The following is a 71742-nucleotide window of genomic DNA, read 5'->3' as shown; positions in this document are numbered from 1 at the left end:
CACACACTTATCTCTCAGAACTGAGCATGTGGAGAGACGTTCGTTCATCCAGCACAAAGGGAACGGGTTGCAGGAGAAACCCTTACTCTGGTTTCTCAGTTTGTTTCCTAGTGCCGGTTTGAAGTGCCTGCCGTTTTCACTGTAAAACCGAGTTGGAGCTTGTACCTCCCCATTTATATGTATGGAGTGGAGTTTGCAACTGAAAAGAAACTTTGTGTTCCCTTCAAGCTAGGTGAAGGACGGCTTTCACACACACTTATCTCTCAGAACTGAGCATGTGGAGAGACGTTCGTTCATCCAGCACAAAGGGAACGGGTTGCAGGAGAAACCCTTACTCTGGTTTCTCAGTCTGTTTCCTAGTGCCGGTTTGAAGTGCCTGCCATTTTCACTGTAAAACCGAGTTGGAGCTTGTTCCACCCCATATATATGTATGGATTGGTGTTGGCAACTGAAAAGAAACTTTGTGTTCCCTTCAAGCTAGGTGAAGGACGGCTTTCACACACACTTATCTCTCAGAACTGAGCATGTGGAGAGACGTTCGTTCATCCAGCACAAAGGGAACGGGTTGCAGGAGAAACCCTTACTCTGGTTTCTCAGTCTGTTTCCTAGTGCCGGTTTGAAGTGCCTGCCGTTTTCACTGTAAAACCCAGTTGGAGCTTGTACCTCCCCATATAAATGTATGGAGTGGAGTTGGCAACTGAAAAGAAACTTTGTGTTCCCTTCAAGGTAGGTGAAGGACGGCTTTCACACACAGTTATCTCTCAGAACTGAGCATTTGGAGAGACGTTCGTTCATCCAGCACAAAGGAACGGGTTGCAGGAGAAACCCTGACTCTGGTTTCTCAGTCTGTTTCCTAGTGCCGGTATGAAGTGCCTTCCGTTTTCACTGTAAAACCGAGTTGGAGCTTGTACCGCCCCATATATATGTATGGAGTGTAGTTTGTAACTGAAAAGAAACTTTGTGTTCCCTTCATCTAGGTGAAGGACGGCTTTCACACACACTTATCTCTCAGAACTGAGCATGTGGAGAGACGTTCGTTCATCCATCACTAAGGGAACCGGTTGCAGGATAAACCCTTACTCTGGTTTCTCAGTGTTTCCTAGTGCCGGTTTGAAGTGCCTGCCGTTTTCACTGTAAAACCGAGTTGGAGCTTGTACCTCCCCATATATATGTATGGAGTGTAGTTTGCAAATGAAAAGAAACTTTGTGTTCCCTTCAAGCAAGGTGAAGGACGGCTTTCACACACACTTATCTCTCAGAACTGAGCATGTGGAGAGACGTTCGTTCATCCAGCACAAAGGGAACGGGTTGCAGGAGAAACCCTTACTCTGGTTTCTCAGTCTGTTTCCTAGTTCCGGTTTGAAGTGCCTGCCGTTTTCACTGTAAAACCCAGTTGGAGATTGTACCTACCCATATATATGTATGGAGTGGAGTTGGCAACTGAAAAGAAACTTTGTGTTCCCTTCAAGCTAGGTGAAGGACGGCTTTCACACACAGTTATCTCTCAGAACTGAGCATTTGGAGAGACGTTCGTTCATCCAGCACAAAGGAACGGGTTGCAGGGAAACCCTGACTCTGGTTTCTCAGTCTGTTTCCTAGTGCCGGTAGGAAGTGCCTTCCGTTTTCACTGTAAAACCGAGTTGGAGCTTGTACCGCCCCATATATATGTATGGAGTGTAGTTTGCAACTGAAAAGAAACTTTGTGTTCCCTTCATCTAGGTGAAGGACGGCTTTCACACACACTTATCTCTCAGAACTGAGCATGTGGAGAGACGTTCGTTCATCCAGCACAAAGGGAACGGGTTGCAGGAGAAACCCTTACTCTGGTTTCTCAGTCTGTTTCCTAGTGCCGGTTTGATGTGCCTGCCGTTTTCACTGTAAAACACAGTTGGAGCTTGTTCCACCCCATATATATGTATGGAGTGGAGTTTGCAACTGAAAAGAAACTTTGTGTTCCCTTCAAGCTAGGTGAAGGACGGCTTTCACACACACTTATCTCTCAGAACTGAGCATGTGGAGAGACATTCGTTCATCCAGCACAAAGGGAACGGGTTGCAGGAGAAACCCTTACTCTGGTTTCTCAGTCTATTTACTAGTGCCGGTTTTAAATGCCTTCCGTTTTCACTATAAAACCGAGTTGGAGCTTGTACCTCCGCATATATATGTATGGAGTGGAGTTTGCAACTGAAAAGAAACTTTGTGTTCCCTTCAAGCAAGGTGAAGGACGGCATTCACACACACTTATCTCTCAGAACTGAGCATGTGGAGAGACGTTCGTTCATCCAGCACAAAGGAACGGGTTGCAGGAGAAACCCTGACTCTGGTTTCTCAGTCTGTTTCCTAGTGCTGGTTTGAAGTGCCTGCCTTTTTCACTGTAAAACCGAGTTGGAGCTTGTACCTCCCCATATATATGTATGGACTGGAGTTTGCAACTGAAAAGAAACTTTGTGTTCCCTTCAAGCTAGGTGAAGGTCGGCTTTCACACACACTTATCTCTCAGAACTGAGCATGTGGAGAGACGTTCGTTCATCCAGCACAAAGGAACGGGTTGCAGGAGAAACCCTTACTCTGGTTTCTCAGTCTGTTTCCTAGAGCCGGTTTGAAGTGCCTGCCGTTTTCACTGTAAAACCGAGTTGGAGCTTGTACCTCCCCATATATATGTATGGAGTGGATTTGGCAACTGAAAAGAAACTTTGTATTCCCTTCAAGCTAGGTGAAGGACGGCTTTCACACACAATTATCTCTCAGAACTGAGCATGTGGAGAGACGTTCGTTCATCCAGCAAAAAGGAACGGGTTGCAGGAGAAACCCTGACTCTGGTTTCTCAGTCTGTTTCCTAGTGCCTGTTTGAAGTGCCTGCCGTTTTCACTGTAAAACCGAGTTGGAGCTTGTTCCACCCCATATATATTTATGGATTGGGGTTGGCAACTGAAATGAAACTTTGTGTTCCCTTCAAGTTAGGTGAAGGACGGCTTTCACACACACTTATCTCTCAGAACTGAGCATGTGGAGAGACGTTCGTTCATCCAGCACAAAGGGAACGGGTTGCAGGAGAAACCCTTACTCTGGTTTCTCAGTCTGTTTCTTAGTGCTGGTTTGAAGTGCCTGACTTTTTCACTGTAAAACCGAGTTGGAGCTTGTACCTCCCCATATATATTTATGGATTGGAGTTTGCAACTGAAAAGAAACTTTGTGTTCCCTTCAAGCTAGTTGAAGGTCGACTTTCACACACACTTATCTCTCAGAACTGAGCATGTGGAGAGACGTTCGTTCATCCAGCACAAAGGGAACGGGTTGCAGGAGAAACCATTACTCTGGTTTCTCAGTCTGTTTCCTAGTGCCGGTTTGAAGTGCCTGCCGTTTTCACTGTAGTACCGAGTTGGTGCTTGTACCTCCCCATATATATGTATGGAGTGGATTTGGCAACTGAAAAGAAACTTTGTATTCCCTTCAAGCTAGGTGAAGGACGGCTTTCACACACACTTATCTCTCAGAACTGAGCATGTGGAGAGACGTTCGTTCATCCAGCACAAAGGGAACGGGTTGCAGGAGAAACCCTGACTCTGGTTTCTCAGTCTGTTTCCTAGTGCCGGTTTGAAGTGCCTTCCGTTTTCACTGTAAAACCGAGTTGGAGCTTGTACCGCCCCATATATATGTATGGAGTGGAGTTTGCAACTGAAAAGAAACTTTGTGTTCCCTTCAAGCTAGGTGAAGGACGGCTTTCACACACACTTATCTCTCAGAACTGAGCATGTGGAGAGACGTTCGTTCATCCAGCACAAAGGGAACGGGTTGCAGGAGAAACCCTTAATCTGGTTTCTCAGTCTGTTTCCTAGTGCCGGTTTGAAGTGCCTGCTGTTTTCACTGTAAAACCGAGTTGGAGCTTGTTCCACCCCATATATATGTATGGATTGGAGTTTGCAACTGAAAAGAAACTTTGTGTTCCCTTCAAGCTAGGTGAAGGACGGCTTTCACACACACTTATCTCTCAGAACTGAGCATGTGGAGAGACGTTCTTTCATCCAGCACAAAGGGAACGGGTTGCAGGAGAAACCCTGACTCTGGTTTCTCAGTCAGCTTCCTAGTGCCTATTTGAAGTGCCTTCCGTTTTCACTGTATAACCGAGTTGGAGCTTGTACCTCCCCATATATATGTATGGAGTGGAGTTGGCAACTGAAAAGAAACTTTGTGTTCCCTTCAAGCTAGGTGAAGGACGGCTTTCTCACACACTTATCTCTCAGAACTGAGCATGTGGAGAGACGTTCATTCATCCAGCACAAAGGGAACGGGTTGCAGGAGAAACCCTTACTCTGGTTTCTCAGTCTGTTTCCTAGTGCCGGTTTGAAGTGCCTGCCGTTTTCACTGTAAAACCGAGTTGGAGCTTGTACCTCCCCATATATATGTATGGATTGGAGTTGGCAACTGAAAAGAAACTTTGTGTTACCTTCAAGCTAGGTGAAGGACGGCTTTCACACACACTTATCTCCCAGAACTGAGCATGTGGAGAGACTTTCGTTCATCCAGCAAAAACGGAACGGTTTGCAGGAGAAACCCTTACTCTGGTTTCTCAGTCTGTTTCCTAGTGCCGGTTTGAAGTGCCTGCCGTTTTCACTGTAAAACCGAGTTGGAGCTTGTACCACCCCATTTATATGTATGGAGTGCAGTTTGCAACTGAAAAGAAACTTTGTGTTCCCTTCAAGCTAGGTGAAGTACGGCTTTCACACACACTTAACTCTCAGAACTGAGCATGTGGAGAGACGTTCGTTCATCCAGCACAAAGGGAACGGGTTGCAGGAGAAACCCTTACTCTGGTTCCTCAGTCTGTTTCCTAGTGCCGGTTTGAAGTGCCTGCCGTTTTCACTGTAAAACCGAGTTGGAGCTTGTTCCACCCCATATATATTTATGGATTGGGGTTGGCAACTGAAATGAAACTTTGTGTTCCCTTCAAGCTAGGTGAAGGACGGCTTTCACACACACTTATCTCTCAGAACTGAGCATGTGGAGAGACGTTCGTTCATCCAGCACAAAGGGAACGGGTTGCAGTAGAAACCCTGACTCTGGTTTCTCAGTCTGTTTCCTAGTGCCGGTTTGAAGTGCCTGCCGTTTTCACTGTAAATCCGAGTTGGAGCTTGTTCCACCACATATATATGTATGGAGTGGAGTTGGCAACTGAAAAGAAACTTTGTGTTCCCTTCAAGCTAGGTGAAGGACGGCTTTCACACACACTTATCTCTCAGAACTGAGCATGTGGAGAGACGTTCATTCATCCAGCACAAAGGGAACGGTTTGCAGGAGAAACCCTTACTCTGGTTCCTCAGTCTGTTTCCTAGTGCCGGTGTGAAGTGCCAGCCGTTTTCACTGTAAAACCGAGTTGGAGCTTGTTCCACCCCATATATATGTATGGAGTGGAGTTTGCAACTGAAAAGAAACTTTGTGTTCCCTTCAAGCTAGTTGAAGGACGGCTTTCACACACACTTATCTCTCAGAACTGAGCATGTGGAGAGACGTTCGTTCAACCAGCACAAAGGGAACGGGTTGCAGGAGAAACCCTTATTCTGGTTTCTCAGACGGTTTCCTAGTGCCGGTTTGAAGTGCCTGCCGTTTTCACTGTAAAAACGAGTTGGAGCTTGTACCTCCCCATTTATATGTATGGTGTGGAGTTTGCAACTGAAAAGAAACTTTGTGTTCCCTTCAAGCTAGGTGAAGGACGGCTTTCACACACACTTATCTCTCAGAACTGAGCATGTGGAGAGACGTTCGTTCAACCAGCACAAAGGGAACGGGTTGCAGGAGAAACCATTACTCTGGTTTCTCAGTCTGTTTCCTAGTGCCGGTTTGAAGGGCCTGCCGTTTTCACTGCAAAACCGAGTTGGAGCTTGTTCCACCCCATATATATGTATGGAGTGGAGTTGGAAACCGAAAAGAAACATTGTGTTCCCTGCAAGCTAGGTGAAAGACGGCTTTCACACACACTTATCTCTCAGAACTGAGCATGTGGAGAGACGTTCGTTCATCCAGCACAAAGGGAACGGGTTGCAGGAGAAACCCTGACTCTGGTTTCTCAGTCTGTTTCCTAGTGCCGGTTTGAAGTGCCTGCCGTTTTCACTGTAAATCCGAGTTGGAGCTTGTTCCACCACATATATATGTATGGAGTGGAGTTGGCAACTGAAAAGAAAGTTTGTGTTCCCTTCAAGCTAGGTGAAGGACGGCTTTCACACACACTTATCTCTCAGAACTGAGCATGTGGAGAGACGTTCGTTCATCCAGCACAAAGGGAACGGGTTGCAGGAGAAACCCTTACTCTGGTTCCTCAGTCTGTTTCCTAGTGCCGGTTCGAAGTGCCTGCCGTTTTCACTGTAAAACCGAGTTGGAGCTTGTTCCACCCCATATATATGTATGGAGTGGAGTTGGCAACTGAAAAGAAACTTTGTGTTCCCTTCAAGCTAGTTGAAGGACGGCTTTCACACACACTTATCTCTCAGAACTGAGCATGTGGAGAGACGTTCGTTCAACCAGCACAAAGGGAACGGGTTGCAGGAGAAACCCTTATTCTGGTTTCTCAGACGGTTTCCTAGTGCCGGTTTGAAGTGCCTGCCGTTTTCACTGTAAAAACGAGTTGGAGCTTGTACCTCCCCATTTATATGTATGGTGTGGAGTTTGCAACTGAAAAGAAACTTTGTGTTCCCTTCAAGCTAGGTGAAGGACGGCTTTCACACACACTTATCTCTCAGAACTGAGCATGTGGAGAGACGTTCGTTCAACCAGCACAAAGGGAACGGGTTGCAGGAGAAACCATTACTCTGGTTTCTCAGTCTGTTTCCTAGTGCCGGTTTGAAGTGCCTGCCGTTTTCACTGTAAAACCGAGTTGGAGCTTGTTCCACCCCATATATATGTATGGAGTGGAGTTGGAAACCGAAAAGAAACATTGTGTTCCCTGCAAGCTAGGTGAAGGACGGCTTTCACACACACTTATCTCTCAGAACTGAGCATGTGGAGAGACGTTCGTTCATCCAGCACAAAGGGAACGGGTTGCAGGTGAAACCCTTACTCTGGTTTCTCAGTCTGTTTCCTAGTGCCGGTTTGAAGTGCCTGCCGTTTTCACTGTAAAACCGAGTTGGAGCTTGTTCCACCCCATATATATGTATGGATTGGAGTTGGCAAGTGAAAAGAAACTTTGTGTTCCCTTCAAGCTAGGTGAAGGACGGCTTTCACACACACTTATCTCTCAGAACTGAGCATGTGGAGAGACGTTCGTTCATCTAGCACAAAGGGAACTGGTTGCAGGAGAAACCCTTACTCTGGTTTCTCAGTCTGTTTCCTAGTGCCGGTTTGAAGTGCCTGCCGTTTTCACTGTAAAACCGAGTTGGAGCTTGTTCCACCCCATATATATGTATGGAGTGGAGTTGGCAACTGAAAAGAAACTATGTGTTCCCTTCAAGCTAGGTGAATGACGGCTTTCACACACACTTATCTCTCAGAACTGAGCATGTGGAGAGACGTTCGTTCATCCAGCACAAAGGGAACGGGTTGCATGAGAAACCCTTACTCTGGTTTCTCAGTCTGTTTCCTAGTGCCGGTTTGAAGTGCCTGCCGTTTTCACTGTAAAACCGAGTTGGAGCTTGTTCCACCCCATATATATGTATGGAGTGGAGTTGGCAACTGAAAAGAAACTTTGTGTTCCCTTCAAGCTAGTTGAAGGACGGCTTTCACACACACTTATCTCTCAGAACTGAGCATGTGGAGAGACGTTCGTTCAACCAGCACAAAGGGAACGGGTTGCAGGAGAAACCCTTATTCTGGTTTCTCAGACTGTTTCCTAGTGCCGGTTTGAAGTGCCTGCCGTTTTCACTGTAAAACCGAGTTGGAGCTTGTACCTCCCCATTTATATGTATGGAGTGGAGTTTGCAACTGAAAAGAAACTTTGTGTTCCCTTCAAGCTAGGTGAAGGACGGCTTTCACACACACTTATCTCTCAGAACTGAGCATGTGGAGAGACGTTCGTTCATCCAGCACAAAGGGAACGGGTTGCAGGAGAAACCCTTACTCTGGTTCCTCAGTCTGTTTCCTAGTGCCGGTTTGAAGTGCCTGCCGATTTCATGTAAAACCGAGTTGGAGCTTGTTCCACCCCATATATATTTATGGATTGGGGTTGACAACTGAAATGAAACTTTGTGTTCCCTTCAAGCTAGGTGAAGGACGGCTTTCACACACACTTATCTCTCAGAACTGAGCATGTGGAGAGACGTTCGTTCATCCAGCACAAAGGGAACGGGTTGCAGGAGAAACCCTTACTCTGGTTTCTCAGTCTGTTTCCTAGTGCCGGTTTGAAGTGCCTGCCGTTTTCACTGTAAAACCGAGTTGGAGCTTGTTCCACCCCATATATATGTATGGAGTGGAGTTGGCAACTGAAAAGAAACTTTGTGTTCCCTTCAAGCTAGGTGAAGGACGGCTTTAACACACTTATCTCTCAGAACTGAGCATGTGGAGAGACGTTCGTTCATCCAGCACAAAGGGAACGGGTTGCAGGAGAAACCCTTACTCTGGTTCCTCAGTCTGTTTCCTAGTGCCGGTTTGAAGTGCCTGCCGTTTTCACTGTAAAACCGAGTTGGAGCTTGTTCCACCCCATATATATTTATGGATTGGGGTTGGCAACTGAAATGAAACTTTGTGTTCCCTTCAAGCTAGGTGAAGGACGGCTTTCACACACACTTATCTCTCAGAACTGAGCATGTGGAGAGACGTTCGTTCATCCAGCACGAAGGGAACGGGTTGCAGGAGAATCCCTTACTCTGGTTCCTCAGTCTGTTTCCTAGTGCCGGTTTGAAGTGCCTGCCGTTTTCACTATAAAACCGAGTTGGAGCTTGTTCCACCCCATATATATTTATGGATTGGGGTTGGCAACTGAAATGAAACTTTGTGTTCCCTTCAAGCTAGGTGAAGGACGGCTTTCACACACACTTATCTCTCAGAACTGAGCATGTGGAGAGACGTTCGTTCATCCAGCACAAAGGGAACGGGTTGCAGGAGAAACCCTTACTCTGGTTTCTCAGTCTGTTTCCTAGTGCCGGTTTGAAGTGCCTGCCGTTTTCACTGTAAAACCGAGTTGGAGCTTGTTCCACCCCATATATATGTATGGAGTGGAGTTGGAAACCGAAAAGTAACATTGTGTTCCCTGCAAGCTAGGTGAAGGACGGCTTTCACACACACTTATCTCTCAGAACTGAGCATGTGGAGAGACGTTCGTTCATCCAGCACAAAGGGAACGGGTTGCAGGAGAAACCCTTACTCTGGTTTCTCAGTCTGTTTCCTAGTGCCGGTTTGAAGTGCCTGCCGTTTTCACTGTAAAACCGAGTTGGAGCTTGTACCTCCCCATATATATGTATGGAGTGGGGTTTGCAAATGAAAAGATACTTTGTGTTCCCTTCAAGCTAGGTGAAGGACGGCTTTCACACACACTTATCTCTCAGAACTGAGCATGTGGAGAGACGTTCGTTCATCCAGCACAAAGGGAACGGGTTGCAGGAGAAACCACTACTCTGGTTTCTCAGTCTATTACCTAGTGCCGGTTTGAAGTGCCTGCCGTTTTCACTATAAAACCGAGTTGGAGCTTGTACATACCCATATATTTGTATGGAGTGTAGTTTGCAACTGAAAAGAAACTTTGTGTTCCCTTCAAGCTAGGTGAAGGACGGCTTTCACACACACTTATCTCTCAGAACTGAGCATGTGGAGAGACGTTCGTTCATCCAGCACAAATGGAACGGGTTGCAGGAGAAACCCTTACTCTGGTTCCTCAGTCTGTTTCCTAGTGCCGGTTTGAAGTGCCTGCCGTTTTCACTGTAAAACCGAGTTGGAGCTTGTTCCACCCCATATATATGTATGGAGTGGAGTTGGCAACTGAAAAGAAACTTTGTGTTCCCTTCAAGCTAGGTGAAGGACGGCTTTCACACACACTTATCTCTCAGAACTGAGCATGTGGAGAGACGTTCGTTCAACCAGCACAAAGGGAACGGGTTGTAGGAGAAACCCTTATTCTGGTTTCTCACACTGTTTCCTAGTGCCGGTTTGAAGTGCCTGCCGTTTTCACTGTAAAACCGAGTTGGAGCTTGTACCTCCCCATTTATATGTATGGTGTGGAGTTTGCAACTGAAAAGAAACTTTGTGTTCCCTTCAAGCTAGGTGAAGGACGGCTTTCACACACACTTATCTCTCAGAACTGAGCATGTGGAGAGACGTTCGTTCAACCAGCACAAAGGGAACGGGTTGCAGGAGAAACCATTACTCTGGTTTCTCAGTCTGTTTCCTAGTGCCAGTTTGAAGTGCCTGCCGTTTTCACTGTAAAACCGAGTTGGAGCTTGTTCCACCCCATATATATGTATGGAGTGGAGTTGGAAACCGAAAAGAAACATTGTGTTCCCTGCAAGCTAGGTGAAGTACGGCTTTCACACACACTTATCTCTCAGAACTGAGCATGTGGAGAGACGTTCGTTCATCCAGCACAAAAGGAACGGGTTGCAGGAGAAACCCTTACTCTGGTTTCTCAGTCTGTTTCCTAGTGCCGGTTTGAAGTGCCTGCCCTTTTCACTGTAAAACCGAGTTGGAGCTTGTTCCACCCCATATATATGTATGGAGTGGAGTTGGCAACTGAAAAGAAACTTTGTGTTTCCTTCAAGCTAGGTGAAGGACGGCTTTCACACACACTTATCTCTCAGAACTGATCATGTGGAGAGACGTTCGTTCATCTAGCACAAAGGGAACGGGTTGCAGGAGAAACCCTTACTCTGGTTTCTCAGTCTGTTTCCTAGTGCCGGTTTGAAGTGCCTGCCGTTTTCACTGTAAAACCGAGTTGGAGCTTGTACCTCCCCATATATATGTATGGATTGGAGTTGGCAACTGAAAAGAAACTTTGTGTTCCCTTCAAGCTAGGTGAAGGACGGCTTTCACACACACTTATCTCTCAGAACTGAGCATGTGGAGAGACGTTCGTTCATCCAGCACAAAGGGAACGGGTTGCAGGAGAAACCCTGACTCTGGTTTCTCAGTCTGTTTCCTAGTGCCGGTTTGAATTGCCTTCCGTTTTCACTGTAAAACCGAGTTGGAGCTTGTAACTCCCCATATATATGTATGGAGTGGAGTTTGCAACTGAAAAGATACTTTGTGTTCCCTTCAAGCTAGGTGAAGGACGGCTTTCACACACACTTATCTCTCAGAACTGAGCATGTGGAGAGACGTTCGTTCATCCAGCACAAAGGGAACGGGTTGCAGGAGAAACCACTACTCTGGTTTCTCAGTCTATTTCCTAGTGCCGGTTTGAAGTGCCTGCCGTTTTCACTGTAAAACCGAGTTGGAGCTTGTTCCACCCCATATATATGTATGGAGTGGAGTTGGCAACTGAAAAGAAACTTTGTGTTCCCTTCAAGCTAGGTGAAGGACGGCTTTCACATACACTTATCTCTCAGAACTGAGCATGTGGAGAGACGTTCGTTCATCTAGCACAAAGGGAACTGGTTGCAGGAGAAACCCTTACTCTGGTTTCTCAGTCTGTTTCCTAGTGCCGGTTTGAAGTGCCTGCCGTTTTCACTGGAAAACCGAGTTGGAGCTTGTTCCACCCCATATATATGTATGGAGTGGAGTTGGCAACTGAAAAGAAACTTTGTGTTCCCTTCAAGCTAGGTGAAGGACGGCTTTCACACACATTTATCTCTCAGAACTGAGCATGTGGAGAGACGTTCATTCATCCAGCACAAAGGGAACGGGTTGCAGGAGAAACCCTTACTCTGGTTTCTCAGTCTGTTTCCTAGTGCCGGTTTGAAGTGCCTGCCGTTTTCACTGTAAAACCGAGTTGGAGCTTGTACCTCCCCATATATATGTATGGATTGGAGTTGGCAACTGAAAAGAAACTTTGTGTTCCCTTCAAGCTAGGTGAAGGACGGCTTTCACACACACTTATCTCTCAGAACTGAGCATGTGGAGAGACGTTCGTTCATCCAGCACAAAGGGAACGGGTTGCAGGAGAAACCCTGACTCTGGTTTCTCAGTCTGTTTCCTAGTGCCGGTTTGAATTGCCATCCGTTTTCACTGTAAAACCGAGTTGGAGCTTGTACCTCCCCATATATATGTATGGAGTGGAGTTTGCAACTGAAAAGATACTTTGTGTTCCCTTCAAGCTAGGTGAAGGACGGCTTTCACACACACTTATCTCTCAGAACTGAGCATGTGGAGAGACGTTCGTTCATCCAGCACAAAGGGAACGGGTTGCAGAAGAAACCACTACTCTGGTTTCTCAGTCTATTTCCTAGTGCCGGTTTGAAGTGCCTGCCGTTTTCACTATAAAACCGAGTTGGAGCTTGTACATACCCATATATTTGTATGGAGTGTAGTTTGCAACTGAAAAGAAACTATGTGTTCCCTTCAAGCTAGGTGAAGGACGGCTTTCACACACACTTATCTCTCAGAACTGAGCATGTGGAGAGACGTTCGTTCATCCAGCACAAAGGGAACGGGTTGCAGGAGAAACCCTTACTCTGGTTCCTCAGTCTGTTTCCTAGTGCCGGTTTGAAGTGCCTGCCGTTTTCACTGTAAAACCGTGTTGGAGCTTGTTCCACCCCATATATATGTATGGAGTGGAGTTGGCAAATTAAAAGAAACTTTGTGTTCCCTTCAAGCTAGGTGAAGGACGGCTTTCACACACACTTATCTCTCAGAACTGAGCATGTGGAGAGACGTTCGTTCAACCAGCACAAAGGGAACGGGTTGCAGGAGAAACCCTTATTCTAGTTTCTCAGACTGTTTCCTAGTGCCGGTTTGAAGTGCCTGCCGTTTTCACTGTAAAACCGAGTTGGAGCTTGTACCTCCCCATTTATATATATGGTGTGGAGTTAGCAACTGAAAAGAAACTTTGTGTTCCCTTCAAGCTAGGTGAAGGACGGCTTTCACACACACTTATCTCTCAGAACTGAGCATGTGGAGAGACGTTCGTTCATCCAGCACAAAGGGAACGGGTTGCAGGAGAAACCATTACTCTGGTTTCTCAGTCTGTTTCCTAGTGCCGGTTTGAAGTGCCTGCCGTTTTCACTGTAAAACCGAGTTGGAACTTGTTCCACCCCATATATATGTACGGAGTGGAGTTGGAAACCGAAAAGAAACATTGTGTTCCCTGCAAGCTAGGTGAAGGACGGCTTTCACACACACTTATCTCTCAGAACTGAGCATGTGGAGAGACGTTCGTTCATCCAGCACAAAGGGAACGGGTTGCAGGAGAAACCCTTACTCTGGTTTCTCAGTCTGTTTCCTAGTGCCGGTTTGAAGTGCCTGCCGTTTTCACTGTAAAACCGAGTTGGAGCTTGTTCCACCCCATATATATGTATGGATTGGAGTTTGCAACTGAATAGAAACTTTGTGTTCCCTTCAAGCTAGGTGAAGGACGGCTTTCACACACACTTATCTCTCAGAACTGAGCATGTGGAGAGACGTTCGTTCATCTAGCACAAAGGGAACTGGTTGCAGGAGAAACCCTTACTCTGGTTTCTCAGTCTGTTTCCTAGTGCCGGTTTGAAGTGCCTGCCGTTTTCACTGGAAAACCGAGTTGGAGCTTGTTCCACCCCATATATATGTATGGAGTGGAGTTGGCAACTGAAAAGAAACTTTGTGTTCCCTTCAAGCTAGGTGAAGGACGGCTTTCACACACATTTATCTCTCAGAACTGAGCATGTGGAGAGACGTTCATTCATCCAGCACAAAGGGAACGGGTTGCAGGAGAAACCCTTACTCTGGTTTCTCAGTCTGTTTCCTAGTGCTGGTTTGAAGTGCCTGCCGTTTTCACTGTAAAACCGAGTTGGAGCTTGTACCTCCCCATATATATGTATGGATTGGAGTTGGCAACTGAAAAGAAACTTTGTGTTCCCTTCAAGCTAGGTGAAGGACGGCTTTCACACACACTTATCTCTCAGAACTGAGCATGTGGAGAGACGTTCGTTCATCCAGCACAAAGGGAACGGGTTGCAGGAGAAACCCTGACTCTGGTTTCTCAGTCTGTTTCCTAGTGCCGGTTTGAATTGCCTTCCGTTTTCACTGTAAAACCGAGTTGGAGCTTGTACCTCCCCATATATATGTATGGAGTGGAGTTTGCAACTGAAAAGATACTTTGTGTTCCCTTCAAGCTAGGTGAAGGACGGCTTTCACACACACTTATCTCTCAGAACTGAGCATGTGGAGAGACGTTCGTTCATCCAGCACAAAGGGAACGGGTTGCAGAAGAAACCACTACTCTGGTTTCTCAGTCTATTTCCTAGTGCCGGTTTGAAGTGCCTGCCGTTTTCACTATAAAACCGAGTTGGAGCTTGTACATACCCATATATTTGTATGGAGTGTAGTTTGCAACTGAAAAGTAACTATGTGTTCCCTTCAAGCTAGGTGAAGGACGGCTTTCACACACACTTATCTCTCAGAACTGAGCATGTGGAGAGACGTTCGTTCATCCAGCACAAAGGGAACGGGTTGCAGGAGAAACCCTTACTCTGGTTCCTCAGTCTGTTTCCTAGTGCCGGTTTGAAGTGCCTGCCGTTTTCACTGTAAAACCGTGTTGTAGCTTGTTCCACCCCATATATATGTATGGAGTGGAGTTGGCAAATGAAAAGAAACTTTGTGTTCCCTTCAAGCTAGGTGAAGGACGGCTTTCACACACACTTATCTCTCAGAACTGAGCATGTGGAGAGACGTTCGTTCAACCAGCACAAAGGGAACGGGTTGCAGGAGAAACCCTTATTCTAGTTTCTCAGACTGTTTCCTAGTGCCGGTTTGAAGTGCCTGCCGTTTTCACTGTAAAACCGAGTTGGAGCTTGTACCTCCCCATTTATATATATGGTGTGGAGTTAGCAACTGAAAAGAAACTTTGTGTTCCCTTCAAGCTAGGTGAAGGACGGCTTTCACACACACTTATCTCTCAGAACTGAGCATGTGGAGAGACGTTCGTTCATCCAGCACAAAGGGAACGGGTTGCAGGAGAAACCATTACTCTGGTTTCTCAGTCTGTTTCCTAGTGCCGGTTTGAAGTGCCTGCCGTTTTCACTGTAAAACCGAGTTGGAACTTGTTCCACCCCATATATATGTACGGAGTGGAGTTGGAAACCGAAAAGAAACATTGTGTTCCCTGCAAGCTAGGTGAAGGACGGCTTTCACACACACTTATCTCTCAGAACTGAGCATGTGGAGAGACGTTCGTTCATCCAGCACAAAGGGAACGGGTTGCAGGAGAAACCCTTACTCTGGTTTCTCAGTCTGTTTCCTAGTGCCGGTTTGAAGTGCCTGCCGTTTTCACTGTAAAACCGAGTTGGAGCTTGTTCCACCCCATATATATGTATGGAGTGGAGTTTGCAACTGAATAGAAACTTTGTGTTCCCTTCAAGCTAGGTGAAGGACGGCTTTCACACACACTTATCTCTCAGAACTGAGCATGTGGAGAGACGTTCGTTCATCTAGCACAAAGGGAACTGGTTGCAGGAGAAACCCTTACTCTGGTTTCTCAGTCTGTTTCCTAGTGCCGGTTTGAAGTGCCTGCCGTTTTCACTGGAAAACCGAGTTGGAGCTTGTTCCACCCCATATATATGTATGGAGTGGAGTTGGCAACTGAAAAGAAACTTTGTGTTCCCTTCAAGCTAGGTGAAGGACGGCATTCACACACACTTATCTCTCAGAACTGAGCATGTGGAGAGACGTTCATTCATCCAGCACAAAGGGAACGGGTTGCAGGAGAAACCCTTACTCTGGTTTCTCAGTCTGTTTCCTAGTGCCGGTTTGAAGTGCCTGCCGTTTTCACTGTAAAACCGAGTTGCAGCTTGTACCTCCCCATATATATGTATGGATTGGAGTTGGCCACTGAAAAGAAACTTTGTGTTCCCTTCAAGCTAGGTGAAGGACGGCTTTCACACACATTTATCTTTCAGAACTGAGCATGTGGAGAGACGTTCGTTCATCCAGCACAAAGGGAACGGGTTGCAGGAGAAACCCTGACTCTGGTTTCTCAGTCTGTTTCCTAGTGCCGGTTTGAATTGCCTTCCGTTTTCACTGTAAAACCGAGTTGGAGCTTGTACCTCCCCATATATATGTAAGGAGTGGAGTTGGCAACTGAAAAGAAACTTTGTCTTCCCTTCAAGCTAGGTGAAGGACGGCTTTCACACACACTTATCTCCCAGAACTGAGCATGTGGAGAGACTTTCGTTCATCCAGCACAAAGGGAACGGGTTGCAGGAGAAACCCTTACTCTGGTTTCTCAGTCTGTTTCCTAGTGCCGGTTTGAAGTGCCTGCAATTTTCACTGTAAAACCGAGTTGGAGCTTGTACCTCCCCATTTATATGTATGGAGTGGAGTTTGCAACTGAAAAGAAACTTTGTGTTCCCTTCAAGCTAGGTGAAGGACGGCTTTCACACACACTTATCTCTCAGAACTGAGCATGTGGAGAGACGTTCGTTCATCCAGCACAAAGGGAACGGGTTGCAGGAGAAACCCTTACTCTGGTTCCTCAGTCTGTATCCTAGTGCCGGTTTGAAGTGCCTGCCGTTTTCACTGGAAAACCGAGTTGGAGCTTGTTCCACCCCATATATATTTATGGATTGGGGTTGACAACTGAAATGAAACTTTGTGTTCCCTTCAAGCTAGGTGAAGGACGGCTTTCACACACACTTATCTCTCAGAAGTGAGCATGTGGAGAGACGTTCGTTCATCCAGCACAAAGGAAACGGATTGCAGGAGAAACCCTTACTCTGATTTCTCAGTCTGTTTCCTAGTGCCGGTTTGAAGTGCCTGCCGTTTTCACTGTAAAACCGAGTTGGAGCTTGTTCCACCCCATATATATGTATGGAGTGGAGTTGGCAACTGAAAAGAAACTTTGTGTTCCCTTCAAGCTAGGTGAAGGACGGCTTTAACACACTTATCTCTCAGAACTGAGCATGTGGAGAAACGTTCGTTCATCCAGCACAAAGGGAACGGGTTGCAGGAGAAATCCTTACTCTGGTTCCTCAGTCTGTTTCCTAGTGCCGGTTTGAAGTGCCTGCCGTTTTCACTGTAAAACCGAGTTGGAGCTTGTTCCACCCCATATATATTTATGGATTGGGGTTGGCAACTGAAATGAAACTTTGTGTTCCCTTCAAGCTAGGTGAAGGACGGCTTTCACACACACTTATCTCTCAGAACTGAGCATGTGGAGAGACGTTCGTTCATCCAGCACAAAGGGAACGGGTTGCAGGAGAAACCCTTACTCTGGTTCCTCAGTCTGTTTCCTAGTGCCGGTTTGAAGTGCCTGCCGTTTTCACTGTAAAACCGAGTTGGAGCTTGTTCCACCCCATATATATTTATGGATAGGGGTTGGCAACTGAAATGAAACTTTGTGTTCCCTTCAAGCAAGGTGAAGGACGGCTTTCACACACACTTATCTCTCAGAACTGAGCATGTGGAGAGACGTTCGTTCATCCAGCACAAAGGGAACGGGTTGCAGGAGAAACCCTTACTCTGGTTTCTCAGTATGTTTCCTAGTGCCGGTTTGAGGTGCCTGCCGTTTTCACTGTAAAACCGAGTTGGAGCTTGTTCCACCCCATATATATGTATGGAGTGGAGTTGGAAACCGAAAAGTAACATTGTGTTCCCTGCAAGCTAGGTGAAGGACGGCTTTCACACACACTTATCTCTCAGAACTGAGCATGTGGAGAGACGTTCGTTCATCCAGCACAAAGGGAACGTGTTGCAGGAGAAACCCTTACTCTGGTTTCTCAGTCTGTTTCCTAGTGCCGGTTTGAAGTGCCTGCCGTTTTCACTGTAAAACCGAGTTGGAGCTTGTTCCACCCCATATATATGTATGGAGTGGAGTTGGCAACTGAAAAGAAACTTGGTGTTCCCTTCAAGCTAGGTGAAGGACGGCTTTCACACACACTTATCTCTCAGAACTGATCATGTGGAGAGACGTTCGTTCATCCAGCACAAAGGGAACGGGTTGCAGGAAAAACCCTTACTCTGGTTTCTCAGTCTGTTTCCTAGTGCCGGTTTGAAGTGCCTGCCGTTTTCACTGTAAAACCGAGTTGGAGCATGTTCCACCCCATATATATGTATGGACTGGAGTTGGCAACTGAAAAGAAACTTTGTGTTCCCTTCAAGCTAGGTGAAGGACGGCTTTCACACACACTTATCTCTCAGAACTGAGCATGTGGAGAGACGTTCGTTCATCCAGCACAAAGGGAACGGGTTGCAGGAGAAACCCTTACTCTGGTTTCTCAGTCTGTTTCCTAGTGCCGGTTTGAAGTGCCTGCCGTTTTCACTGTAAAACCGAGTTGGGGCTTGTACCTCCCCATATATATGTATGGAGTGGTGTTGGCAACTGAAAAGAAACTTTGTGTTCCCTTCAAGCTAGGTGAAGGACGGCTTTCACACACACTTATCTCTCAGAACTGAGCATGTGGAGAGACTTTCGTTCATCCAGCACAACGGGAACGGGTTGCAGGAGAAACCCTGACTCTGGTTTCTCAGTCTGTTTCCTAGTGCCGGTTTGAATTGCCTTCCGTTTTCACTGTAAAACCGAGTTGGTGCTTGTACCTCCCCATATATATGTATGGAGTGGAGTTTGCAGCTGAAAAGAAACTTTGTCTTCCCTTCAAGCTAGGTGAAGGACGGCTTTCACACACACTTATCTCTCAGAACTGAGCATGTGGAGAGACTTTCGTTCATCCAGCACAAAGGGAACGGGTTGCAGGAGAAACCCTTACTCTGGTTTCTCAGGCTGTTTCCTAGTGCCGGTTTGAAGTGCCTGCCGTTTTCACTGTAAAACCGAGTTGGAGCTTGTACCTCTCCATTTATATGTATGGAGTGGAGTTTGCAACTGAAAAGAAACTTTGTGTTCCCTTCAAGCTAGGTGAAGTACGGCTTTCACACACACTTATCTCTCAGAACTGAGCATGTGGAGAGACGTTCGTTCATCCAGCACAAAGGGAACGGGTTGCAGGAGAAACCCTTACTCTGGTTCCTCAGTCTGTTTCCTAGTGCCGGTTTGAAGTGCCTGCCGTTTTCACTGTAAAACCGAGTTGGGGCTTGTACCTCCCCATATATATGTATGGAGTGGAGTTGGCAACTGAAAAGAAACTTTGTGTTCCCTTCAAGCTAGGTGAAGGACGGCTTTCACACACACTTATCTCTCAGAACTGAGCATGTGGGGACACTTTCTTTCATCCAGCACAAAGGGAACGGGTTGCAGGAGAAACCCTTACTCTGATTTGTCAGTCTGTTTCCTAGTGCCGGTTTGATATGCCTGCAGTTTTCACTGTAAAACCGAGTTGGAGCTTGTACCTCCCCATATATATGTATGGAGTGGAGTTTGCAACTGAAAAGAAACTTTGTGTTCCCTTCAAGCTAGGTGAAGGACGGCTTTCACACACACTTATCTCTCAGAACTGAGCATGTGGAGAGACGTTCGTTCATCCAGCACAAAGGGAACGGGTTGCAGGAGAAACCCTTACTCTGGTTTCTCAGTCTGTTTCCTAGTGCCGGTTTGAAGTGCCTGCCGTTTTCACTGTAAAACCGAGTTGGAGCTTGTACCTAACCATATATATGTATGGAGTGGGGTTTGCAACTGAAAAGAATCTTTGTGTTCCCTTCAAGCTAGGTGAAGGACGGCTTTCACACACACTTATCTCTCAGAACTTAGCATGTGGAGAGACGTTCGTTCATCCAGCACAAAGGGAACGGGTTGCAGGAGAAACCCTTACTCTGGTTTCTCAGTCTGTATCCTAGTGCCGGTTTGAAGTGCCTGCCGTTTTCATTGTAAAACCGAGTAGGAGCTTGTACTTCCCCATATATATATATGGAGTGGAGTTGGCAACTGAAAAGACACTTTGTGTTCCCTTCAAGCTAGGTGAAGGACGGCTTTCACACACAATTATCTCTTAGAACTGAGCATGTGGAGAGACGTTCGTTCATCCAGCACAAAGGGAACGGGTTGCAGGAGAAACCCTTACTCTGGTTTCTCAGTCTGTTTCCTAGTGCCGGTCTGAAGTGCCTGCAGTTTTCACTGTAAAACCGAGTTGGAGCTTGTTCCACCCCTTATATATATATGGAGTGGAGTTTGCAACTGAAAAGAAACTTTGTGTTCCCTTCAAGCTAGGTGAAGGACGGCTTTCACACACACTTATCTCTCAGAACTGAGCATGTGGAGAGACGTTCGTTCATCCAGCACAAAGGGAACGGGTTGCAGGAGAAACCCTTACTCTGGTTTCTCAGTCTGTTTCCTAGTGCCGGTTTGAAGTGCCTGCCGTTTTCACTGTAAAACCGTGTTGGAGCTTGTACCTCCCCATATATATGTATGGAGTGGACTTTGCAACTGAAAAGAAACTTTGTGTTCCCTTCAAGCTAGGTGAAGGACGGTTTTCACACACACTTATCTCTCAGAACTGAGCATGTGGAGAGACGTTCGTTCATCCAGCACAAAGGGAACGGGTTGCAGGAGAAACCCTTACTCTGGTTTCTCAGTCTGTTTCCTTGTGCCGGTTTGAAGTGCCTGCCGTTTTCACTGTAAATCTGAGTTGGAGCTTGTACCTCCCCATATATATGTATGGAGTGGAGTTTGCAAATGAAAAGATACTTTGTGTTCCCTTCAAGCTAGGTGAAGGACGGCTTTCACACACACTTATCTCTCAGAACTGAGCATGTGGAGAGACGTTCGTTCATCCAGCACAAAGGGAACGGGTTGCAGGAGAAACCCCTACTCAGGTTTCTCAGTCTATTTCCTAGTGCCGGTTTGAAGTGCCTGCCGTTTTCACTATAAAACCGAGTTGGAGCTTGTACCTACCCATATATTTGTATGGAGTGTAGTTTGCAACTGAAAAGAATCTTTGTGTTCCCTTCAAGCTAGATGAAGGACGGCTTTCACACCCATTTATCTCTCAGAACTGAGCATGTGGAGAGACGTTCGTTCATCCAGCACAAAGGGATCGGGTTGCAGGAGAAACCCTTACTCTGGTTTCTCAGTCTGTTTCCTAGTGCCGGTTTGAAGTGCCTGCCGTTTTCACTGTAAAACCGAGTTGGAGCTTGTTCCACCCCATATATATGTATGGAGTGGAGTTTGCAACTGAAAAGAAACTTTGTGTTCCCTTCAAGCTAGGTGAAGGACGGCTTTCACACACAGTTATCTCTCAGAACTGAGCATGTGGAGAAACGTTCGTTCATCCAGCAAAAAGGGAACGGGTTGCAGGAGAAACCCTTACTATGGTTTCTCAGTCTGTTTCCTAGTGCCGGTTTGAAGTGCCTGCCGTTTTCACTGTAAATACGAGTTGGAGATTGTAGCTCCCCTTATATATGTATGGAGTGGAGTTTGCAACTGAAAAGAAACTTTGTATTCCCTTCAAGCTATGTGAAGGACGGCTTTCACACACACTTATCTCTCAAAACTGAGCTTGTGGAGAGACGTTCGTTCATCCAGCACAAAGGGAACGGGTTGCAGGAGAAACCCTTACTCTGGTTTCTCAGTATGTTTCCTAGTGCCGGTTTGAAGTGCCTGCCGTTTTCACTGTAAAACCGAGTTGGAGCTTGTACCTCCCCATATATATGTATGGAGTGGAGTTTGCAAATGAAAAGAAATTTTGTGTTCCCTTCAAGCTAGGTGAAGGACGGCTTTCACACACACTTATCTCTCAGAACTGAGCATGTGGAGAGACGTTCGTTCATCCAGCACAAAGGGAACGGGTTGCAGGAGAAACCCTTACTCTGGTTTCTCAGTCTGTTTCCTAGTGCCGGTTTGAAGTGCCTGCCGTTTTCAGTGTAAAACCGAGTTGGAGCTTGTACCTAACCATATATATGTATGGAGTGGGGTTTGCAACTGAAAAGAATCTTTGTGTTCCCTTCAAGCTAGGTGAAGGACGGCTTTCACACACACTTATCTCTCAGAACTTAGCATGTGGAGAGACGTTCGTTCATCCAGCACAAATGGAACGGGTTGCAGGAGAAACCCTTACTCTGGTTTCTCAGTCTGTATCCTAGTGCCGGTTTGAAGTGCCTGCCGTTTTCATTGTAAAACCGAGTAGGAGCTTGTACTTCCCCATATATATATATGGAGTGGAGTTGGCAACTGAAAAGACACTTTGTGTTCCCTTCAAGCTAGGTGAAGGACGGCTTTCACACACAATTATCTCTTAGAACTGAGCATGTGGAGAGACGTTCGTTCATCCAGCACAAAAGGAACGGGTTGCAGGAGAAACCCTTACTCTGGTTTCTCAGTCTGTTTCCTAGTGCCGGTTTGAAGTGCCTGCAGTTTTCACTGTAAAACCGAGTTGGAGCTTGTTCCACCCCTTATATATATATGGAGTGGAGTTTGCAACTGAAAAGAAACTTTGTGTTCCCTTCAAGCTAGGTGAAGGACGGCTTTCACACACACTTATCTCTCAGAACTGAGCATGTGGAGAGACGTTCGTTCATCCAGCACAAAGGGAACGGTTTGCAGGAGAAACCCTTACTCTGGTTTCTCAGTCTGTTTCCTAGTGCCGGTTTGAAGTGCCTGCCGTTTTCACTGTAAAACCGTGTTGGAGCTTGTACCTCCCCATATATATGTATGGAGTGGACTTTGCAACTGAAAAGAAACTTTGTGTTCCCTTCAAGCTAGGTGAAGGACGGTTTTCACACACACTTATCTCTCAGAACTGAGCATGTGGAGAGACGTTCGTTCATCCAGCACAAAGGGAACGGGTTGCAGGAGAAACCCTTACTCTGGTTTCTCAGTCTGTTTCCTTGTGCCGGTTTGAAGTGCCTGCCGTTTTCACTGTAAATCTGAGTTGGAGCTTGTACCTCCCCATATATATGTATGGAGTGGAGTTTGCAAATGAAAAGATACTTTGTGTTCCCTTCAAGCTAGGTGAAGGACGGCTTTCACACACACTTATCTCTCAGAACTGAGCATGTGGAGAGACGTTCGTTCATCCAGCACAAAGGGAACGGGTTGCAGGAGAAACCCCTACTCAGGTTTCTCAGTCTATTTCCTAGTGCCGGTTTGAAGTGCCTGCCGTTTTCACTATAAAACCGAGTTGGAGCTTGTACCTACCCATATATTTGTATGGAGTGTAGTTTGCAACTGAAAAGAATCTTTGTGTTCCCTTCAAGCTAGATGAAGGACGGCTTTCACACCCATTTATCTCTCAGAACTGAGCATGTGGAGAGACGTTCGTTCATCCAGCACAAAGGGATCGGGTTGCAGGAGAAACCCTTACTCTGGTTTCTCAGTCTGTTTCCTAGTGCCGGTTTGAAGTGCCTGCCGTTTTCACTGTAAAACCGAGTTGGAGCTTGTTCCACCCCATATATATGTATGGAGTGGAGTTTGCAACTGAAAAGAAACTTTGTGTTCCCTTCAAGCTAGGTGAAGGACGGCTTTCACACACAGTTATCTCTCAGAACTGAGCATGTGGAGAAACGTTCGTTCATCCAGCAAAAAGGGAACGGGTTGCAGGAGAAACCCTTACTATGGTTTCTCAGTCTGTTTCCTAGTGCCGGTTTGAAGTGCCTGCCGTTTTCACTGTAAATACGAGTTGGAGATTGTAGCTCCCCTTATATATGTATGGAGTGGAGTTTGCAACTGAAAAGAAACTTTGTATTCCCTTCAAGCTATGTGAAGGACGGCTTTCACACACACTTATCTCTCAAAACTGAGCTTGTGGAGAGACGTTCGTTCATCCAGCACAAAGGGAACGGTTTGCAGGAGAAACCCTTACTCTGGTTTCTCAGTATGTTTCCTAGTGCCGGTTTGAAGTGCCTGCCGTTTTCACTGTAAAACCGAGTTGGAGCTTGTACCTCCCCATATATATGTATGGAGTGGAGTTTGCAAATGAAAAGAAATTTTGTGTTCCCTTCAAGCTAGGTGAAGGACGGCTTTCACACACACTTATCTCTCAGAACTGAGCATGTGGAGAGACGTTCGTTCATCCAGCACAAAGGGAACGGGTTGCAGGAGAAACCCTTACTCTGGTTTCTCAGTCTGTTTCCTAGTGCCGGATTGAAGTGCCTGCCGTTTTCAGTGTAAAACCGAGTTGGAGCTTGTACCTCCCCATATATATGTATGGATTGGAGTTTGCAACTGAAAAGAAACTTTGTGTTCCCTTCAAGCTAGGTGAAGGACGGCTTTCACACACACTTATCTCTCAGAACTGAGCATGTGGAGAGACGTTCGTTCATCCAGCACAAAGGGAACGGGTTGCAGGAGAAACCCTTACTCTGGTTTCTCAGTCTGTTTCCTAGTGCCGGTTTCAAGTGCCTGCCGTTTTCACTGTAAAACAGAGTTGGAGCTTGTACCTCCCCATATATATGTATGGAGTGGAGTTTGCAACTGAAAAGAAACTTTGTGTTCCCTTCAAGCTAGGTGAAGGACGGCTTTCACACACACTTATCTCTCAGAACTGAGCATGTGGAGAGACGTTCGTTCATCCAGCACAAAGGGAACGGGTTGCAGGAGAAACCCTTACTCTGGTTTCTCAGTCTGTTTCCTAGTGCCGGTTTGAAGTGCCTGCCGTTTTCACTGTAAAACCGAGTTGGAGCTTGTACCTAACCATATATATGTATGGAGTGGGGTTTGCAACTGAAAAGAATCTTTGTGTTCCCTTCAAGCTAGGTGAAGGACGGCTTTCACACACACTTATCTCTCAGAACTTAGCATGTGGAGAGACGTTCGTTCATCCAGCACAAAGGGAACGGGTTGCAGGAGAAACCCTTACTCTGGTTTCTCAGTCTGTATCCTAGTGCCGGTTTGAAGTGCCTGCCGTTTTCATTGTAAAACCGAGTAGGAGCTTGTATTTCCCCATATATATATATGGAGTGGAGTTGGCAACTGAAAAGACACTTTGTGTTCCCTTCAAGCTAGGTGAAGGACGGCTTTCACACACACTTATCTCTCAGAACTGAGCATGTGGAGAGACGTTCGTTCATCCAGCACAAAGGGAACGGGTTGCAGGAGAAACCCTTACTCTGGTTTCTCAGTCTGTTTCCTAGTGCCGGTTTGAAGTGCCTGCAGTTTTCACTGTAAAACCGAGTTGGAGCTTGTTCCACCCCTTATATATATATGGAGTGGAGTTTGCAACTGAAAAGAAACTTTGTGTTCCCTTCAAGCTAGGTGAAGGACGGCTTTCACACACACTTATCTCTCAGAACTGAGCATGTGGAGAGACGTTCGTTCATCCAGCACAAAGGGAACGGGTTGCAGGAGAAACCCTTACTCTGGTTTCTCAGTCTGTTTCCTAGTGCCGGTTTGAAGTGCCTGCCGTTTTCACTGTAAAACCGTGTTGGAGCTTGTACCTCCCAATATATATGTATGGAGTGGACTTTGCAACTGAAAAGAAACTTTGTGTTCCCTTCAAGCTAGGTGAAGGACGGTTTTCACACACACTTATCTCTCAGAACTGAGCATGTGGAGAGACGTTCGTTCATCCAGCACAAAGGGAACGGGTTGCAGGAGAAACCCTTACTCTGGTTTCTCAGTCTGTTTCCTTGTGCCGGTTTGAAGTGCCTGCCGTTTTCACTGTAAATCTGAGTTGGAGCTTGTACCTCCCCATATAAATGTATGGAGTGGAGTTTGCAAATGAAAAGATACTTTGTGTTCCCTTCAAGCTAGGTGAAGGACGGCTTTCACACACACTTATCTCTCAGAACTGAGCATGTGGAGAGACGTTCGTTCATCCAGCACAAAGGAAACGGGTTGCAGGAGAAACCACTACTCTGGTTTCTCAGTCTATTTCCTAGTGCCGGTTTGAAGTGCCTGCCGTTTTCACTATAAAACCGAGTTGGAGCTTGTACATACCCATATATTTGTATGGAGTGTAGTTTGCAACTGAAAAGAAACTTTGTGTTCCCTTCAAGCTAGATGAAGGACGGCTTTCACACCCATTTAACTCTCAGAACTGAGCATGTGGAGAGACGTTCGTTCATCCAGCACAAAGGGATCGGGTTGCAGGAGAAACCCTTACTCTGGTTTCTCAGTCTGTTTCCTAGTGCCGGTTTGAAGTGCCTGCCGTTTTCACTGTAAAACCGAGTTGGGGCTTGTTCCACCCCATATATATGTATGGAGTGGAGTTTGCAACTGAAAAGAAACTTTGTGTTCCCTTCAAGCTAGGTGAAGGACGGCTTTCACACACACTTATCTCTCAGAACTGAGCATGTGGAGAGACGTTCGTTCATCCAGCACAAAGGGAACGGGTTGCAGGAGAAACCCTTACTCTGGTTTCTCAGTCTGTTTCCTAGTGCCGGTTTGAAGTGCCTGCCGTTTTCACTGTAAAACCGAGTTGGAGCTTGTCCCTCCCCATATATATGTATGGAGTGGAGTTTGCAACTGAAAAGGAACTTTGTGTTCCCTTCAAGCTAGGTGAAGGACGGCTTTCACACACACTTATCTCTCAGAACTGAGCATGTGGAGAGACTTTCGTTCATCCAGCACAAAGGGAAAGGGTTGCAGGAGAAACCCTTACTCTGGTTTCTCAGTCTGTTTCCTAGTGCCGGTTTGAAGTGCCTGCCGTTTTCACTGTAAAACCGAGTTGGAGCTTGTACCTCCCCATATATATGTATGGAGTGGAGTTTGCAAATGAAAAGAAACTTTGTGTTCCCTTCAAGCTAGGTGAAGGACGGCTTTCACACACAGTTATCTCTCAGAACTGAGCATGTGGAGAGACGTTCGTTCATCCAGCACAAAGGGATCGGGTTGCAGGAGAAACCCTTACTCTGGTTTCTCAGTCTGTTTCCTAGTGCCGGTTTGAAGTGCCTGCCGTTTTCACTGTAAAACCGAGTTGGAGCTTGTTCCACCCCATATATATGTATGGAGTGGAGTTTGCAACTGAAAAGAAACTTTGTGTTCCCTTCAAGCTAGGTGAAGGACGGCTTTCACACACAGTTATCTCTCACAACTGAGCATGTGGAGAAACGTTCGTTCATCCAGCAAAAAGGGAACGGGTTGCAGGAGAAACCCTTACTATGGTTTCTCAGTCTGTTTCCTAGTGCCGGTTTGAAGTGCCTGCCGTTTTCACTGTAAATACGAGTTGGAGATTGTAGCTCCCCTTATATATGTATGGAGTGGAGTTTGCAACTGAAAAGAAACTTTGTATTCCCTTCAAGCTATGTGAAGGACGGCTTTCACACACACTTATCTCTCAAAACTGAGCTTGTGGAGAGACGTTCGTTCATCCAGCACAAAGGGAACGGGTTGCAGGAGAAACCCTTACTCTGGTTTCTCAGTCTGTTTCCTAGTGCCGGTTTCAAGTGCCTGCCGTTTTCACTGTAAAACAGAGTTGGAGCTTGTACCTCCCCATATATATGTATGGAGTGGAGTTTGCAACTGAAAAGAAACTTTGTGTTCCCTTCAAGCTAGGTGAAGGACGGCTTTCACACACACTTATCTCTCAGAACTGAGCATGTGGAGAGACGTTCGTTCATCCAGCACAAAGGGAACGGGTTGCAGGAGAAACCCTTACTCTGGTTTCTCAGTCTGTTTCCTAGTGCCGGTTTGAAGTGCCTGCCGTTTTCACTGTAAAACCGAGTTGGAGCTTGTACCTAACCATATATATGTATGGAGTGGGGTTTGCAACTGAAAAGAAACTTTGTGTTCCCTTCAAGCTAGGTGAAGGACGGCTTTCACACACACTTATCTCTCAGAACTTAGCATGTGGAGAGACGTTCGTTCATCCAGCACAAAGGGAACGGGTTGCAGGAGAAACCCTTACTCTGTTTTCTCAGTCTGTATCCTAGTGCCGGTTTGAAGTGCCTGCCGTTTTCATTGTAAAACCGAGTAGGAGCTTGTACTTCCCCATATATATATATGGAGTGGAGTTGGCAACTGAAAAGACACTTTGTGTTCCCTTCAAGCTAGGTGAAGGACGGCTTTCACACACACTTATCTCTCAGAACTGAGCATGTGGAGAGACGTTCGTTCATCCAGCACAAAGGGAACGGGTTGCAGGAGAAACCCTTACTCTGGTTTCTCAGTCTGTTTCCTAGTGCCGGTTTGAAGTGCCTGCAGTTTTCACTGTAAAACCGAGTTGGAGCTTGTTCCACCCCATATATATATATGGAGTGGAGTTTGCAACTGAAAAGAAACTTTGTGTTCCCTTCAAGATAGGTGAAGGACGGCTTTCACACACACTTATCTCTCAGAACTGAGCATGTGGAGAGACGTTCGTTCATCCAGCACAAAGGGAACGGGTTGCAGGAGAAACCCTTACTCTGGTTTCTCAGTCTGTTTCCTAGTGCCGGTTTGAAGTGCCTGCCGTTTTCACTGTAAAACCGAGTTGGAGCTTGTACCTCCCCATATATATGTATGGAGTGGACTTTGCAACTGAAAAGAAACTTTGTGTTCCCTTCAAGCTAGGTGAAGGACGGTTTTCACACACACTTATCTCTCAGAACTGAGCATGTGGAGAGACGTTCGTTCATCCAGCACAAAGGGAACGGGTTGCAGGAGAAACCCTTACTCTGGTTTCTCAGTCTGTTTCCTTGTGCCGGTTTGAAGTGCCTGCCGTTTTCACTGTAAATCTGAGTTGGAGCTTGTACCTCCCCATATATATGTATGGAGTGGAGTTTGCAAATGAAAAGATACTTTGTGTTCCCTTCAAGCTAGGTGAAGGACGGCTTTCACACACACTTATCTCTCAGAACTGAGCATGTGGAGAGACGTTCGTTCATCCAGCACAAAGGAAACGGGTTGCAGGAGAAACCACTACTCTGGTTTCTCAGTCTATTTCCTAGTGCCGGTTTGAAGTGCCTGCCGTTTTCACTATAAAACCGAGTTGGAGCTTGTACATACCCATATAATTGTATGGAGTGTAGTTTGCAACTGAAAGGAAACTTTGTGTTCCCTTCAAGCTAGATGAAGGACGGCTTTCACACCCATTTAACTCTCAGAACTGAGCATGTGGAGAGACGTTCGTTCATCCAGCACAAAGGGATCGGGTTGCAGGAGAAACCCTTACTCTGGTTTCTCAGTCTGTTTCCTAGTGCCGGTTTGAAGTGCCTGCCGTTTTCACTGTAAAACCGAGTTGGAGCTTGTTCCACCCCATATATATGTATGGAGTGGAGTTTGCAACTGAAAAGAAACTTTGTGTTCCCTTCAAGCTAGGTGAAGGACGGCTTTCACACACACTTATCTCTCAGAACTGAGCATGTGGAGAGACGTTCGTTCATCCAGCACAAAGGGAACGGGTTGCAGGAGAAACCCTTACTCTGGTTTCTCAGTCTGTTTCCTAGTGCCGGTTTGAAGTGCCTGCCGTTTTCACTGTAAAACCGAGTTGGAGCTTGTCCCTCCCCATATATATGTATGGAGTGGAGTTTGCAACTGAAAAGAAACTTTGTGTTCCCTTCAAGCTAGGTGAAGGACGGCTTTCACACACACTTATCTCTCAGAACTGAGCATGTGGAGAGACGTTCGTTCATCCAGCACAAAGTGAACGGGTTGCCGGAGAAACCCTTACTCTGGTTTCTCAGTCTTTTTACTAGTGCCGGTTTTAAATGCCTTCCGTTTTCACTGTAAAACCGAGTTGGAGCTTGTACCTCCCCATATATATGTATGGAGTGGAGTTTGCAACTGAAAAGAAACTTTGTGTTCCCTTCAAGCTAGGTGAAGGACGGCTTTCACACACACTTATCTCTCAGAACTGAGCATGTGGAGAGACGTTCGTTCATCCAGCACAAAGGGAACGGGTTGCAGGAGAAACCCTTACTCTGGTTTCTCAGTTTGTTTCCTAGTGCCGGTTTGAAGTGCCTGCCGTTTTCACTGTAAAACCGAGTTGGAGCTTGTACCTCCCCATTTATATGTATGGAGTGGAGTTTGCAACTGAAAAGAAACTTTGTGTTCCCTTCAAGCTAGGTGAAGGACGGCTTTCACACACACTTATCTCTCAGAACTGAGCATGTGGAGAGACGTTCGTTCATCCAGCACAAAGGGAACGGGTTGCAGGAGAAACCCTTACTCTGGTTTCTCAGTCTGTTTCCTAGTGCCGGTTTGAAGTGCCTGCCATTTTCACTGTAAAACCGAGTTGGAGCTTGTTCCACCCCATATATATGTATGGATTGGTGTTGGCAACTGAAAAGAAACTTTGTGTTCCCTTCAAGCTAGGTGAAGGACGGCTTTCACACACACTTATCTCTCAGAACTGAGCATGTGGAGAGACGTTCGTTCATCCAGCACAAAGGGAACGGGTTGCAGGAGAAACCCTTACTCTGGTTTCTCAGTCTGTTTCCTAGTGCCGGTTTGAAGTGCCTGCCGTTTTCACTGTAAAACCCAGTTGGAGCTTGTACCTCCCCATATAAATGTATGGAGTGGAGTTGGCAACTGAAAAGAAACTTTGTGTTCCCTTCAAGGTAGGTGAAGGACGGCTTTCACACACAGTTATCTCTCAGAACTGAGCATTTGGAGAGACGTTCGTTCATCCAGCACAAAGGAACGGGTTGCAGGAGAAACCCTGACTCTGGTTTCTCAGTCTGTTTCCTAGTGCCGGTATGAAGTGCCTTCCGTTTTCACTGTAAAACCGAGTTGGAGCTTGTACCGCCCCATATATATGTATGGAGTGTAGTTTGTAACTGAAAAGAAACTTTGTGTTCCCTTCATCTAGGTGAAGGACGGCTTTCACACACACTTATCTCTCAGAACTGAGCATGTGGAGAGACGTTCGTTCATCCATCACTAAGTGAACCGGTTGCAGGATAAACCCTTACTCTGGTTTCTCAGTGTTTCCTAGTGCCGGTTTGAAGTGCCTGCCGTTTTCACTGTAAAACCGAGTTGGAGCTTGTACCTCCCCATATATATGTATGGAGTGTAGTTTGCAAATGAAAAGAAACTTTGTGTTCCCTTCAAGCAAGGTGAAGGACGGCTTTCACACACACTTATCTCTCAGAACTGAGCATGTGGAGAGACGTTCGTTCATCCAGCACAAAGGGAACGGGTTGCAGGAGAAACCCTTACTCTGGTTTCTCAGTCTGTTTCCTAGTTCCGGTTTGAAGTGCCTGCCGTTTTCACTGTAAAACCCAGTTGGAGATTGTACCTACCCATATATATGTATGGAGTGGAGTTGGCAACTGAAAAGAAACTTTGTGTTCCCTTCAAGCTAGGTGAAGGACGGCTTTCACACACAGTTATCTCTCAGAACTGAGCATTTGGAGAGACGTTCGTTCATCCAGCACAAAGGAACGGGTTGCAGGGAAACCCTGACTCTGGTTTCTCAGTCTGTTTCCTAGTGCCGGTAGGAAGTGCCTTCCGTTTTCACTGTAAAACCGAGTTGGAGCTTGTACCGCCCCATATATATGTATGGAGTGTAGTTTGCAACTGAAAAGAAACTTTGTGTTCCCTTCATCTAGGTGAAGGACGGCTTTCACACACACTTATCTCTCAGAACTGAGCATGTGGAGAGACGTTCGTTCATCCAGCACAAAGGGAACGGGTTGCAGGAGAAACCCTTACTCTGGTTTCTCAGTCTGTTTCCTAGTGCCGGTTTGATGTGCCTGCCGTTTTCACTGTAAAACACAGTTGGAGCTTGTTCCACCCCATATATATGTATGGAGTGGAGTTTGCAACTGAAAAGAAACTTTGTGTTCCCTTCAAGCTAGGTGAAGGACGGCTTTCACACACACTTATCTCTCAGAACTGAGCATGTGGAGAGACATTCGTTCATCCAGCACAAAGGGAACGGGTTGCAGGAGAAACCCTTACTCTGGTTTCTCAGTCTATTTACTAGTGCCGGTTTTAAATGCCTTCCGTTTTCACTATAAAACCGAGTTGGAGCTTGTACCTCCCCATATATATGTATGGAGTGGAGTTTGCAACTGAAAAGTAACTTTGTGTTCCCTTCAAGCAAGGTGAAGGACGGCATTCACACACACTTATCTCTCAGAACTGAGCATGTGGAGAGACGTTCGTTCATCCAGCACAAAGGAACGGGTTGCAGGAGAAACCCTGACTCTGGTTTCTCAGTCTGTTTCCTAGTGCTGGTTTGAAGTGCCTGCCTTTTTCACTGTAAAACCGAGTTGGAGCTTGTACCTCCCCATATATATGTATGGACTGGAGTTTGCAACTGAAAAGAAACTTTGTGTTCCCTTCAAGCTAGGTGAAGGACGGCTTTCACACACACTTATCTCTCAGAACTGAGCATGTGGAGAGACGTTCGTTCATCCAGCACAAAGGAACGGGTTGCAGGAGAAACCCTTACTCTGGTTTCTCAGTCTGTTTCCTAGAGCCGGTTTGAAGTGCCTGCCGTTTTCACTGTAAAACCGAGTTGGAGCTTGTACCTCCCCATATATATGTATGGAGTGGATTTGGCAACTGAAAAGAAACTTTGTATTCCCTTCAAGCTAGGTGAAGGACGGCTTTCACACACAATTATCTCTCAGAACTGAGCATGTGGAGAGACGTTCGTTCATCCAGCAAAAAGGAACGGGTTGCAGGAGAAACCCTGACTCTGGTTTCTCAGTCTGTTTCCTAGTGCCGGTTTGAAGTGCCTGCCGTTTTCACTGTAGTACCGAGTTGGTGCTTGTACCTCCCCATATATATGTATGGAGTGGATTTGGCAACTGAAAAGAAACTTTGTATTCCCTTCAAGCTAGGTGAAGGACGGCTTTCACACACACTTATCTCTCAGAACTGAGCATGTGGAGAGACGTTCGTTCATCCAGCACAAAGGGAACGGGTTGCAGGAGAAACCCTGACTCTGGTTTCTCAGTCTGTTTCCTAGTGCCGGTTTGAAGTGCCTTCCGTTTTCACTGTAAAACCGAGTTGGAGCTTGTACCGCCCCATATATATGTATGGAGTGGAGTTTGCAACTGAAAAGAAACTTTGTGTTCCCTTCAAGCTAGGTGAAGGACGGCTTTCACACACACTTATCTCTCAGAACTGAGCATGTGGAGAGACGTTCGTTCATCCAGCACAAAGGGAACGGGTTGCAGGAGAAACCCTTAATCTGGTTTCTCAGTCTGTTTCCTAGTGCCGGTTTGAAGTGCCTGCTGTTTTCACTGTAAAACCGAGTTGGAGCTTGTTCCACCCCATATATATGTATGGATTGGAGTTTGCAACTGAAAAGAAACTTTGTGTTCCCTTCAAGCTAGGTGAAGGACGGCTTTCACACACACTTATCTCTCAGAACTGAGCATGTGGAGAGACGTTCTTTCATCCAGCACAAAGGGAACGGGTTGCAGGAGAAACCCTGACTCTGGTTTCTCAGTCAGCTTCCTAGTGCCTATTTGAAGTGCCTTCCGTTTTCACTGTATAACCGAGTTGGAGCTTGTACCTCCCCATATATATGTATGGAGTGGAGTTGGCAACTGAAAAGAAACTTTGTGTTCCCTTCAAGCTAGGTGAAGGACGGCTTTCTCACACACTTATCTCTCAGAACTGAGCATGTGGAGAGACGTTCATTCATCCAGCACAAAGGGAACGGGTTGCAGGAGAAACCCTTACTCTGGTTTCTCAGTCTGTTTCCTAGTGCCGGTTTGAAGTGCCTGCCGTTTTCACTGTAAAACCGAGTTGGAGCTTGTACCTCCCCATATATATGTATGGATTGGAGTTGGCAACTGAAAAGAAACTTTGTGTTACCTTCAAGCTAGGTGAAGGACGGCTTTCACACACACTTATCTCCCAGAACTGAGCATGTGGAGAGACTTTCGTTCATCCAGCAAAAACGGAACGGTTTGCAGGAGAAACCCTTACTCTGGTTTCTCAGTCTGTTTCCTAGTGCCGGTTTGAAGTGCCTGCCGTTTTCACTGTAAAACCGAGTTGGAGCTTGTACCACACCATTTATATGTATGGAGTGCAGTTTGCAACTGAAAAGAAACTTTGTGTTCCCTTCAAGCTAGGTGAAGTACGGCTTTCACACACACTTAACTCTCAGAACTGAGCATGTGGAGAGACGTTCGTTCATCCAGCACAAAGGGAACGGGTTGCAGGAGAAACCCTTACTCTGGTTCCTCAGTCTGTTTCCTAGTGCCGGTTTGAAGTGCCTGCCGTTTTCACTGTAAAACCGAGTTGGAGCTTGTTCCACCCCATATATATTTATGGATTGGGGTTGGCAACTGAAATGAAACTTTGTGTTCCCTTCAAGCTAGGTGAAGGACGGCTTTCACACACACTTATCTCTCAGAACTGAGCATGTGGAGAGACGTTCGTTCATCCAGCACAAAGGGAACGGGTTGCAGTAGAAACCCTGACTCTGGTTTCTCAGTCTGTTTCCTAGTGCCGGTTTGAAGTGCCTGCCGTTTTCACTGTAAATCCGAGTTGGAGCTTGTTCCACCACATATATATGTATGGAGTGGAGTTGGCAACTGAAAAGAAACTTTGTGTTCCCTTCAAGCTAGGTGAAGGACGGCTTTCACACACACTTATCTCTCAGAACTGAGCATGTGGAGAGACGTTCATTCATCCAGCACAAAGGGAACGGTTTGCAGGAGAAACCCTTACTCTGGTTCCTCAGTCTGTTTCCTAGTGCCGGTGTGAAGTGCCAGCCGTTTTCACTGTAAAACCGAGTTGGAGCTTGTTCCACCCCATATATATGTATGGAGTGGAGTTTGCAACTGAAAAGAAACTTTGTGTTCCCTTCAAGCTAGTTGAAGGACGGCTTTCACACACACTTATCTCTCAGAACTGAGCATGTGGAGAGACGTTCGTTCAACCAGCACAAAGGGAACGGGTTGCAGGAGAAACCCTTATTCTGGTTTCTCAGACGGTTTCCTAGTGCCGGTTTGAAGTGCCTGCCGTTTTCACTGTAAAAACGAGTTGGAGCTTGTACCTCCCCATTTATATGTATGGTGTGGAGTTTGCAACTGAAAAGAAACTTTGTGTTCCCTTCAAGCTAGGTGAAGGACGGCTTTCACACACACTTATCTCTCAGAACTGAGCAAGTGGAGAGACGTTCGTTCAACCAGCACAAAGGGAACGGGTTGCAGGAGAAACCATTACTCTGGTTTCTCAGTCTGTTTCCTAGTGCCGGTTTGAAGTGCCTGCCGTTTTCACTGCAAAACCGAGTTGGAGCTTGTTCCACCCCATATATATGTATGGAGTGGAGTTGGAAACCGAAAAGAAACATTGTGTTCCCTGCAAGCTAGGTGAAAGACGGCTTTCACACACACTTATCTCTCAGAACTGAGCATGTGGAGAGACGTTCGTTCATCCAGCACAAAGGGAACGGGTTGCAGGAGAAACCCTGACTCTGGTTTCTCAGTCTGTTTCCTAGTGCCGGTTTGAAGTGCCTGCCGTTTTCACTGTAAATCCGAGTTGGAGCTTGTTCCACCACATATATATGTATGGAGTGGAGTTGGCAACTGAAAAGAAAGTTTGTGTTCCCTTCAAGCTAGGTGAAGGACGGCTTTCACACACACTTATCTCTCAGAACTGAGCATGTGGAGAGACGTTCGTTCATCCAGCACAAAGGGAACGGGTTGCAGGAGAAACCCTTACTCTGGTTCCTCAGTCTGTTTCCTAGTGCCGGTTCGAAGTGCCTGCCGTTTTCACTGTAAAACCGAGTTGGAGCTTGTTCCACCCCATATATATGTATGGAGTGGAGTTGGCAACTGAAAAGAAACTTTGTGTTCCCTTCAAGCTAGTTGAAGGACGGCTTTCACACACACTTATCTCTCAGAACTGAGCATGTGGAGAGACGTTCGTTCAACCAGCACAAAGGGAACGGGTTGCAGGAGAAACCCTTATTCTGGTTTCTCAGACGGTTTCCTAGTGCCGGTTTGAAGTGCCTGCCGTTTTCACTGTAAAAACGAGTTGGAGCTTGTACCTCCCCATTTATATGTATGGTGTGGAGTTTGCAACTGAAAAGAAACTTTGTGTTCCCTTCAAGCTAGGTGAAGGACGGCTTTCACACACACTTATCTCTCAGAACTGAGCATGTGGAGAGACGTTCGTTCATCCAGCACAAAGGGAACGGGTTGCAGGTGAAACCCTTACTCTGGTTTCTCAGTCTGTTTCCTAGTGCCGGTTTGAAGTGCCTGCCGTTTTCACTGTAAAACCGAGTTGGAGCTTGTTCCACCCCATATATATGTATGGATTGGAGTTGGCAAGTGAAAAGAAACTTTGTGTTCCCTTCAAGCTAGGTGAAGGACGGCTTTCACACACACTTATCTCTCAGAACTGAGCATGTGGAGAGACGTTCGTTCATCTAGCACAAAGGGAACTGGTTGCAGGAGAAACCCTTACTCTGGTTTCTCAGTCTGTTTCCTAGTGCCGGTTTGAAGTGCCTGCCGTTTTCACTGTAAAACCGAGTTGGAGCTTGTTCCACCCCATATATATGTATGGAGTGGAGTTGGCAACTGAAAAGAAACTTTGTGTTCCCTTCAAGCTAGGTGAATGACGGCTTTCACACACACTTATCTCTCAGAACTGAGCATGTGGAGAGACGTTCGTTCATCCAGCACAAAGGGAACGGGTTGCATGAGAAACCCTTACTCTGGTTTCTCAGTCTGTTTCCTAGTGCCGGTTTGAAGTGCCTGCCGTTTTCACTGTAAAACCGAGTTGGAGCTTGTTCCACCCCATATATATGTATGGAGTGGAGTTGGCAACTGAAAAGAAACTTTGTGTTCCCTTCAAGCTAGTTGAAGGACGGCTTTCACACACACTTATCTCTCAGAACTGAGCATGTGGAGAGACGTTCGTTCAACCAGCACAAAGGGAACGGGTTGCAGGAGAAACCCTTATTCTGGTTTCTCAGACTGTTTCCTAGTGCCGGTTTGAAGTGCCTGCCGTTTTCACTGTAAAACCGAGTTGGAGCTTGTACCTCCCCATTTATATGTATGGAGTGGAGTTTGCAACTGAAAAGAAACTTTGTGTTCCCTTCAAGCTAGGTGAAGGACGGCTTTCACACACACTTATCTCTCAGAACTGAGCATGTGGAGAGACGTTCGTTCATCCAGCACAAAGGGAACGGGTTGCAGGAGAAACCCTTACTCTGGTTCCTCAGTCTGTTTCCTAGTGCCGGTTTGAAGTGCCTGCCGTTTTCATGTAAAACCGAGTTGGAGCTTGTTCCACCCCATATATATTTATGGATTGGGGTTGACAACTGAAATGAAACTTTGTGTTCCCTTCAAGCTAGGTGAAGGACGGCTTTCACACACACTTATCTCTCAGAACTGAGCATGTGGAGAGACGTTCGTTCATCCAGCACAAAGGGAACGGGTTGCAGGAGAAACCCTTACTCTGGTTTCTCAGTCTGTTTCCTAGTGCCGGTTTGAAGTGCCTGCCGTTTTCACTGTAAAACCGAGTTGGAGCTTGTTCCACCCCATATATATGTATGGAGTGGAGTTGGCAACTGAAAAGAAACTTTGTGTTCCCTTCAAGCTAGGTGAAGGACGGCTTTAACACACTTATCTCTCAGAACTGAGCATGTGGAGAGACGTTCGTTCATCCAGCACAAAGGGAACGGGTTGCAGGAGAAACCCTTACTCTGGTTCCTCAGTCTGTTTCCTAGTGCCGGTTTGAAGTGCCTGCCGTTTTCACTGTAAAACCGAGTTGGAGCTTGTTCCACCCCATATATATTTATGGATTGGGGTTGGCAATGAAATGAAACTTTGTGTTCCCTTCAAGCTAGGTGAAGGACGGCTTTCACACACACTTATCTCTCAGAACTGAGCATGTGGAGAGACGTTCGTTCATCCAGCACGAAGGGAACGGGTTGCAGGAGAATCCCTTACTCTGGTTCCTCAGTCTGTTTCCTAGTGCCGGTTTGAAGTGCCTGCCGTTTTCACTATAAAACCGAGTTGGAGCTTGTTCCACCCCATATATATTTATGGATTGGGGTTGGCAACTGAAATGAAACTTTGTGTTCCCTTCAAGCTAGGTGAAGGACGGCTTTCACACACACTTATCTCTCAGAACTGAGCATGTGGAGAGACGTTCGTTCATCCAGCACAAAGGGAACGGGTTGCAGGAGAAACCCTTACTCTGGTTTCTCAGTCTGTTTCCTAGTGCCGGTTTGAAGTGCCTGCCGTTTTCACTGTAAAACCGAGTTGGAGCTTGTTCCACCCCATATATATGTATGGAGTGGAGTTGGAAACCGAAAAGTAACATTGTGTTCCCTGCAAGCTAGGTGAAGGACGGCTTTCACACACACTTATCTCTCAGAACTGAGCATGTGGAGAGACGTTCGTTCATCCAGCACAAAGGGAACGGGTTGCAGGAGAAACCCTTACTCTGGTTTCTCAGTCTGTTTCCTAGTGCCGGTTTGAAGTGCCTGCCGTTTTCACTGTAAAACCGAGTTGGAGCTTGTACCTCCCCATATATATGTATGGAGTGGGCTTTGCAACTGAAAAGAAACTTTGTGTTCCCTTCAAGCTAGGTGAAGGACGGCTTTCACACACACTTATCTCTCAGAACTGAGCATGTGGAGAGACGTTCGTTCATCCAGCACAAAGGGAACGGGTTGCAGGAGAAACCCTTACTCTGGTTTCTCAGTCTGTTTCCTTGTGCCGGTTTGAAGTGCCTGCCGTTTTCACTGTAAAACCGAGTTGGAGCTTGTACCTCCCCATATATATGTATGGAGTGGGGTTTGCAAATGAAAAGATACTTTGTGTTCCCTTCAAGCTAGGTGAAGGACGGCTTTCACACACACTTATCTCTCAGAACTGAGCATGTGGAGAGACGTTCGTTCATCCAGCACAAAGGGAACGGGTTGCAGGAGAAACCACTACTCTGGTTTCTCAGTCTATTACCTAGTGCCGGTTTGAAGTGCCTGCCGTTTTCACTATAAAACCGAGTTGGAGCTTGTACATACCCATATATTTGTATGGAGTGTAGTTTGCAACTGAAAAGAAACTTTGTGTTCCCTTCAAGCTAGGTGAAGGACGGCTTTCACACACACTTATCTCTCAGAACTGAGCATGTGGAGAGACGTTCGTTCATCCAGCACAAATGGAACGGGTTGCAGGAGAAACCCTTACTCTGGTTCCTCAGTCTGTTTCCTAGTGCCGGTTTGAAGTGCCTGCCGTTTTCACTGTAAAACCGAGTTGGAGCATGTTCCACCCCATATATATGTATGGAGTGGAGTTGGCAACTGAAAAGAAACTTTGTGTTCCCTTCAAGCTAGGTGAAGGACGGCTTTCACACACACTTATCTCTCAGAACTGAGCATGTGGAGAGACGTTCGTTCAACCAGCACAAAGGGAACGGGTTGTAGGAGAAACCCTTATTCTGGTTTCTCACACTGTTTCCTAGTGCCGGTTTGAAGTGCCTGCCGTTTTCACTGTAAAACCGAGTTGGAGCTTGTACCTCCCCATTTATATGTATGGTGTGGAGTTTGCAACTGAAAAGAAACTTTGTGTTCCCTTCAAGCTAGGTGAAGGACGGCTTTCACACACACTTATCTCTCAGAACTGAGCATGTGGAGAGACGTTCGTTCAACCAGCACAAAGGGAACGGGTTGCAGGAGAAACCATTACTCTGGTTTCTCAGTCTGTTTCCTAGTGCCAGTTTGAAGTGCCTGCCGTTTTCACTGTAAAACCGAGTTGGAGCTTGTTCCACCCCATATATATGTATGGAGTGGAGTTGGAAACCGAAAAGAAACATTGTGTTCCCTGCAAGCTAGGTGAAGTACGGCTTTCACACACACTTATCTCTCAGAACTGAGCATGTGGAGAGACGTTCGTTCATCCAGCACAAAAGGAACGGGTTGCAGGAGAAACCCTTACTCTGGTTTCTCAGTCTGTTTCCTAGTGCCGGTTTGAAGTGCCTGCCCTTTTCACTGTAAAACCGAGTTGGAGCTTGTTCCACCCCATATATATGTATGGAGTGGAGTTGGCAACTGAAAAGAAACTTTGTGTTTCCTTCAAGCTAGGTGAAGGACGGCTTTCACACACACTTATCTCTCAGAACTGATCATGTGGAGAGACGTTCGTTCATCTAGCACAAAGGGAACGGGTTGCAGGAGAAACCCTTACTCTGGTTTCTCAGTCTGTTTCCTAGTGCCGGTTTGAAGTGCCTGCCGTTTTCACTGTAAAACCGAGTTGGAGCTTGTACCTCCCCATATATATGTATGGATTGGAGTTGGCAACTGAAAAGAAACTTTGTGTTCCCTTCAAGCTAGGTGAAGGACGGCTTTCACACACACTTATCTCTCAGAACTGAGCATGTGGAGAGACGTTCGTTCATCCAGCACAAAGGGAACGGGTTGCAGGAGAAACCCTGACTCTGGTTTCTCAGTCTGTTTCCTAGTGCCGGTTTGAATTGCCTTCCGTTTTCACTGTAAAACCGAGTTGGAGCTTGTAACTCCCCATATATATGTATGGAGTGGAGTTTGCAACTGAAAAGATACTTTGTGTTCCCTTCAAGCTAGGTGAAGGACGGCTTTCACACACACTTATCTCTCAGAACTGAGCATGTGGAGAGACGTTCGTTCATCCAGCACAAAGGGAACGGGTTGCAGGAGAAACCACTACTCTGGTTTCTCAGTCTATTTCCTAGTGCCGGTTTGAAGTGCCTGCCGTTTTCACTGTAAAACCGAGTTGGAGCTTGTTCCACCCCATATATATGTATGGAGTGGAGTTGGCAACTGAAAAGAAACTTTGTGTTCCCTTCAAGCTAGGTGAAGGACGGCTTTCACACACACTTATCTCTCAGAACTGAGCATGTGGAGAGACGTTCGTTCATCTAGCACAAAGGGAACTGGTTGCAGGAGAAACCCTTACTCTGGTTTCTCAGTCTGTTTCCTAGTGCCGGTTTGAAGTGCCTGCCGTTTTCACTGGAAAACCGAGTTGGAGCTTGTTCCACCCCATATATATGTATGGAGTGGAGTTGGCAACTGAAAAGAAACTTTGTGTTCCCTTCAAGCTAGGTGAAGGACGGCTTTCACACACATTTATCTCTCAGAACTGAGCATGTGGAGAGACGTTCATTCATCCAGCACAAAGGGAACGGGTTGCAGGAGAAACCCTTACTCTGGTTTCTCAGTCTGTTTCCTAGTGCCGGTTTGAAGTGCCTGCCGTTTTCACTGTAAAACCGAGTTGGAGCTTGTACCTCCCCATATATATGTATGGATTGGAGTTGGCAACTGAAAAGAAACTTTGTGTTCCCTTCAAGCTAGGTGAAGGACGACTTTCACACACACTTATCTCTCAGAACTGAGCATGTGGAGAGACGTTCGTTCATCCAGCACAAAGGGAACGGGTTGCAGGAGAAACCCTGACTCTGGTTTCTCAGTCTGTTTCCTAGTGCCGGTTTGAATTGCCTTCCGTTTTCACTGTAAAACCGAGTTGGAGCTTGTACCTCCCCATATATATGTATGGAGTGGAGTTTGCAACTGAAAAGATACTTTGTGTTCCCTTCAAGCTAGGTGAAGGACGGCTTTCACACACACTTATCTCTCAGAACTGAGCATGTGGAGAGACGTTCGTTCATCCAGCACAAAGGGAACGGGTTGCAGAAGAAACCACTACTCTGGTTTCTCAGTCTATTTCCTAGTGCCGGTTTGAAGTGCCTGCCGTTTTCACTATAAAACCGAGTTGGAGCTTGTACATACCCATATATTTGTATGGAGTGTAGTTTGCAACTGAAAAGAAACTATGTGTTCCCTTCAAGCTAGGTGAAGGACGGCTTTCACACACACTTATCTCTCAGAACTGAGCATGTGGAGAGACGTTCGTTCATCCAGCACAAAGGGAACGGGTTGCAGGAGAAACCCTTACTCTGGTTCCTCAGTCTGTTTCCTAGTGCCGGTTTGAAGTGCCTGCCGTTTTCACTGTAAAACCGTGTTGGAGCTTGTTCCACCCCATATATATGTATGGAGTGGAGTTGGCAAATGAAAAGAAACTTTGTGTTCCCTTCAAGCTAGGTGAAGGACGGCTTTCACACACACTTATCTCTCAGAACTGAGCATGTGGAGAGACGTTCGTTCAACCAGCACAAAGGGAACGGGTTGCAGGAGAAACCCTTATTCTAGTTTCTCAGACTGTTTCCTAGTGCCGGTTTGAAGTGCCTGCCGTTTTCACTGTAAAACCGAGTTGGAGCTTGTACCTCCCCATTTATATATATGGTGTGGAGTTAGCAACTGAAAAGAAACTTTGTGTTCCCTTCAAGCTAGGTGAAGGACGGCTTTCACACACACTTATCTCTCAGAACTGAGCATGTGGAGAGACGTTCGTTCATCCAGCACAAAGGGAACGGGTTGCAGGAGAAACCATTACTCTGGTTTCTCAGTCTGTTTCCTAGTGCCGGTTTGAAGTGCCTGCCGTTTTCACTGTAAAACCGAGTTGGAACTTGTTCCACCCCATATATATGTACGGAGTGGAGTTGGAAACCGAAAAGAAACATTGTGTTCCCTGCAAGCTAGGTGAAGGACGGCTTTCACACACACTTATCTCTCAGAACTGAGCATGTGGAGAGACGTTCGTTCATCCAGCACAAAGGGAACGGGTTGCAGGAGAAACCCATACTCTGGTTTCTCAGTCTGTTTCCTAGTGCCGGTTTGAAGTGCCTGCCGTTTTCACTGTAAAACCGAGTTGGAGCTTGTTCCACCCCATATATATGTATGGAGTGGAGTTTGCAACTGAATAGAAACTTTGTGTTCCCTTCAAGCTAGGTGAAGGACGGCTTTCACACACACTTATCTCTCAGAACTGAGCATGTGGAGAGACGTTCGTTCATCTAGCACAAAGGGAACTGGTTGCAGGAGAAACCCTTACTCTGGTTTCTCAGTCTGTTTCCTAGTGCCGGTTTGAAGTGCCTGCCGTTTTCACTGGAAAACCGAGTTGGAGCTTGTTCCACCCCATATATATGTATGGAGTGGAGTTGGCAACTGAAAAGAAACTTTGTGTTCCCTTCAAGCTAGGTGAAGGACGGCTTTCACACACATTTATCTCTCAGAACTGAGCATGTGGAGAGACGTTCATTCATCCAGCACAAAGGGAACGGGTTGCAGGAGAAACCCTTACTCTGGTTTCTCAGTCTGTTTCCTAGTGCCGGTTTGAAGTGCCTGCCGTTTTCACTGTAAAACCGAGTTGGAGCTTGTACCTCCCCATATATATGTATGGATTGGAGTTGGCAACTGAAAAGAAACTTTGTGTTCCCTTCAAGCTAGGTGAAGGACGGCTTTCACACACACTTATCTCTCAGAACTGAGCATGTGGAGAGACGTTCGTTCATCCAGCACAAAGGGAACGGGTTGCAGGAGAAACCCTGACTCTGGTTTCTCAGTCTGTTTCCTAGTGCCGGTTTGAATTGCCTTCCGTTTTCACTGTAAAACCGAGTTGGAGCTTGTACCTCCCCATATATATGTATGGAGTGGAGTTTGCAACTGAAAAGATACTTTGTGTTCCCTTCAAGCTAGGTGAAGGACGGCTTTCACACACACTTATCTCTCAGAACTGAGCATGTGGAGAGACGTTCGTTCATCCAGCACAAAGGGAACGGGTTGCAGGAGAAACCCTTACTCTGGTTCCTCAGTCTGTTTCCTAGTGCCGGTTTGAAGTGCCTGCCGTTTTCACTGTAAAACCGTGTTGGAGCTTGTTCCACCCCATATATATGTATGGAGTGGAGTTGGCAAATGAAAAGAAACTTTGTGTTCCCTTCAAGCTAGGTGAAGGACGGCTTTCACACACACTTATCTCTCAGAACTGAGCATGTGGAGAGACGTTCGTTCAACCAGCACAAAGGGAACGGGTTGCAGGAGAAACCCTTATTCTAGTTTCTCAGACTGTTTCCTAGTGCCGGTTTGAAGTGCCTGCCGTTTTCACTGTAAAACCGAGTTGGAGCTTGTACCTCCCCATTTATATATATGGTGTGGAGTTAGCAACTGAAAAGAAACTTTGTGTTCCCTTCAAGCTAGGTGAAGGACGGCTTTCACACACACTTATCTCTCAGAACTGAGCATGTGGAGAGACGTTCGTTCATCCAGCACAAAGGGAACGGGTTGCAGGAGAAACCATTACTCTGGTTTCTCAGTCTGTTTCCTAGTGCCGGTTTGAAGTGCCTGCCGTTTTCACTGTAAAACCGAGTTGGAACTTGTTCCACCCCATATATATGTACGGAGTGGAGTTGGAAACCGAAAAGAAACATTGTGTTCCCTGCAAGCTAGGTGAAGGACGGCTTTCACACACACTTATCTCTCAGAACTGAGCATGTGGAGAGACGTTCGTTCATCCAGCACAAAGGGAACGGGTTGCAGGAGAAACCCTTACTCTGGTTTCTCAGTCTGTTTCCTAGTGCCGGTTTGAAGTGCCTGCCGTTTTCACTGTAAAACCGAGTTGGAGCTTGTTCCACCCCATATATATGTATGGAGTGGAGTTTGCAACTGAATAGAAACTTTGTGTTCCCTTCAAGCTAGGTGAAGGACGGCTTTCACACACACTTATCTCTCAGAACTGAGCATGTGGAGAGACGTTCGTTCATCCAGCACAAAGGGAACGGGTTGCAGGAGAAACCCTGACTCTGGTTTCTCAGTCTGTTTCCTAGTGCCGGTTTGAATTGCCTTCCGTTTTCACTGTAAAACCGAGTTGGAGCTTGTACCTCCCCATATATATGTAAGGAGTGGAGTTGGCAACTGAAAAGAAACTTTGTCTTCCCTTCAAGCTAGGTGAAGGACGGCTTTCACACACACTTATCTCCCAGAACTGAGCATGTGGAGAGACTTTCGTTCATCCAGCGCAAAGGGAACGGTTTGCAGGAGAAACCCTTACTCTGGTTTCTCAGTCTGTTTCCTAGTGCCGGTTTGAAGTGCCTGCAATTTTCACTGTAAAACCGAGTTGGAGCTTGTACCTCCCCATTTATATGTATGGAGTGGAGTTTGCAACTGAAAAGAAACTTTGTGTTCCCTTCAAGCTAGGTGAAGGCGGCTTTCACACACACTTATCTCTCAGAACTGAGCATGTGGAGAGACGTTCGTTCATCCAGCACAAAGGGAACGGGTTGCAGGAGAAACCCTTACTCTGGTTCCTCAGTCTGTTTCCTAGTGCCGGTTTGAAGTGCCTGCCGTTTTCACTGGAAAACCGAGTTGGAGCTTGTTCCACCCCATATATATTTATGGATTGGGGTTGACAACTGAAATGAAACTTTGTGTTCCCTTCAAGCTAGGTGAAGGACGGCTTTCACACACACTTATCTCTCAGAACTGAGCATGTGGAGAGACGTTCGTTCATCCAGCACAAAGGAAACGGATTGCAGGAGAAACCCTTACTCTGATTTCTCAGTCTGTTTCCTAGTGCCGGTTTGAAGTGCCTGCCGTTTTCACTGTAAAACCGAGTTGGAGCTTGTTCCACCCCATATATATGTATGGAGTGGAGTTGGCAACTGAAAAGAAACTTTGTGTTCCCTTCAAGCTAGGTGAAGGACGGCTTTAACACACTTATCTCTCAGAACTGAGCATGTGGAGAAACGTTCGTTCATCCACCACAAAGGGAACGGGTTGCAGGAGAAACCCTTACTCTGGTTTCTCAGTATGTTTCCTAGTGCCGGTTTGAGGTGCCTGCCGTTTTCACTGTAAAACCGAGTTGGAGCTTGTTCCACCCCATATATATGTATGGAGTGGAGTTGGAAACCGAAAAGTAACATTGTGTTCCCTGCAAGCTAGGTGAAGGACGGCTTTCACACACACTTATCTCTCAGAACTGAGCATGTGGAGAGACGTTCGTTCATCCAGCACAAAGGGAACGTGTTGCAGGAGAAACCCTTACTCTGGTTTCTCAGTCTGTTTCCTAGTGCCGGTTTGAAGTGCCTGCCGTTTTCACTGTAAAACCGAGTTGGAGCTTGTTCCACCCCATATATATGTATGGAGTGGAGTTGGCAACTGAAAAGAAACTTTGTGTTCCCTTCAAGCTAGGTGAAGGACGGCTTTCACACACACTTATCTCTCAGAACTGATCATGTGGAGAGACGTTCGTTCATCCAGCACAAAGGGAACGGGTTGCAGGAAAAACCCTTACTCTGGTTTCTCAGTCTGTTTCCTAGTGCCGGTTTGAAGTGCCTGCCGTTTTCACTGTAAAACCGAGTTGGAGCATGTTCCACCCCATATATATGTATGGAGTGGAGTTGGCAACTGAAAAGAAACTTTGTGTTCCCTTCAAGCTAGGTGAAGGACGGCTTTCACACACACTTATCTCTCAGAACTGAGCATGTGGAGAGACGTTCGTTCATCCAGCACAAAGGGAACGGGTTGCAGGAGAAACCCTTACTCTGGTTTCTCAGTCTGTTTCCTAGTGCCGGTTTGAAGTGCCTGCCGTTTTCACTGTAAAACCGAGTTGGGGCTTGTACCTCCCCATATATATGTATGGAGTGGTGTTGGCAACTGAAAAGAAACTTTGTGTTCCCTTCAAGCTAGGTGAAGGACGGCTTTCACACACACTTATCTCTCAGAACTGAGCATGTGGAGAGACTTTCGTTCATCCAGCACAACGGGAACGGGTTGCAGGAGAAACCCTGACTCTGGTTTCTCAGTCTGTTTCCTAGTGCCGGTTTGAATTGCCTTCCGTTTTCACTGTAAAACCGAGTTGGTGCTTGTACCTCCCCATATATATGTATGGAGTGGAGTTTGCAGCTGAAAAGAAACTTTGTCTTCCCTTCAAGCTAGGTGAAGGACGGCTTTCACACACACTTATCTCTCAGAACTGAGCATGTGGAGAGACTTTCGTTCATCCAGCACAAAGGGAACGGGTTGCAGGAGAAATCCTTACTCTGGTTTCTCAGGCTGTTTCCTAGTGCCGGTTTGAAGTGCCTGCCGTTTTCACTGTAAAACCGAGTTGGAGCTTGTACCTCTCCATTTATATGTATGGAGTGGAGTTTGCAACTGAAAAGAAACTTTGTGTTCCCTTCAAGCTAGGTGAAGTACGGCTTTCACACACACTTATCTCTCAGAACTGAGCATGTGGAGAGACGTTCGTTCATCCAGCACAAAGGGAACGGGTTGCAGGAGAAACCCTTACTCTGGTTCCTCAGTCTGTTTCCTAGTGCCGGTTTGAAGTGCCTGCCGTTTTCACTGTAAAACCGAGTTGGGGCTTGTACCTCCCCATATATATGTATGGAGTGGAGTTGGCAACTGAAAAGAAACTTTGTGTTCCCTTCAAGCTAGGTGAAGGACGGCTTTCACACACACTTATCTCTCAGAACTGAGCATGTGGAGAGACGTTCGTTCATCCAGCACAAAGGGAACGGGTTGCAGGAGAAACCCTGACTCTGGTTTCTCAGTCTGTTTCCTAGTGCCGGTTTGAAGTGCCTGCCGTTTTCACTGTAAAACCGAGTTGGAGCTTGTACCTCCCCATATATATGTATGGAGTGGAGTTGGCAACTGAAAAGAAACTTTGTGTTCCCTTCAAGCTAGGTGAAGGACGGCTTTCACACACACTTATCTCTCAGAACTGAGCATGTGGGGACACTTTCTTTCATCCAGCACAAAGGGAACGGGTTGCAGGAGAAACCCTTACTCTGATTTGTCAGTCTGTTTCCTAGTGCCGGTTTGATATGCCTGCAGTTTTCACTGTAAAACCGAGTTGGAGCTTGTACCTCCCCATATATATGTATGGAGTGGAGTTTGCAACTGAAAAGAAACTTTGTGTTCCCTTCAAGCTAGGTGAAGGACGGCTTTCACACACACTTATCTCTCAGAACTGAGCATGTGGAGAGACGTTCGTTCATCCAGCACAAAGGGATCGGGTTGCAGGAGAAACCCTTACTCTGGTTTCTCAGTCTGTTTCCTAGTGCCGGTTTGAAGTGCCTGCCGTTTTCACTGTAAAACCGAGTTGGAGCTTGTTCCACCCCATATATATGTATGGAGTGGAGTTTGCAACTGAAAAGAAACTTTGTGTTCCCTTCAAGCTAGGTGAAGGACGGCTTTCACACACAGTTATCTCTCAGAACTGAGCATGTGGAGAAACGTTCGTTCATCCAGCAAAAAGGGAACGGGTTGCAGGAGAAACCCTTACTATGGTTTCTCAGTCTGTTTCCTAGTGCCGGTTTGAAGTGCCTGCCGTTTTCACTGTAAATACGAGTTGGAGATTGTAGCTCCCCTTATATATGTATGGAGTGGAGTTTGCAACTGAAAAGAAACTTTGTATTCCCTTCAAGCTATGTGAAGGACGGCTTTCACACACACTTATCTCTCAAAACTGAGCTTGTGGAGAGACGTTCGTTCATCCAGCACAAAGGGAACGGTTTGCAGGAGAAACCCTTACTCTGGTTTCTCAGTATGTTTCCTAGTGCCGGTTTGAAGTGCCTGCCGTTTTCACTGTAAAACCGAGTTGGAGCTTGTACCTCCCCATATATATGTATGGAGTGGAGTTTGCAAATGAAAAGAAATTTTGTGTTCCCTTCAAGCTAGGTGAAGGACGGCTTTCACACACACTTATCTCTCAGAACTGAGCATGTGGAGAGACGTTCGTTCATCCAGCACAAAGGGAACGGGTTGCAGGAGAAACCCTTACTCTGGTTTCTCAGTCTGTTTCCTAGTGCCGGATTGAAGTGCCTGCCGTTTTCAGTGTAAAACCGAGTTGGAGCTTGTACCTCCCCATATATATGTATGGATTGGAGTTTGCAACTGAAAAGAAACTTTGTGTTCCCTTCAAGCTAGGTGAAGGACGGCTTTCACACACACTTATCTCTCAGAACTGAGCATGTGGAGAGACGTTCGTTCATCCAGCACAAAGGGAACGGGTTGCAGGAGAAACCCTTACTCTGGTTTCTCAGTCTGTTTCCTAGTGCCGGTTTCAAGTGCCTGCCGTTTTCACTGTAAAACAGAGTTGGAGCTTGTACCTCCCCATATATATGTATGGAGTGGAGTTTGCAACTGAAAAGAAACTTTGTGTTCCCTTCAAGCTAGGTGAAGGACGGCTTTCACACACACTTATCTCTCAGAACTGAGCATGTGGAGAGACGTTCGTTCATCCAGCACAAAGGGAACGGGTTGCAGGAGAAACCCTTACTCTGGTTTCTCAGTCTGTTTCCTAGTGCCGGTTTGAAGTGCCTGCCGTTTTCACTGTAAAACCGAGTTGGAGCTTGTACCTAACCATATATATGTATGGAGTGGGGTTTGCAACTGAAAAGAATCTTTGTGTTCCCTTCAAGCTAGGTGAAGGACGGCTTTCACACACACTTATCTCTCAGAACTTAGCATGTGGAGAGACGTTCGTTCATCCAGCACAAAGGGAACGGGTTGCAGGAGAAACCCTTACTCTGGTTTCTCAGTCTGTATCCTAGTGCCGGTTTGAAGTGCCTGCCGTTTTCATTGTAAAACCGAGTAGGAGCTTGTATTTCCCCATATATATATATGGAGTGGAGTTGGCAACTGAAAAGACACTTTGTGTTCCCTTCAAGCTAGGTGAAGGACGGCTTTCACACACACTTATCTCTCAGAACTGAGCATGTGGAGAGACGTTCGTTCATCCAGCACAAAGGGAACGGGTTGCAGGAGAAACCCTTACTCTGGTTTCTCAGTCTGTTTCCTAGTGCCGGTTTGAAGTGCCTGCAGTTTTCACTGTAAAACCGAGTTGGAGCTTGTTCCACCCCTTATATATATATGGAGTGGAGTTTGCAACTGAAAAGAAACTTTGTGTTCCCTTCAAGCTAGGTGAAGGACGGCTTTCACACACACTTATCTCTCAGAACTGAGCATGTGGAGAGACGTTCGTTCATCCAGCACAAAGGGAACGGGTTGCAGGAGAAACCCTTACTCTGGTTTCTCAGTCTGTTTCCTAGTGCCGGTTTGAAGTGCCTGCCGTTTTCACTGTAAAACCGTGTTGGAGCTTGTACCTCCCAATATATATGTATGGAGTGGACTTTGCAACTGAAAAGAAACTTTGTGTTCCCTTCAAGCTAGGTGAAGGACGGTTTTCACACACACTTATCTCTCAGAACTGAGCATGTGGAGAGACGTTCGTTCATCCAGCACAAAGGGAACGGGTTGCAGGAGAAACCCTTACTCTGGTTTCTCAGTCTGTTTCCTTGTGCCGGTTTGAAGTGCCTGCCGTTTTCACTGTAAATCTGAGTTGGAGCTTGTACCTCCCCATATAAATGTATGGAGTGGAGTTTGCAAATGAAAAGATACTTTGTGTTCCCTTCAAGCTAGGTGAAGGACGGCTTTCACACACACTTATCTCTCAGAACTGAGCATGTGGAGAGACGTTCGTTCATCCAGCACAAAGGAAACGGGTTGCAGGAGAAACCACTACTCTGGTTTCTCAGTCTATTTCCTAGTGCCGGTTTGAAGTGCCTGCCGTTTTCACTATAAAACCGAGTTGGAGCTTGTACATACCCATATATTTGTATGGAGTGTAGTTTGCAACTGAAAAGAAACTTTGTGTTCCCTTCAAGCTAGATGAAGGACGGCTTTCACACCCATTTAACTCTCAGAACTGAGCATGTGGAGAGACGTTCGTTCATCCAGCACAAAGGGATCGGGTTGCAGGAGAAACCCTTACTCTGGTTTCTCAGTCTGTTTCCTAGTGCCGGTTTGAAGTGCCTGCCGTTTTCACTGTAAAACCGAGTTGGGGCTTGTTCCACCCCATATATATGTATGGAGTGGAGTTTGCAACTGAAAAGAAACTTTGTGTTCCCTTCAAGCTAGGTGAAGGACGGCTTTCACACACACTTATCTCTCAGAACTGAGCATGTGGAGAGACGTTCGTTCATCCAGCACAAAGGGAACGGGTTGCAGGAGAAACCCTTACTCTGGTTTCTCAGTCTGTTTCCTAGTGCCGGTTTGAAGTGCCTGCCGTTTTCACTGTAAAACCGAGTTGGAGCTTGTCCCTCCCCATATATATGTATGGAGTGGAGTTTGCAACTGAAAAGGAACTTTGTGTTCCCTTCAAGCTAGGTGAAGGACGGCTTTCACACACACTTATCTCTCAGAACTGAGCATGTGGAGAGACTTTCGTTCATCCAGCACAAAGGGAAAGGGTTGCAGGAGAAACCCTTACTCTGGTTTCTCAGTCTGTTTCCTAGTGCCGGTTTGAAGTGCCTGCCGTTTTCACTGTAAAACCGAGTTGGAGCTTGTACCTCCCCATATATATGTATGGAGTGGAGTTTGCAAATGAAAAGAAACTTTGTGTTCCCTTCAAGCTAGGTGAAGGACGGCTTTCACACACAGTTATCTCTCAGAACTGAGCATGTGGAGAGACGTTCGTTCATCCAGCACAAAGGGATCGGGTTGCAGGAGAAACCCTTACTCTGGTTTCTCAGTCTGTTTCCTAGTGCCGGTTTGAAGTGCCTGCCGTTTTCACTGTAAAACCGAGTTGGAGCTTGTTCCACCCCATATATATGTATGGAGTGGAGTTTGCAACTGAAAAGAAACTTTGTGTTCCCTTCAAGCTAGGTGAAGGACGGCTTTCACACACAGTTATCTCTCACAACTGAGCATGTGGAGAAACGTTCGTTCATCCAGCAAAAAGGGAACGGGTTGCAGGAGAAACCCTTACTATGGTTTCTCAGTCTGTTTCCTAGTGCCGGTTTGAAGTGCCTGCCGTTTTCACTGTAAATACGAGTTGGAGATTGTAGCTCCCCTTATATATGTATGGAGTGGAGTTTGCAACTGAAAAGAAACTTTGTATTCCCTTCAAGCTATGTGAAGGACGGCTTTCACACACACTTATCTCTCAAAACTGAGCTTGTGGAGAGACGTTCGTTCATCCAGCACAAAGGGAACGGGTTGCAGGAGAAACCCTTACTCTGGTTTCTCAGTCTGTTTCCTAGTGCCGGTTTCAAGTGCCTGCCGTTTTCACTGTAAAACAGAGTTGGAGCTTGTACCTCCCCATATATATGTATGGAGTGGAGTTTGCAACTGAAAAGAAACTTTGTGTTCCCTTCAAGCTAGGTGAAGGACGGCTTTCACACACACTTATCTCTCAGAACTGAGCATGTGGAGAGACGTTCGTTCATCCAGCACAAAGGGAACGGGTTGCAGGAGAAACCCTTACTCTGGTTTCTCAGTCTGTTTCCTAGTGCCGGTTTGAAGTGCCTGCCGTTTTCACTGTAAAACCGAGTTGGAGCTTGTACCTAACCATATATATGTATGGAGTGGGGTTTGCAACTGAAAAGAAACTTTGTGTTCCCTTCAAGCTAGGTGAAGGACGGCTTTCACACACACTTATCTCTCAGAACTTAGCATGTGGAGAGACGTTCGTTCATCCAGCACAAAGGGAACGGGTTGCAGGAGAAACCCTTACTCTGTTTTCTCAGTCTGTATCCTAGTGCCGGTTTGAAGTGCCTGCCGTTTTCATTGTAAAACCGAGTAGGAGCTTGTACTTCCCCATATATATATATGGAGTGGAGTTGGCAACTGAAAAGACACTTTGTGTTCCCTTCAAGCTAGGTGAAGGACGGCTTTCACACACACTTATCTCTCAGAACTGAGCATGTGGAGAGACGTTCGTTCATCCAGCACAAAGGGAACGGGTTGCAGGAGAAACCCTTACTCTGGTTTCTCAGTCTGTTTCCTAGTGCCGGTTTGAAGTGCCTGCAGTTTTCACTGTAAAACCGAGTTGGAGCTTGTTCCACCCCATATATATATATGGAGTGGAGTTTGCAACTGAAAAGAAACTTTGTGTTCCCTTCAAGATAGGTGAAGGACGGCTTTCACACACACTTATCTCTCAGAACTGAGCATGTGGAGAGACGTTCGTTCATCCAGCACAAAGGGAACGGGTTGCAGGAGAAACCCTTACTCTGGTTTCTCAGTCTGTTTCCTAGTGCCGGTTTGAAGTGCCTGCCGTTTTCACTGTAAAACCGAGTTGGAGCTTGTACCTCCCCATATATATGTATGGAGTGGACTTTGCAACTGAAAAGAAACTTTGTGTTCCCTTCAAGCTAGGTGAAGGACGGTTTTCACACACACTTATCTCTCAGAACTGAGCATGTGGAGAGACGTTCGTTCATCCAGCACAAAGGGAACGGGTTGCAGGAGAAACCCTTACTCTGGTTTCTCAGTCTGTTTCCTTGTGCCGGTTTGAAGTGCCTGCCGTTTTCACTGTAAATCTGAGTTGGAGCTTGTACCTCCCCATATATATGTATGGAGTGGAGTTTGCAAATGAAAAGATACTTTGTGTTCCCTTCAAGCTAGGTGAAGGACGGCTTTCACACACACTTATCTCTCAGAACTGAGCATGTGGAGAGACGTTCGTTCATCCAGCACAAAGGAAACGGGTTGCAGGAGAAACCACTACTCTGGTTTCTCAGTCTATTTCCTAGTGCCGGTTTGAAGTGCCTGCCGTTTTCACTATAAAACCGAGTTGGAGCTTGTACATACCCATATAATTGTATGGAGTGTAGTTTGCAACTGAAAGGAAACTTTGTGTTCCCTTCAAGCTAGATGAAGGACGGCTTTCACACCCATTTAACTCTCAGAACTGAGCATGTGGAGAGACGTTCGTTCATCCAGCACAAAGGGATCGGGTTGCAGGAGAAACCCTTACTCTGGTTTCTCAGTCTGTTTCCTAGTGCCGGTTTGAAGTGCCTGCCGTTTTCACTGTAAAACCGAGTTGGAGCTTGTTCCACCCCATATATATGTATGGAGTGGAGTTTGCAACTGAAAAGAAACTTTGTGTTCCCTTCAAGCTAGGTGAAGGACGGCTTTCACACACACTTATCTCTCAGAACTGAGCATGTGGAGAGACGTTCGTTCATCCAGCACAAAGGGAACGGGTTGCAGGAGAAACCCTTACTCTGGTTTCTCAGTCTGTTTCCTAGTGCCGGTTTGAAGTGCCTGCCGTTTTCACTGTAAAACCGAGTTGGAGCTTGTCCCTCCCCATATATATGTATGGAGTGGAGTTTGCAACTGAAAAGAAACTTTGTGTTCCCTTCAAGCTAGGTGAAGGACGGCTTTCACACACACTTATCTCTCAGAACTGAGCATGTGGAGAGACGTTCGTTCATCCAGCACAAAGTGAACGGGTTGCCGGAGAAACCCTTACTCTGGTTTCTCAGTCTTTTTACTAGTGCCGGTTTTAAATGCCTTCCGTTTTCACTGTAAAACCGAGTTGGAGCTTGTACCTCCCCATATATATGTATGGAGTGGAGTTTGCAACTGAAAAGAAACTTTGTGTTCCCTTCAAGCTAGGTGAAGGACGGCTTTCACACACACTTATCTCTCAGAACTGAGCATGTGGAGAGACGTTCGTTCATCCAGCACAAAGGGAACGGGTTGCAGGAGAAACCCTTACTCTGGTTTCTCAGTTTGTTTCCTAGTGCCGGTTTGAAGTGCCTGCCGTTTTCACTGTAAAACCGAGTTGGAGCTTGTACCTCCCCATTTATATGTATGGAGTGGAGTTTGCAACTGAAAAGAAACTTTGTGTTCCCTTCAAGCTAGGTGAAGGACGGCTTTCACACACACTTATCTCTCAGAACTGAGCATGTGGAGAGACGTTCGTTCATCCAGCACAAAGGGAACGGGTTGCAGGAGAAACCCTTACTCTGGTTTCTCAGTCTGTTTCCTAGTGCCGGTTTGAAGTGCCTGCCATTTTCACTGTAAAACCGAGTTGGAGCTTGTTCCACCCCATATATATGTATGGATTGGTGTTGGCAACTGAAAAGAAACTTTGTGTTCCCTTCAAGCTAGGTGAAGGACGGCTTTCACACACACTTATCTCTCAGAACTGAGCATGTGGAGAGACGTTCGTTCATCCAGCACAAAGGGAACGGGTTGCAGGAGAAACCCTTACTCTGGTTTCTCAGTCTGTTTCCTAGTGCCGGTTTGAAGTGCCTGCCGTTTTCACTGTAAAACCCAGTTGGAGCTTGTACCTCCCCATATAAATGTATGGAGTGGAGTTGGCAACTGAAAAGAAACTTTGTGTTCCCTTCAAGGTAGGTGAAGGACGGCTTTCACACACAGTTATCTCTCAGAACTGAGCATTTGGAGAGACGTTCGTTCATCCAGCACAAAGGAACGGGTTGCAGGAGAAACCCTGACTCTGGTTTCTCAGTCTGTTTCCTAGTGCCGGTATGAAGTGCCTTCCGTTTTCACTGTAAAACCGAGTTGGAGCTTGTACCGCCCCATATATATGTATGGAGTGTAGTTTGTAACTGAAAAGAAACTTTGTGTTCCCTTCATCTAGGTGAAGGACGGCTTTCACACACACTTATCTCTCAGAACTGAGCATGTGGAGAGACGTTCGTTCATCCATCACTAAGTGAACCGGTTGCAGGATAAACCCTTACTCTGGTTTCTCAGTGTTTCCTAGTGCCGGTTTGAAGTGCCTGCCGTTTTCACTGTAAAACCGAGTTGGAGCTTGTACCTCCCCATATATATGTATGGAGTGTAGTTTGCAAATGAAAAGAAACTTTGTGTTCCCTTCAAGCAAGGTGAAGGACGGCTTTCACACACACTTATCTCTCAGAACTGAGCATGTGGAGAGACGTTCGTTCATCCAGCACAAAGGGAACGGGTTGCAGGAGAAACCCTTACTCTGGTTTCTCAGTCTGTTTCCTAGTTCCGGTTTGAAGTGCCTGCCGTTTTCACTGTAAAACCCAGTTGGAGATTGTACCTACCCATATATATGTATGGAGTGGAGTTGGCAACTGAAAAGAAACTTTGTGTTCCCTTCAAGCTAGGTGAAGGACGGCTTTCACACACAGTTATCTCTCAGAACTGAGCATTTGGAGAGACGTTCGTTCATCCAGCACAAAGGAACGGGTTGCAGGGAAACCCTGACTCTGGTTTCTCAGTCTGTTTCCTAGTGCCGGTAGGAAGTGCCTTCCGTTTTCACTGTAAAACCGAGTTGGAGCTTGTACCGCCCCATATATATGTATGGAGTGTAGTTTGCAACTGAAAAGAAACTTTGTGTTCCCTTCATCTAGGTGAAGGACGGCTTTCACACACACTTATCTCTCAGAACTGAGCATGTGGAGAGACGTTCGTTCATCCAGCACAAAGGGAACGGGTTGCAGGAGAAACCCTTACTCTGGTTTCTCAGTCTGTTTCCTAGTGCCGGTTTGATGTGCCTGCCGTTTTCACTGTAAAACACAGTTGGAGCTTGTTCCACCCCATATATATGTATGGAGTGGAGTTTGCAACTGAAAAGAAACTTTGTGTTCCCTTCAAGCTAGGTGAAGGACGGCTTTCACACACACTTATCTCTCAGAACTGAGCATGTGGAGAGACATTCGTTCATCCAGCACAAAGGGAACGGGTTGCAGGAGAAACCCTTACTCTGGTTTCTCAGTCTATTTACTAGTGCCGGTTTTAAATGCCTTCCGTTTTCACTATAAAACCGAGTTGGAGCTTGTACCTCCCCATATATATGTATGGAGTGGAGTTTGCAACTGAAAAGTAACTTTGTGTTCCCTTCAAGCAAGGTGAAGGACGGCATTCACACACACTTATCTCTCAGAACTGAGCATGTGGAGAGACGTTCGTTCATCCAGCACAAAGGAACGGGTTGCAGGAGAAACCCTGACTCTGGTTTCTCAGTCTGTTTCCTAGTGCTGGTTTGAAGTGCCTGCCTTTTTCACTGTAAAACCGAGTTGGAGCTTGTACCTCCCCATATATATGTATGGACTGGAGTTTGCAACTGAAAAGAAACTTTGTGTTCCCTTCAAGCTAGGTGAAGGACGGCTTTCACACACACTTATCTCTCAGAACTGAGCATGTGGAGAGACGTTCGTTCATCCAGCACAAAGGAACGGGTTGCAGGAGAAACCCTTACTCTGGTTTCTCAGTCTGTTTCCTAGAGCCGGTTTGAAGTGCCTGCCGTTTTCACTGTAAAACCGAGTTGGAGCTTGTACCTCCCCATATATATGTATGGAGTGGATTTGGCAACTGAAAAGAAACTTTGTATTCCCTTCAAGCTAGGTGAAGGACGGCTTTCACACACAATTATCTCTCAGAACTGAGCATGTGGAGAGACGTTCGTTCATCCAGCAAAAAGGAACGGGTTGCAGGAGAAACCCTGACTCTGGTTTCTCAGTCTGTTTCCTAGTGCCGGTTTGAAGTGCCTGCCGTTTTCACTGTAGTACCGAGTTGGTGCTTGTACCTCCCCATATATATGTATGGAGTGGATTTGGCAACTGAAAAGAAACTTTGTATTCCCTTCAAGCTAGGTGAAGGACGGCTTTCACACACACTTATCTCTCAGAACTGAGCATGTGGAGAGACGTTCGTTCATCCAGCACAAAGGGAACGGGTTGCAGGAGAAACCCTGACTCTGGTTTCTCAGTCTGTTTCCTAGTGCCGGTTTGAAGTGCCTTCCGTTTTCACTGTAAAACCGAGTTGGAGCTTGTACCGCCCCATATATATGTATGGAGTGGAGTTTGCAACTGAAAAGAAACTTTGTGTTCCCTTCAAGCTAGGTGAAGGACGGCTTTCACACACACTTATCTCTCAGAACTGAGCATGTGGAGAGACGTTCGTTCATCCAGCACAAAGGGAACGGGTTGCAGGAGAAACCCTTAATCTGGTTTCTCAGTCTGTTTCCTAGTGCCGGTTTGAAGTGCCTGCTGTTTTCACTGTAAAACCGAGTTGGAGCTTGTTCCACCCCATATATATGTATGGATTGGAGTTTGCAACTGAAAAGAAACTTTGTGTTCCCTTCAAGCTAGGTGAAGGACGGCTTTCACACACACTTATCTCTCAGAACTGAGCATGTGGAGAGACGTTCTTTCATCCAGCACAAAGGGAACGGGTTGCAGGAGAAACCCTGACTCTGGTTTCTCAGTCAGCTTCCTAGTGCCTATTTGAAGTGCCTTCCGTTTTCACTGTATAACCGAGTTGGAGCTTGTACCTCCCCATATATATGTATGGAGTGGAGTTGGCAACTGAAAAGAAACTTTGTGTTCCCTTCAAGCTAGGTGAAGGACGGCTTTCTCACACACTTATCTCTCAGAACTGAGCATGTGGAGAGACGTTCATTCATCCAGCACAAAGGGAACGGGTTGCAGGAGAAACCCTTACTCTGGTTTCTCAGTCTGTTTCCTAGTGCCGGTTTGAAGTGCCTGCCGTTTTCACTGTAAAACCGAGTTGGAGCTTGTACCTCCCCATATATATGTATGGATTGGAGTTGGCAACTGAAAAGAAACTTTGTGTTACCTTCAAGCTAGGTGAAGGACGGCTTTCACACACACTTATCTCCCAGAACTGAGCATGTGGAGAGACTTTCGTTCATCCAGCAAAAACGGAACGGTTTGCAGGAGAAACCCTTACTCTGGTTTCTCAGTCTGTTTCCTAGTGCCGGTTTGAAGTGCCTGCCGTTTTCACTGTAAAACCGAGTTGGAGCTTGTACCACCCCATTTATATGTATGGAGTGCAGTTTGCAACTGAAAAGAAACTTTGTGTTCCCTTCAAGCTAGGTGAAGTACGGCTTTCACACACACTTAACTCTCAGAACTGAGCATGTGGAGAGACGTTCGTTCATCCAGCACAAAGGGAACGGGTTGCAGGAGAAACCCTTACTCTGGTTCCTCAGTCTGTTTCCTAGTGCCGGTTTGAAGTGCCTGCCGTTTTCACTGTAAAACCGAGTTGGAGCTTGTTCCACCCCATATATATTTATGGATTGGGGTTGGCAACTGAAATGAAACTTTGTGTTCCCTTCAAGCTAGGTGAAGGACGGCTTTCACACACACTTATCTCTCAGAACTGAGCATGTGGAGAGACGTTCGTTCATCCAGCACAAAGGGAACGGGTTGCAGTAGAAACCCTGACTCTGGTTTCTCAGTCTGTTTCCTAGTGCCGGTTTGAAGTGCCTGCCGTTTTCACTGTAAATCCGAGTTGGAGCTTGTTCCACCACATATATATGTATGGAGTGGAGTTGGCAACTGAAAAGAAACTTTGTGTTCCCTTCAAGCTAGGTGAAGGACGGCTTTCACACACACTTATCTCTCAGAACTGAGCATGTGGAGAGACGTTCATTCATCCAGCACAAAGGGAACGGTTTGCAGGAGAAACCCTTACTCTGGTTCCTCAGTCTGTTTCCTAGTGCCGGTGTGAAGTGCCAGCCGTTTTCACTGTAAAACCGAGTTGGAGCTTGTTCCACCCCATATATATGTATGGAGTGGAGTTTGCAACTGAAAAGAAACTTTGTGTTCCCTTCAAGCTAGTTGAAGGACGGCTTTCACACACACTTATCTCTCAGAACTGAGCATGTGGAGAGACGTTCGTTCAACCAGCACAAAGGGAACGGGTTGCAGGAGAAACCCTTATTCTGGTTTCTCAGACGGTTTCCTAGTGCCGGTTTGAAGTGCCTGCCGTTTTCACTGTAAAAACGAGTTGGAGCTTGTACCTCCCCATTTATATGTATGGTGTGGAGTTTGCAACTGAAAAGAAACTTTGTGTTCCCTTCAAGCTAGGTGAAGGACGGCTTTCACACACACTTATCTCTCAGAACTGAGCAAGTGGAGAGACGTTCGTTCAACCAGCACAAAGGGAACGGGTTGCAGGAGAAACCATTACTCTGGTTTCTCAGTCTGTTTCCTAGTGCCGGTTTGAAGTGCCTGCCGTTTTCACTGCAAAACCGAGTTGGAGCTTGTTCCACCCCATATATATGTATGGAGTGGAGTTGGAAACCGAAAAGAAACATTGTGTTCCCTGCAAGCTAGGTGAAAGACGGCTTTCACACACACTTATCTCTCAGAACTGAGCATGTGGAGAGACGTTCGTTCATCCAGCACAAAGGGAACGGGTTGCAGGAGAAACCCTGACTCTGGTTTCTCAGTCTGTTTCCTAGTGCCGGTTTGAAGTGCCTGCCGTTTTCACTGTAAATCCGAGTTGGAGCTTGTTCCACCACATATATATGTATGGAGTGGAGTTGGCAACTGAAAAGAAAGTTTGTGTTCCCTTCAAGCTAGGTGAAGGACGGCTTTCACACACACTTATCTCTCAGAACTGAGCATGTGGAGAGACGTTCGTTCATCCAGCACAAAGGGAACGGGTTGCAGGAGAAACCCTTACTCTGGTTCCTCAGTCTGTTTCCTAGTGCCGGTTCGAAGTGCCTGCCGTTTTCACTGTAAAACCGAGTTGGAGCTTGTTCCACCCCATATATATGTATGGAGTGGAGTTGGCAACTGAAAAGAAACTTTGTGTTCCCTTCAAGCTAGTTGAAGGACGGCTTTCACACACACTTATCTCTCAGAACTGAGCATGTGGAGAGACGTTCGTTCAACCAGCACAAAGGGAACGGGTTGCAGGAGAAACCCTTATTCTGGTTTCTCAGACGGTTTCCTAGTGCCGGTTTGAAGTGCCTGCCGTTTTCACTGTAAAAACGAGTTGGAGCTTGTACCTCCCCATTTATATGTATGGTGTGGAGTTTGCAACTGAAAAGAAACTTTGTGTTCCCTTCAAGCTAGGTGAAGGACGGCTTTCACACACACTTATCTCTCAGAACTGAGCATGTGGAGAGACGTTCGTTCATCCAGCACAAAGGGAACGGGTTGCAGGTGAAACCCTTACTCTGGTTTCTCAGTCTGTTTCCTAGTGCCGGTTTGAAGTGCCTGCCGTTTTCACTGTAAAACCGAGTTGGAGCTTGTTCCACCCCATATATATGTATGGATTGGAGTTGGCAAGTGAAAAGAAACTTTGTGTTCCCTTCAAGCTAGGTGAAGGACGGCTTTCACACACACTTATCTCTCAGAACTGAGCATGTGGAGAGACGTTCGTTCATCTAGCACAAAGGGAACTGGTTGCAGGAGAAACCCTTACTCTGGTTTCTCAGTCTGTTTCCTAGTGCCGGTTTGAAGTGCCTGCCGTTTTCACTGTAAAACCGAGTTGGAGCTTGTTCCACCCCATATATATGTATGGAGTGGAGTTGGCAACTGAAAAGAAACTTTGTGTTCCCTTCAAGCTAGGTGAATGACGGCTTTCACACACACTTATCTCTCAGAACTGAGCATGTGGAGAGACGTTCGTTCATCCAGCACAAAGGGAACGGGTTGCATGAGAAACCCTTACTCTGGTTTCTCAGTCTGTTTCCTAGTGCCGGTTTGAAGTGCCTGCCGTTTTCACTGTAAAACCGAGTTGGAGCTTGTTCCACCCCATATATATGTATGGAGTGGAGTTGGCAACTGAAAAGAAACTTTGTGTTCCCTTCAAGCTAGTTGAAGGACGGCTTTCACACACACTTATCTCTCAGAACTGAGCATGTGGAGAGACGTTCGTTCAACCAGCACAAAGGGAACGGGTTGCAGGAGAAACCCTTATTCTGGTTTCTCAGACTGTTTCCTAGTGCCGGTTTGAAGTGCCTGCCGTTTTCACTGTAAAACCGAGTTGGAGCTTGTACCTCCCCATTTATATGTATGGAGTGGAGTTTGCAACTGAAAAGAAACTTTGTGTTCCCTTCAAGCTAGGTGAAGGACGGCTTTCACACACACTTATCTCTCAGAACTGAGCATGTGGAGAGACGTTCGTTCATCCAGCACAAAGGGAACGGGTTGCAGGAGAAACCCTTACTCTGGTTCCTCAGTCTGTTTCCTAGTGCCGGTTTGAAGTGCCTGCCGTTTTCATGTAAAACCGAGTTGGAGCTTGTTCCACCCCATATATATTTATGGATTGGGGTTGACAACTGAAATGAAACTTTGTGTTCCCTTCAAGCTAGGTGAAGGACGGCTTTCACACACACTTATCTCTCAGAACTGAGCATGTGGAGAGACGTTCGTTCATCCAGCACAAAGGGAACGGGTTGCAGGAGAAACCCTTACTCTGGTTTCTCAGTCTGTTTCCTAGTGCCGGTTTGAAGTGCCTGCCGTTTTCACTGTAAAACCGAGTTGGAGCTTGTTCCACCCCATATATATGTATGGAGTGGAGTTGGCAACTGAAAAGAAACTTTGTGTTCCCTTCAAGCTAGGTGAAGGACGGCTTTAACACACTTATCTCTCAGAACTGAGCATGTGGAGAGACGTTCGTTCATCCAGCACAAAGGGAACGGGTTGCAGGAGAAACCCTTACTCTGGTTCCTCAGTCTGTTTCCTAGTGCCGGTTTGAAGTGCCTGCCGTTTTCACTGTAAAACCGAGTTGGAGCTTGTTCCACCCCATATATATTTATGGATTGGGGTTGGCAATGAAATGAAACTTTGTGTTCCCTTCAAGCTAGGTGAAGGACGGCTTTCACACACACTTATCTCTCAGAACTGAGCATGTGGAGAGACGTTCGTTCATCCAGCACGAAGGGAACGGGTTGCAGGAGAATCCCTTACTCTGGTTCCTCAGTCTGTTTCCTAGTGCCGGTTTGAAGTGCCTGCCGTTTTCACTATAAAACCGAGTTGGAGCTTGTTCCACCCCATATATATTTATGGATTGGGGTTGGCAACTGAAATGAAACTTTGTGTTCCCTTCAAGCTAGGTGAAGGACGGCTTTCACACACACTTATCTCTCAGAACTGAGCATGTGGAGAGACGTTCGTTCATCCAGCACAAAGGGAACGGGTTGCAGGAGAAACCCTTACTCTGGTTTCTCAGTCTGTTTCCTAGTGCCGGTTTGAAGTGCCTGCCGTTTTCACTGTAAAACCGAGTTGGAGCTTGTTCCACCCCATATATATGTATGGAGTGGAGTTGGAAACCGAAAAGTAACATTGTGTTCCCTGCAAGCTAGGTGAAGGACGGCTTTCACACACACTTATCTCTCAGAACTGAGCATGTGGAGAGACGTTCGTTCATCCAGCACAAAGGGAACGGGTTGCAGGAGAAACCCTTACTCTGGTTTCTCAGTCTGTTTCCTAGTGCCGGTTTGAAGTGCCTGCCGTTTTCACTGTAAAACCGAGTTGGAGCTTGTACCTCCCCATATATATGTATGGAGTGGGCTTTGCAACTGAAAAGAAACTTTGTGTTCCCTTCAAGCTAGGTGAAGGACGGCTTTCACACACACTTATCTCTCAGAACTGAGCATGTGGAGAGACGTTCGTTCATCCAGCACAAAGGGAACGGGTTGCAGGAGAAACCCTTACTCTGGTTTCTCAGTCTGTTTCCTTGTGCCGGTTTGAAGTGCCTGCCGTTTTCACTGTAAAACCGAGTTGGAGCTTGTACCTCCCCATATATATGTATGGAGTGGGGTTTGCAAATGAAAAGATACTTTGTGTTCCCTTCAAGCTAGGTGAAGGACGGCTTTCACACACACTTATCTCTCAGAACTGAGCATGTGGAGAGACGTTCGTTCATCCAGCACAAAGGGAACGGGTTGCAGGAGAAACCACTACTCTGGTTTCTCAGTCTATTACCTAGTGCCGGTTTGAAGTGCCTGCCGTTTTCACTATAAAACCGAGTTGGAGCTTGTACATACCCATATATTTGTATGGAGTGTAGTTTGCAACTGAAAAGAAACTTTGTGTTCCCTTCAAGCTAGGTGAAGGACGGCTTTCACACACACTTATCTCTCAGAACTGAGCATGTGGAGAGACGTTCGTTCATCCAGCACAAATGGAACGGGTTGCAGGAGAAACCCTTACTCTGGTTCCTCAGTCTGTTTCCTAGTGCCGGTTTGAAGTGCCTGCCGTTTTCACTGTAAAACCGAGTTGGAGCATGTTCCACCCCATATATATGTATGGAGTGGAGTTGGCAACTGAAAAGAAACTTTGTGTTCCCTTCAAGCTAGGTGAAGGACGGCTTTCACACACACTTATCTCTCAGAACTGAGCATGTGGAGAGACGTTCGTTCAACCAGCACAAAGGGAACGGGTTGTAGGAGAAACCCTTATTCTGGTTTCTCACACTGTTTCCTAGTGCCGGTTTGAAGTGCCTGCCGTTTTCACTGTAAAACCGAGTTGGAGCTTGTACCTCCCCATTTATATGTATGGTGTGGAGTTTGCAACTGAAAAGAAACTTTGTGTTCCCTTCAAGCTAGGTGAAGGACGGCTTTCACACACACTTATCTCTCAGAACTGAGCATGTGGAGAGACGTTCGTTCAACCAGCACAAAGGGAACGGGTTGCAGGAGAAACCATTACTCTGGTTTCTCAGTCTGTTTCCTAGTGCCAGTTTGAAGTGCCTGCCGTTTTCACTGTAAAACCGAGTTGGAGCTTGTTCCACCCCATATATATGTATGGAGTGGAGTTGGAAACCGAAAAGAAACATTGTGTTCCCTGCAAGCTAGGTGAAGTACGGCTTTCACACACACTTATCTCTCAGAACTGAGCATGTGGAGAGACGTTCGTTCATCCAGCACAAAAGGAACGGGTTGCAGGAGAAACCCTTACTCTGGTTTCTCAGTCTGTTTCCTAGTGCCGGTTTGAAGTGCCTGCCCTTTTCACTGTAAAACCGAGTTGGAGCTTGTTCCACCCCATATATATGTATGGAGTGGAGTTGGCAACTGAAAAGAAACTTTGTGTTTCCTTCAAGCTAGGTGAAGGACGGCTTTCACACACACTTATCTCTCAGAACTGATCATGTGGAGAGACGTTCGTTCATCTAGCACAAAGGGAACGGGTTGCAGGAGAAACCCTTACTCTGGTTTCTCAGTCTGTTTCCTAGTGCCGGTTTGAAGTGCCTGCCGTTTTCACTGTAAAACCGAGTTGGAGCTTGTACCTCCCCATATATATATATGGATTGGAGTTGGCAACTGAAAAGAAACTTTGTGTTCCCTTCAAGCTAGGTGAAGGACGGCTTTCACACACACTTATCTCTCAGAACTGAGCATGTGGAGAGACGTTCGTTCATCCAGCACAAAGGGAACGGGTTGCAGGAGAAACCCTGACTCTGGTTTCTCAGTCTGTTTCCTAGTGCCGGTTTGAATTGCCTTCCGTTTTCACTGTAAAACCGAGTTGGAGCTTGTAACTCCCCATATATATGTATGGAGTGGAGTTTGCAACTGAAAAGATACTTTGTGTTCCCTTCAAGCTAGGTGAAGGACGGCTTTCACACACACTTATCTCTCAGAACTGAGCATGTGGAGAGACGTTCGTTCATCCAGCACAAAGGGAACGGGTTGCAGGAGAAACCACTACTCTGGTTTCTCAGTCTATTTCCTAGTGCCGGTTTGAAGTGCCTGCCGTTTTCACTGTAAAACCGAGTTGGAGCTTGTTCCACCCCATATATATGTATGGAGTGGAGTTGGCAACTGAAAAGAAACTTTGTGTTCCCTTCAAGCTAGGTGAAGGACGGCTTTCACACACACTTATCTCTCAGAACTGAGCATGTGGAGAGACGTTCGTTCATCTAGCACAAAGGGAACTGGTTGCAGGAGAAACCCTTACTCTGGTTTCTCAGTCTGTTTCCTAGTGCCGGTTTGAAGTGCCTGCCGTTTTCACTGGAAAACCGAGTTGGAGCTTGTTCCACCCCATATATATGTATGGAGTGGAGTTGGCAACTGAAAAGAAACTTTGTGTTCCCTTCAAGCTAGGTGAAGGACGGCTTTCACACACATTTATCTCTCAGAACTGAGCATGTGGAGAGACGTTCATTCATCCAGCACAAAGGGAACGGGTTGCAGGAGAAACCCTTACTCTGGTTTCTCAGTCTGTTTCCTAGTGCCGGTTTGAAGTGCCTGCCGTTTTCACTGTAAAACCGAGTTGGAGCTTGTACCTCCCCATATATATGTATGGATTGGAGTTGGCAACTGAAAAGAAACTTTGTGTTCCCTTCAAGCTAGGTGAAGGACGACTTTCACACACACTTATCTCTCAGAACTGAGCATGTGGAGAGACGTTCGTTCATCCAGCACAAAGGGAACGGGTTGCAGGAGAAACCCTGACTCTGGTTTCTCAGTCTGTTTCCTAGTGCCGGTTTGAATTGCCTTCCGTTTTCACTGTAAAACCGAGTTGGAGCTTGTACCTCCCCATATATATGTATGGAGTGGAGTTTGCAACTGAAAAGATACTTTGTGTTCCCTTCAAGCTAGGTGAAGGACGGCTTTCACACACACTTATCTCTCAGAACTGAGCATGTGGAGAGACGTTCGTTCATCCAGCACAAAGGGAACGGGTTGCAGAAGAAACCACTACTCTGGTTTCTCAGTCTATTTCCTAGTGCCGGTTTGAAGTGCCTGCCGTTTTCACTATAAAACCGAGTTGGAGCTTGTACATACCCATATATTTGTATGGAGTGTAGTTTGCAACTGAAAAGAAACTATGTGTTCCCTTCAAGCTAGGTGAAGGACGGCTTTCACACACACTTATCTCTCAGAACTGAGCATGTGGAGAGACGTTCGTTCATCCAGCACAAAGGGAACGGGTTGCAGGAGAAACCCTTACTCTGGTTCCTCAGTCTGTTTCCTAGTGCCGGTTTGAAGTGCCTGCCGTTTTCACTGTAAAACCGTGTTGGAGCTTGTTCCACCCCATATATATGTATGGAGTGGAGTTGGCAAATGAAAAGAAACTTTGTGTTCCCTTCAAGCTAGGTGAAGGACGGCTTTCACACACACTTATCTCTCAGAACTGAGCATGTGGAGAGACGTTCGTTCAACCAGCACAAAGGGAACGGGTTGCAGGAGAAACCCTTATTCTAGTTTCTCAGACTGTTTCCTAGTGCCGGTTTGAAGTGCCTGCCGTTTTCACTGTAAAACCGAGTTGGAGCTTGTACCTCCCCATTTATATATATGGTGTGGAGTTAGCAACTGAAAAGAAACTTTGTGTTCCCTTCAAGCTAGGTGAAGGACGGCTTTCACACACACTTATCTCTCAGAACTGAGCATGTGGAGAGACGTTCGTTCATCCAGCACAAAGGGAACGGGTTGCAGGAGAAACCATTACTCTGGTTTCTCAGTCTGTTTCCTAGTGCCGGTTTGAAGTGCCTGCCGTTTTCACTGTAAAACCGAGTTGGAACTTGTTCCACCCCATATATATGTACGGAGTGGAGTTGGAAACCGAAAAGAAACATTGTGTTCCCTGCAAGCTAGGTGAAGGACGGCTTTCACACACACTTATCTCTCAGAACTGAGCATGTGGAGAGACGTTCGTTCATCCAGCACAAAGGGAACGGGTTGCAGGAGAAACCCATACTCTGGTTTCTCAGTCTGTTTCCTAGTGCCGGTTTGAAGTGCCTGCCGTTTTCACTGTAAAACCGAGTTGGAGCTTGTTCCACCCCATATATATGTATGGAGTGGAGTTTGCAACTGAATAGAAACTTTGTGTTCCCTTCAAGCTAGGTGAAGGACGGCTTTCACACACACTTATCTCTCAGAACTGAGCATGTGGAGAGACGTTCGTTCATCTAGCACAAAGGGAACTGGTTGCAGGAGAAACCCTTACTCTGGTTTCTCAGTCTGTTTCCTAGTGCCGGTTTGAAGTGCCTGCCGTTTTCACTGGAAAACCGAGTTGGAGCTTGTTCCACCCCATATATATGTATGGAGTGGAGTTGGCAACTGAAAAGAAACTTTGTGTTCCCTTCAAGCTAGGTGAAGGACGGCTTTCACACACATTTATCTCTCAGAACTGAGCATGTGGAGAGACGTTCATTCATCCAGCACAAAGGGAACGGGTTGCAGGAGAAACCCTTACTCTGGTTTCTCAGTCTGTTTCCTAGTGCCGGTTTGAAGTGCCTGCCGTTTTCACTGTAAAACCGAGTTGGAGCTTGTACCTCCCCATATATATGTATGGATTGGAGTTGGCAACTGAAAAGAAACTTTGTGTTCCCTTCAAGCTAGGTGAAGGACGGCTTTCACACACACTTATCTCTCAGAACTGAGCATGTGGAGAGACGTTCGTTCATCCAGCACAAAGGGAACGGGTTGCAGGAGAAACCCTGACTCTGGTTTCTCAGTCTGTTTCCTAGTGCCGGTTTGAATTGCCTTCCGTTTTCACTGTAAAACCGAGTTGGAGCTTGTACCTCCCCATATATATGTATGGAGTGGAGTTTGCAACTGAAAAGATACTTTGTGTTCCCTTCAAGCTAGGTGAAGGACGGCTTTCACACACACTTATCTCTCAGAACTGAGCATGTGGAGAGACGTTCGTTCATCCAGCACAAAGGGAACGGGTTGCAGGAGAAACCCTTACTCTGGTTCCTCAGTCTGTTTCCTAGTGCCGGTTTGAAGTGCCTGCCGTTTTCACTGTAAAACCGTGTTGGAGCTTGTTCCACCCCATATATATGTATGGAGTGGAGTTGGCAAATGAAAAGAAACTTTGTGTTCCCTTCAAGCTAGGTGAAGGACGGCTTTCACACACACTTATCTCTCAGAACTGAGCATGTGGAGAGACGTTCGTTCAACCAGCACAAAGGGAACGGGTTGCAGGAGAAACCCTTATTCTAGTTTCTCAGACTGTTTCCTAGTGCCGGTTTGAAGTGCCTGCCGTTTTCACTGTAAAACCGAGTTGGAGCTTGTACCTCCCCATTTATATATATGGTGTGGAGTTAGCAACTGAAAAGAAACTTTGTGTTCCCTTCAAGCTAGGTGAAGGACGGCTTTCACACACACTTATCTCTCAGAACTGAGCATGTGGAGAGACGTTCGTTCATCCAGCACAAAGGGAACGGGTTGCAGGAGAAACCATTACTCTGGTTTCTCAGTCTGTTTCCTAGTGCCGGTTTGAAGTGCCTGCCGTTTTCACTGTAAAACCGAGTTGGAACTTGTTCCACCCCATATATATGTACGGAGTGGAGTTGGAAACCGAAAAGAAACATTGTGTTCCCTGCAAGCTAGGTGAAGGACGGCTTTCACACACACTTATCTCTCAGAACTGAGCATGTGGAGAGACGTTCGTTCATCCAGCACAAAGGGAACGGGTTGCAGGAGAAACCCTTACTCTGGTTTCTCAGTCTGTTTCCTAGTGCCGGTTTGAAGTGCCTGCCGTTTTCACTGTAAAACCGAGTTGGAGCTTGTTCCACCCCATATATATGTATGGAGTGGAGTTTGCAACTGAATAGAAACTTTGTGTTCCCTTCAAGCTAGGTGAAGGACGGCTTTCACACACACTTATCTCTCAGAACTGAGCATGTGGAGAGACGTTCGTTCATCCAGCACAAAGGGAACGGGTTGCAGGAGAAACCCTGACTCTGGTTTCTCAGTCTGTTTCCTAGTGCCGGTTTGAATTGCCTTCCGTTTTCACTGTAAAACCGAGTTGGAGCTTGTACCTCCCCATATATATGTAAGGAGTGGAGTTGGCAACTGAAAAGAAACTTTGTCTTCCCTTCAAGCTAGGTGAAGGACGGCTTTCACACACACTTATCTCCCAGAACTGAGCATGTGGAGAGACTTTCGTTCATCCAGCGCAAAGGGAACGGTTTGCAGGAGAAACCCTTACTCTGGTTTCTCAGTCTGTTTCCTAGTGCCGGTTTGAAGTGCCTGCAATTTTCACTGTAAAACCGAGTTGGAGCTTGTACCTCCCCATTTATATGTATGGAGTGGAGTTTGCAACTGAAAAGAAACTTTGTGTTCCCTTCAAGCTAGGTGAAGGCGGCTTTCACACACACTTATCTCTCAGAACTGAGCATGTGGAGAGACGTTCGTTCATCCAGCACAAAGGGAACGGGTTGCAGGAGAAACCCTTACTCTGGTTCCTCAGTCTGTTTCCTAGTGCCGGTTTGAAGTGCCTGCCGTTTTCACTGGAAAACCGAGTTGGAGCTTGTTCCACCCCATATATATTTATGGATTGGGGTTGACAACTGAAATGAAACTTTGTGTTCCCTTCAAGCTAGGTGAAGGACGGCTTTCACACACACTTATCTCTCAGAACTGAGCATGTGGAGAGACGTTCGTTCATCCAGCACAAAGGAAACGGATTGCAGGAGAAACCCTTACTCTGATTTCTCAGTCTGTTTCCTAGTGCCGGTTTGAAGTGCCTGCCGTTTTCACTGTAAAACCGAGTTGGAGCTTGTTCCACCCCATATATATGTATGGAGTGGAGTTGGCAACTGAAAAGAAACTTTGTGTTCCCTTCAAGCTAGGTGAAGGACGGCTTTAACACACTTATCTCTCAGAACTGAGCATGTGGAGAAACGTTCGTTCATCCACCACAAAGGGAACGGGTTGCAGGAGAAACCCTTACTCTGGTTTCTCAGTATGTTTCCTAGTGCCGGTTTGAGGTGCCTGCCGTTTTCACTGTAAAACCGAGTTGGAGCTTGTTCCACCCCATATATATGTATGGAGTGGAGTTGGAAACCGAAAAGTAACATTGTGTTCCCTGCAAGCTAGGTGAAGGACGGCTTTCACACACACTTATCTCTCAGAACTGAGCATGTGGAGAGACGTTCGTTCATCCAGCACAAAGGGAACGTGTTGCAGGAGAAACCCTTACTCTGGTTTCTCAGTCTGTTTCCTAGTGCCGGTTTGAAGTGCCTGCCGTTTTCACTGTAAAACCGAGTTGGAGCTTGTTCCACCCCATATATATGTATGGAGTGGAGTTGGCAACTGAAAAGAAACTTTGTGTTCCCTTCAAGCTAGGTGAAGGACGGCTTTCACACACACTTATCTCTCAGAACTGATCATGTGGAGAGACGTTCGTTCATCCAGCACAAAGGGAACGGGTTGCAGGAAAAACCCTTACTCTGGTTTCTCAGTCTGTTTCCTAGTGCCGGTTTGAAGTGCCTGCCGTTTTCACTGTAAAACCGAGTTGGAGCATGTTCCACCCCATATATATGTATGGAGTGGAGTTGGCAACTGAAAAGAAACTTTGTGTTCCCTTCAAGCTAGGTGAAGGACGGCTTTCACACACACTTATCTCTCAGAACTGAGCATGTGGAGAGACGTTCGTTCATCCAGCACAAAGGGAACGGGTTGCAGGAGAAACCCTTACTCTGGTTTCTCAGTCTGTTTCCTAGTGCCGGTTTGAAGTGCCTGCCGTTTTCACTGTAAAACCGAGTTGGGGCTTGTACCTCCCCATATATATGTATGGAGTGGTGTTGGCAACTGAAAAGAAACTTTGTGTTCCCTTCAAGCTAGGTGAAGGACGGCTTTCACACACACTTATCTCTCAGAACTGAGCATGTGGAGAGACTTTCGTTCATCCAGCACAACGGGAACGGGTTGCAGGAGAAACCCTGACTCTGGTTTCTCAGTCTGTTTCCTAGTGCCGGTTTGAATTGCCTTCCGTTTTCACTGTAAAACCGAGTTGGTGCTTGTACCTCCCCATATATATGTATGGAGTGGAGTTTGCAGCTGAAAAGAAACTTTGTCTTCCCTTCAAGCTAGGTGAAGGACGGCTTTCACACACACTTATCTCTCAGAACTGAGCATGTGGAGAGACTTTCGTTCATCCAGCACAAAGGGAACGGGTTGCAGGAGAAATCCTTACTCTGGTTTCTCAGGCTGTTTCCTAGTGCCGGTTTGAAGTGCCTGCCGTTTTCACTGTAAAACCGAGTTGGAGCTTGTACCTCTCCATTTATATGTATGGAGTGGAGTTTGCAACTGAAAAGAAACTTTGTGTTCCCTTCAAGCTAGGTGAAGTACGGCTTTCACACACACTTATCTCTCAGAACTGAGCATGTGGAGAGACGTTCGTTCATCCAGCACAAAGGGAACGGGTTGCAGGAGAAACCCTTACTCTGGTTCCTCAGTCTGTTTCCTAGTGCCGGTTTGAAGTGCCTGCCGTTTTCACTGTAAAACCGAGTTGGGGCTTGTACCTCCCCATATATATGTATGGAGTGGAGTTGGCAACTGAAAAGAAACTTTGTGTTCCCTTCAAGCTAGGTGAAGGACGGCTTTCACACACACTTATCTCTCAGAACTGAGCATGTGGAGAGACGTTCGTTCATCCAGCACAAAGGGAACGGGTTGCAGGAGAAACCCTGACTCTGGTTTCTCAGTCTGTTTCCTAGTGCCGGTTTGAAGTGCCTGCCGTTTTCACTGTAAAACCGAGTTGGAGCTTGTACCTCCCCATATATATGTATGGAGTGGAGTTGGCAACTGAAAAGAAACTTTGTGTTCCCTTCAAGCTAGGTGAAGGACGGCTTTCACACACACTTATCTCTCAGAACTGAGCATGTGGGGACACTTTCTTTCATCCAGCACAAAGGGAACGGGTTGCAGGAGAAA

The sequence above is a fragment of the Vicugna pacos genome, chromosome 31, assembly GCF_048564905.1.
Source record: "Vicugna pacos chromosome 31, VicPac4, whole genome shotgun sequence".
Lineage (NCBI taxonomy): Eukaryota > Metazoa > Chordata > Mammalia > Artiodactyla > Camelidae > Vicugna > Vicugna pacos.
This window is presented reverse-complemented; position numbering follows the sequence as displayed.